Genomic DNA, 72,089 nt, shown 5'->3' with positions numbered 1-72,089 from the left:
ATAAATGAACTATCCATCCATTGCTCCTTCCTGTGTTGACTTACTGACTTGAGGGACGGGAACAGGAAGGTCACACCTGCGTGCACAGTGTTAATCGTTACCATGCTTCAGATATAAAGTACTTCAGTCTCCATTGTCAAGTTAATTATATTGTGCCATCTAGAGCACGACATGGCAGAAGATTAAACAAAAAAACAGGAACATTTCCAGTGCTAGTTGAATGAGTGAGAATGCGGACTTCACCAGCAGACTACTAAAACTAGTGGCTAGTTAGCAGGCTAACGCTAACTTGGGTGAAAAAACGGTATTGTTGGCTATCAAGCTTGGGATTAGCAGCAATGCAGTCGTTTACAACACCATCTCTGTTGTCATTGACTGGAAACCACTCAGAAAATTGGCGGAAATGGTAACAAAGTAAGAGGCTAGGAAAAGAGCAGTTTTGCTACACTGCATCGGAGACGACGCACTGGAGATATACAACACAATGGAGATCACATACGCCACCCGGAAAACAAGAAACTGGGAAACTGGCATTTGAAAATTACTGCTCACCACGCAGGAATCCTGTGTTCGAGAGACATCAGTTTTGGGCACACAAGTTCAATGAACAGGCAGGTATTGACTGAGAGCACGCAGCTGTGAGTTCAAAGACACAGAGGATAGGGATGTACCGATATTACATTTTGGGCCAATACCGATATCCAATATTTTCCTTGCCAAAAAAAACTATACCGATAACCGATATTTACAATTTTAGCGGCCTTTTAAGCATTATAGTACAGTTAAATAGTTAACACACACACACACTGACCAAAAAGTTATTTTGTTGGCATTTACGTATGTCCCCATTACCAGTAAAACATAATCAAAACCTATATCTTTCACTTACTTGCTGTGCTGTTTCATTGTTCATTTGTTCAGTCTCAATGCAATACGGCTTTCCTCAGTACGAAATCCTCATTGACCTACTGTGCTGTCAGACTCGTAATGCTCATGGGGCTGATATCGCTGGTCCAATTGTCTGTCGTGACGCCACGCCCATAGCAAGTAGCTCATGGATGTGAGTTTCAACAATGCTGTGTAACTCCGGTAGGGCAACATCTGAAAAATAGCGCCTACTTGGTAGTGTGTACCGGTGCTCGATCAGTCGGCGAAAGCCAACATCATCCACGACGGAGAACGGTTGATTGTCAAGGGCCATGAATTCTTTGAGTTATCTCTCTGAAATGTTCTTACTTTTTCAAATGACTGCTCGACTTGTTGACTGCTCGATCCACACAGCAGACATTGTGGGCTAGGTTAGGAATGCTATGTTGCACGTGTAGCGCTATATTTTTTGTGGCGTCATTACGTCATGTACCTACGTTATATAGGTATGCACGGTAGCTTTGACATCGGTTTTGCACATCGCCGTTAAACTAGACATCGGGCCGATGTTGGCATTTGTAGCTAATATCGGCCGATTCCAATATGCATACCGATATATTGTGCATCCCTAACAGAGGATCTAATGCTAAAGGACAAAATTGTGTTTAGCATCACAGATAGTGGACTAAGAGAGAAACTACTCTCCATTTCAGATTTAACCCTAGCTAAGGCCATAGATGTTTGCCGTGCAAAATAAATTGCATCAGCTCAGGCTAAAGCTATGTCAGCTAGCAATAACATAGAACAGTTTGTGCATGCTATGGAAAAAAAGGACCTCCATGTTAAGCAATCACGAGCACAGTCAGAACAAAGACAGGCCGCTCGCTCAACCAGCGAGCAGCAGACAAAGACTTGTGGAAAAACACACAAACCATAGAGGTGCCCTGCATTTAATGTTGAGTGTAAAAAGTGTGGCAAGAGAAATCAATGTAGCTCCTGTTGAAACAGAGGTTAGGGAAGTGGACATGTTGTTCATAGGTGCAGTGACACAAGCACACACAAAAAGATGCTGGCTGGCTGGCACACAAACTTGCGTATAGGGGAACAGACGGTCAACTTTAAGTTAGACACAGGAGCTGAAGCTAATGTGCTCACAAGCAATAGCAGACAAATTGTCCAAGCAATTCAAAGTGAAAGAGACTGACACTGTACTCGTAGCCTATGGAGGCACCCGCATCAAACCAAAGGGCATCATGACATTGCAAGTGCACATGCGGCACAAACAAGCCCATCTACAGTTCTATGTTACAGATGCATCTGACACACCACTGCTAGGCAGAGAGGCATGTGTGCAGCTTGACCATATATGAAAAGTTGCAACAGTTGCATGCCATGCTCCACCTTGCTCCTTGCTCCAAGGAAGAGCTGCTCAAGCTCTATGCATCTGTGTTTAAAGGACTATGTGAGTTTCCATGCCAACACCACATCTACATTGATCCAAAAGTCCCTCCTGTTGTTCATGGATGTAGGAAAATCCCATATGCTGTGCTTGACAGGCTGAAAGAGACATTGGACATACAAGAGCAGATGGGTGTGGTCAGCAAAGTAACCAAACCATCAGTGTGGGGCAGCAGCCTATTCCTAACAGAAAATAAAAATGTCTGGATCCTAAGGACCGGAACAAGGCCATACAGCACCAACACTTCTCCATTCCCACCTCAGAGGATGTGCAATGCAAGAAGATCTTCACTATCATAGATGAGAAGGAGGGGTATTGGCAAATAAAGCTGGATGAGGAATCAGATGATCTCTGCACATTCAATACCACATGGGGTAGGTACCGGTTTAATCGCTTACCTTTTTTGCATAAAGGTATTTCAGCAGATTAACTCAGAGTTTTGGTGACATTGATGGTGTCTATGTAATTGCAGATGACACGATAATTGCAGCAGTCACCAAAGAAGAGCATGGCCGCATTCCACAGCAGGTGATGGACAGAGCTATCCATCTGAATGTGAAGTTAAATGCTGAGAAGATATAATACATGGTGAGTGAAGTGAAGTACATGGGGCCCATCATCAGCGCAGAAAGGGTTAAAGCAGACATCTCCAAGGTGACAGAAATCACACAGATTCCCCTACCAAAAGACAGAAAAGATCTACAGAGGTTACTGGATATGACACGTTTCCTAACCCAGTAATAACCAAGATAATAACCAAGATGAAGCAACGCTCACTCCACCACTCAGAATGCTCCTCAGGAAGGACATGGCATGGCAGTGGCACCCAGAACTACAAGCAGCACTGGAGAGACTGAAATTCTTCCAATTCACAGGAAGATATTGAAATACAAGCTGATGCATCCAAAGATGGAGTTGGAGCTGTTCTGATGCAAAGTAAACAGCCTTTGCATCCAGAGCTCTGTCTGGGGCAGAACAAAATTATGCCCAGATAAAAAAAGAACTCCTGGCAATCGTGTTCGCACTGAAGAGGTTTCACCAGTATGTCTATAGTGTCCCGGTCAGTTCAATCTGACCACAAACCACTTGAGGCTATAACCACCAGGCCTATTGGAAAGGCGCCTGCCTGTCTTCAAAGGATGCTCCTTCAAATACAGAAATATGATATTCACATCGTCTACACCCCAGGTAAAGACATGTTAATAGCAGACACGCTATCCAGGGATGGACCCCAGACTGCCACACATGAAGTGACGAGAGGTCACACTTCTCCACACATCAGCCACTGGAGGGTGCTGTTATGCAACAGCTGAGAGCAGTCACAGATGCAGACAGTGAGATGTAGCTGCTGAGGAACCTACACAGAGATGGATGGCCACACAAGAAGAAAAGTGCACCACTGAAAGTGGAAACCTATTGGCACATCAGACTCTCTTTACATTGAAGATGGACTGCTCATGGTAAACAAACGTATTATCATTCCAAAATACTTTTTAGAACTGAGGTACTGAAGAGGCTCCACATTGCACATCAGGGCAGTGTCACAACCTGACCTTAGAGAGCCTTTTTGTTTCTCTATTTGGTTAGGTCAGGGTGTGATTAGGGTGGGCATTTTAGTTTTTCGTTTTCTATGTTGGCCTGGTATGGTTCCCAATCAGAGGAAACTCTATCGTTGTCTCTGATTGGGGATCATATTTAGGCAGCCTTTTCCCACCTGTTGTTTGTGGGATCTTGTTTTTGTGTAACTTCCTGTGAGCAGCCCAGAACGTCACGTTTAGTTTTTCTTCTGTTTTGTTTGGTGAGTTTATTATTTATTAAACGTGGAATTCTACGCACGCTGTGCCTTGGTCCAATCATTATAACGATCGTGACAGGCAGTCAACGCTTCTTAGCGCATGCCAGAGCTCTCATGTATTGGCCAGGCCTCACTGAAGATGTCCGAATGACGGTTGAATCGTGCACTTCCTGTCAAAAAAAAAACGCCCAGCAACCGAAAGGAACCACTCCTACCCCACACAGTGCCTGACATGGCAAAAAATCGCTGTTGATATCTTTGAGTTCCAAGGGCGCTCATTCCTTCTGATAGTGTACTACTACTCCAAATATCCAGAGGTGCTGTCGGACAAGACATCAGGTACTGTCATAGCAAAGTTTAAAGCTGTGTTTACTAGACATGGTATTGCAGCTGAACTGATTGCAAATCATGTACCCTTTTCAAGTGCTGAGATGGATCATGTTTGCAAAAGAGTGGGGTTTCAAAATCATTCATTCTAGTCCAGGGTTTCCCCAGTCAAAGGGAATGGCTGAGAGGACCATTAAGTCAGTGAAAAACATGCTCACGTCGACAGCACAGACAGGTGTTGACCCTCACGCAGCTCTACTGAACCTGAGAAACACACCTGTCATGGGTCTGCAGTACTCTTCTGCTCAGCTACTCATGGGGCATGTCCTACGCTCCAACCTACCTACAAGTAAAGCAGCCCTTCAGCCAGTGACTCCCAAAAATGTCCAGCATGGCTTGAAACGCAGATAGCTGCAGCAGAAGACAATCTATGACAAAACGGCATCACCACTTCCTTCATTTCGGGAGGGAGAGAGCGTGCATGGAGAGGTACAAAAGGATGTCAGCCAGGAACAGCGGTGAGAATCCGAGAGAAACCGTGATCATATGATATCATCACACCCGCAGGAGCTCGCTACCGCTGAAACAGGAAGCATCTCAGACCTGACAGAACAGCCAGGTTAACAAAGAAGTCACAATCACTGACTCTGATTCAGACCAGGAGGTCGAAGAGGAAACACAAAGACACAAACTAACACAGATAGAACATGACAAATGACAGAGCACCAGAACCCTCTCATTGAGAATCACACCAGTCAATGCACCAGAGTAGGCAGGTGCTCTAAATTATCAGTGAGGCTACATGACTATGTGCTTGAGTGAGTCAGGGGTAAAACCTGGTATTGTAAGTGAAACTAGACCACCACCTACCTTTGACTCTACAGCAGTATTAAAAATACTATATTCTTCTTAAAAGCTTATGTTTACTTGCAAGCTCTAGCTAAGGGGGGGGGATGTAATATTTTTTTAACCTTCATTTAACTAGGTAAGTCAGTAAGAACTAATTCTTATTTACAATGACAGCCTAGGAACATTGGGTTAATTGCCTTGTTCAGGGGCAGAACAACAGATTTTTACCCTGTCAGCTCAGGGATTCGATCTAGCAACCTTTCAGTTACTGGCCCCACGCTCTAACCACTAGGCTACCTACCATCCCTGCATCTTTAATGATAGTCCATAACTCCCTTGCGTTTAACAGACAATCAGTATCAGTTGAAGGTCAAGGAGATATGTATATTAGCTGTCTTGCAGTTTGATGTTTGTCTGCGTGAACAGTGTTAGTCGTTACCATGCTTCAGATATAAAGCTAAAAGTAACAGTACTTCAGTCTCCATTGTCAAGTTCATTCTACTGTGCCATCTAGAGCACGACAGGCTCTACTTAGGCTGATTAGAAATCCTCGTGATTTTGTTGAATGATTTTCAATTTGAGCGTCATTTCTATATAGTCTACACTTTCTCGTTCTGAACTTGTAACTTGTTGTGGCTTTGCGACAATGATCAAGAGCAGCTGCTCACCGATTTGACAGCTCCAACACAGTTACACCTCCTGAGTCATGACACTGCTAAAACGTTAGCTATGCAGGTGTCGGCTATTGTCGGTTAATGCTTGATCTGATTGAATCTAGGCCAAGGTGTGTTTCACAGGACAGACTAGTTCCAATGACTACACAGTCTAAAAAACACAAATGATGCATGTTATGAGTTACATCATTAGAATAATCCAATTGAGGACTTTGGCTTTACAAATCCATTTAATTCATTTGGGAGGCATTCTTCCCAAGGACGCATGACCGGTAATGCTGTTAGTGAATGCTGATACACTAAACAGTTACATACATCAGGTTAGGTGCTCACCTTTACTGCAAGGTAGAGGACAGACTACTCATGTATTCTACTACATTAAATGTGTACTGTCTGTGGGTGTGTGCCAGTGGGCCAGATTTCTGTCCACATTATGAGACAAAAGTCCATAGAGAATTACCAGCGCATATAACCTGCAGTTAACTCACTTTGCTGAAAACCTCCTGTGAACATAAAAAGCAACAAATCCCCCTTGGATTATGCTTCTTCCCCATGCATGGTGTTTCTATAGTGAAAGAAGCTTTGGGAGTCTCATAATGGATTGTTAGAATCTCTTTAGGGTGATGCCCTCCCTATGGGATGAATGGAGGACAGATGAGAGAGAACTGATCCCTCTCTCTGCATGGCGTAAATCCCTTGGTGAAAGATGGGGTTTGTATGGGGCAGAGTTGATGCAATACTATGGGGAGGTGGCAGTATCGAGCCTGAGGCAATGGAGAGAGAAAACATTAGCCCTCCGGGACTACCCCCCTTGATGACCACTGATGAAAGTCCTTCACTGTTGTGTAGCGTGTTTACACTGAGACAAATCCATGTCACATATCCTTGAATATAGCCCATTACAGGTTGTGAGTCACATATACCACAAAACAAATTGTGGTTGTTGAATGACATAATCCAGCTCTGAGACACTGTATTTTGTTTACCTTTAATTAACTAGGCAAGTCAGCTAAGAACAAATTCTTATTTACAATGACGGCCTACCCCAGGCCAAACCCCAACCCGGACAAAGCTGGGCCCTTTGTGCACCGCCCTATGGGACTCTCAATCACAGCCAGTTGTGATACAGCCTGGAATTTAACCAGGGTCTGTTGTGATGCCTCCAGCACTGAGATGCAGTGCCTTAGACCACTGCGCCACTCAGGAGCTAGTCTACTTGGACAAGACCTTACATGCTGGCTGCTGTTTATGTTCCTTCCCTCACAGAGCAGTGGTGGTATATTTGGAATGGGGTCTTGGGTCAATGATGTATATAAACCCTGGATTGCTGATGCTATGTATTGGCCACTAAGAGGCTTTGAAGCCCCAGGTCGGCCATATTGGCACTCCCCAGTAGGCGCAGTCCTCGATAGGAACGGATGGAATTCCACAGTATTTCAATTAAATGTTTCAAGGACAAAATAACATCTATTTAAGTATTTTTTTTATTGTAGTGGGGACAGTAACATTAGTCATCTAGAAAAAAATGATACCAAGATGGAGGCACGGGGGCTTCAGCACAGTGCCCCCTATCAGTTATCTGGTGTATATATAAATCATTGGGTTAAACCTGTGCTTGGAGCTGTCAGCCCGTTGGGTAGGTATGTCCTCCCTTACTTTACTTCCTGGCTGTTTGTTTGTCATCACAGTGCCGTGGCTGCCCTGACCTCTCTAACCCCTCTGGGCCTGAGAGATCCAATGGCTTGATCCCTCCATTCTCGTAAAAACTGTTAAATCCCCTTGGATTGATGAGGAATAGAAAAGTTGTATGGTTGAGAGGAATGAGGCAAAAGGTATGGCAATTAAGCCTGGCAGCCCAACGGATTGGCCTAACTGATACTGCAAATTAAAACTTCTTTGGGACTGGGGGGGCAGTATTGAGTAGCTTGGATGAATAAGGTGCCCAGAGTAAACTGCCTGCTATTCAGGCCCAGAAGCTAGAATATGCATATATATTTATACATCGTTTGACATGTTTCTATGAACGTTAATGGAACTTTTTTACTTTTCGTCTGGACCTAGTGCCTGCACATCGTGCATTTGGATTACTGAACTAAACGCGCAAACAAAAAGGAGGTATTTGGACATAAATTATGGACTTTATCGAACATAACAAACATTTATTGTGGAACTGCTATTCCTGGGAGTGCATTCCGATGAAGATCAGCAAAGGTAAGTGAATATTTATAATGCTATTTCTGAGTTTTGTGACACCTCTGCTTGGTTGAAAAATGGCTATGTTTTTCTGTTGCTAGGCGCTGACCTAACATAATTGCATGGTGTGCTTTTACCGTAAAGTATTTTTGAAATCTGACACAGCGGATGCATTAAGGAGAAGTTTATCTATAATCGTATGTATAACACTTGTATCTTAGATCAATGTTTATGAGTATTTCTGTAATTTGATGTGGCTCTCTGCACTTTCACCGGATGTTTGTTTGAGACAATGCATTTCTGAACATAACGCACCAATTTCAAATGAGGTTTTTGGCCATAAAGATGATCTTTATTGAACAAAACACACATTTATTGTCTAACATGGAGTACTGGGAGTACCATCCGGTGAAGATCATCAAAGGTTAGTGATTCATTTTAACGCTATTTCTGTCTTTTGTGACACCTCTCCTTCTTTGGAAAATGGCTGTATGGTTTTCTGTGACTAGGCGCTGACCTAACATAATCGCAAGGTGTCCTTTCGCCGTAAAGCCTTTTTTGAAATCAGACACTGTGGCTGGATTAACAAGAAGTTTATCTTTAAAATGGTGTATAATACTTGTATGTTTGAGGAATTTTAATTGAGATTTCTGTTGTTTGAATTTGGCGCCCTGCAATTTCACTGGCTGTTGGCGAGGTGGAACGCTAGCGTCCCACATATCCCAGAGAGGTTAAGAAATCATGTGACTAAACTAAATAGAAAGAAAAAGAAACTACACTATGAAACAAAGATAAATTATAAAAAGAATGATAGTAAAAAGCTTTGGGGCACCTTAAATGACATTAAAAAAAATAAAAAGCCCACTCGGCTCCTTCATTTATTGAATCAGATGGCTCATTCATCACAAAGCCCACTGATATTGCAAAGCACTTTAATGACTTTTTCATTGGCAAGATAAGCAAACTTAGGGATGACATGCCAGAAACAAACGTTGACACTACACATCCAAGTATATCGGACCAAATTATAAAAGACAAGAATTGTACTTTTGATTTCCGTAAAGTCAGTGTGGAAGAGGTGAAAAAATGATTGTTGTCTATCAACAATGACAAGCCACCGGGGTCTGACAATCTGGATGGAAAATTACTGAGGATAATAGCAGACAATATTGCGACTCCTTTTTGCCACATCTTCAATTTAAGCCTACTAGAGAGTGTGTGCCCTCAGGCCTGGAGGGAAGCTAAAGTCATTCCGCTACCCAAGAATAGTCCCCTTACCTGGCTCAAATAGCCGACAAATCAGCCTGTTACCAACCCGTAGTAAACTTCTGGCAAAAATTGCGTTTAACCAGATGCAATGCTATTTCACAGTAAACAAATTGACAACAGAATTTCAGCATGCTTATAGGGAAGGATACTCAACAAGCACAGCACTTACACAAATGACTGATGATTGGCTGAGAGAAATTGATGATAAAATGATTGTGGAGGCTGTCTTGTTAAACTTCAGTGCAGCTTTTGACATTATCGATCATAGTCTGCTGCTGGAAAAACTTGTGTTATGGCTTTACACCCCCTGCTATAATGTGGATAAAGAGTTACTTGTCTAACAGAACACAAAGGGTGTTCTTTAATGGAAGCCTTTCAAATAGAATCCAGTTAGAATCAGGAATTCTCCAGGGTAGCTGTTTAGGCCCCTTGCTTTTTTCAATTTTTTACTAACGACATGCCACTGACTTTGAGTAAAGCCAGAGTGTCTATGTATGTGGATGACTCAACACTATACACGTCAGCTACTACAGCGACTGAAATGACTGCAACACTCAACAAAGAGCTGCAGTTAGTTTCAGAGTGGGTGGCAAGGAATAAGTTAGCCCTAAATATTTCTAAAACTAAAGAATTGTATTTGGAACAAAACACTCACTAAACCCTAAACCTCAACTAAATCTTGTAATAAATAATGTGGAAACTGAGCACGTTGAGATGACTAAACTGCTTGGACTAACCCTAGACTGTAAACTGTCATGGTCAAAACATATTGATGCAGTAGTAGCTAAGATGGGGAGAAGTCTGTCTATAATAAATGGGTTCTCTGCCTTCTTAACAACACTATCAACAAGACAGGTCCTACAGGCCCTAGTTTTGTCGCACCTTGACTACTTTTCAGTCGTCACAAAAAAGGACTTAGGAAAATTGCAATTGGCTCAGAACAGGGCAGCACGGCTGGCCCTTGGATGTACACAGAGAGCTAATATTAATAATATGCATGCCAATCGCTCCGAGCTGAAAGTGGAGGAGAGATTGACTTCATCACTACTTTTATTTATGAGAGGCATGTTGAATGCACCGAGCTATCTGTCTAAACTACTGGTACACAGCTCGGACACGCATGCATACCCCACAAGACATGCCACAAGAGGTCTCTTCACAGTCCTCAAGTCCAGAACAGACTATGGGAGACTAACAGTGTATACAGTACTACGTAGAGCCATGACTACATGGAACTTTATTCCACATCAAGTAACTGACACAAGCAGTAACATTTGATTTAAAAAACAGATTAAAAAACACCTTATAGAACAGTGGGGACTGTGACGCAACACAAACATTGGCACAGGCACACGCACACACACACACACACACACACACACAAAACATCTGTAAATGTATTGTAATGTTTTTAAAATTGTATTATTTTAAGCTAATGGGGATCCATAATAAATACAAATACAAATAAAGACAAGATTAGCTGGAAGTTAACCACTCCTGTTCTCTAAATTTCATCCTTATCTGTACACAAAAAAGAGACGCCAACGAAGGAGATGTATGGGAAAATGGCCAAGAATATGGAACACACGCACATACTCTGAAGAAAAAAATACTTAATTTACAATGTAGGCTACTGTATCTAAGGGTGTAAGTATTTCCATAATCTCAATTAGCAGGAAACAGTCAATTACTAAGTTGGCAGCCCTCTCTGGGAGCATGTCATAGTAAAGAACTGGTTGAGCTGATAACTCAAACACACTCACACAGTTGTCTTTACTTGCTGACAGATTCCAACATGGTTCTCAGCTCTCTGACTGAAACAGTTTCCAAACATCTTCTCCATTCAAAATAGTGTCAAAGACACAACTGATAAAATCAGCTAATAAATACATTGTGCAGAAGCTCATACCATATTATGTTTATTTGTACCTATGTTACAAATCATTAACAATGAGTAAATCTGGACAAAAATGTTGTACATTTTGAAACTTTCAAAGATCATGCCTTTTAAACAGGCAGACAAACACAAACACACATGTACATACCTATCTATTGCTCCATCTGCCAATGCATGTCAGCCAACCTTAGCAGCAAATCAAAAAGGCAGGCAAGTGGCTTACTCCAAGGAAAACACCCTTATCAGACTTTTGAAGTGATTCAATATCCAAAATCTCCAGCATGAAAGACTCCTTTGGCTCTGAGACAACCTGCTGTGTCTGTCTGTGGGGTCTGTAGTGCCAGGTAACACTCAGATACAAATAATTCCTCTACCTCGCTCTGTCTCACTCACCCTCCCTCTCTCACTTTCTAGCACTCTCCTCCTCACCTACTCTCTATCATGCACACTGTCACTCATACAGCCCAAGAAATGGTCATTGGGGATACATGGGGATGTCGATTCTCTAAAGGGGGATTTTAGAGAACATTTAACCCATTTTATAACCCAAATAATCACAACTACTATGCGTTAGACCAGAAACCTGTGCTGCCCTAGGAATGCCCAACTTAATACCCATTACACATGATACATTATGACTGCTATGTATGAATACTGGCTATAGGGGTTGAAAACATTAGGAAATTATTTGAAGAGGACATACTACATTGCATATACTATGACCTGCCATACAGGTCAATTAAATGGCCAAGCTTAACTTTCCATTTAGAATACAGAGAATTCATTAAGCACTGTCTAATCTTCCACTACTTAAGTGAGTAACCTTTATCTAAATTCCATTAAACCAGCTTAAGGTTTTATCAGCTCTTCTTGGCATTGGTTGCTCTGTGCTGTACACAAACATTCGATTCTGAGCATGTACAGTACAGAGAAGTGACATGAATTGGCTGAACCTCTCTTTTCATTGGTCTGAACAAAGTCACCTTACTGTATTTACATCCTTTTTAAAGCTGCTTTATTAGGCTGACCAACATAGTGGACAGCTGCTTCTCTACTGAATGACAAACAGGCGATTTAATATTTGTGTATCTTTGTCTTCCTATTAGAGCTCATTGTACAATTTAATTGTAGGCTTCTAGAAAACAAAGATACACTGTCTTCAGACCTACTGCCCTCGAGTTTATGTCCTCTGGCTCCAGTCATCACTGTTACTTACCAACAGAGGAAAATACCATTAACTATCACTAGTGACTAATGGTAATCTCATTAGGACTCCTAAGCTCCTGATTTGATCTTTCACTTAACGAGCAAACCGGAGTGTGAACAACAGGTGGAATTATAGGTTGTAGTGTAGCCAGAGTTTCTCATTCAGCTGTTATATAGAGTGACATAAGTCAGAGGGATAAACCACTATTAAAATCATCTCACTGTGATGGAGCAGCAGTGAGCAGGAAAAGAGACTCCAGGGCTTTTCTGTTTCAAGAAGCTCAAGTAATACATTAAACCCAACCATACACATCAGGTCCTCAAAGCTAGGGACTGCAAACACAGTTGCACGTCTACATTATGGCATCTCTCCGCTCCTGGAGGACTTGTGTTCATAAGTGGGAAAATAGTACTACTTGTAAAGTGGGAGCAATGAGTGTGCATTTACATGCCTTCAACTCATTGAGAACACCAATTGGCTGATGGCAAACAAGCTGTTAGCTGTACTTTCAGTTTATGGTTATCATGCTTGTAAACTAAATTAGTTAACATGTTAGATGGCTTTTTCTAAATGTTTCGTTGCCTTTAACTGCAGAAAATACTGTTATCGAGGTAATTTCCTTAGTACTGTATGTGACGTCAGCATGTGGGAGAAGTCGGAGCTCAGATGGTAGACAAGTTTTCCACTAGTAATTAGCAGTTGGAGGGGTGTTCAAGTGGACGTTTCCCAGTCGTATGCTGGTATTTGAGAATACTATTTGAAAAGTCGCCTAAAGCGTGAGAGGAATACTGATGCTGAGGCAGAGGGTTCATAATGAGGATGACTGGCTACTATTCTGAACTGTGTGGTGAGCTTTCTGGCACCCAGAGCTGCCGAGGCATCACCCAAGTGGTGTTCCACAGAGTGGAAGAGAAGTCCAGTGGTTATAAGAATCAGGCTGGTTCCCAGACTTGCCCTCTACAAGCAGACTCCATCTACCATCCTCTGACCAGCTCTTTCCGCTCAAGCCATGAACTGACCCCTTCCATCTTCAGAGGATACAGCTTTTAAAGACTTGGCCTCTATTGGCTGACCTGTCGTGATTGCTTGTTTGTTTAAAGCGCTTTGAGATTCTATGAAAAGCGGTTAACTAGATGTTACGAACACAGAATTATATTTCAGAGTCCTGGAGAACATGCTCACACTGTCACAGATCAGCTCTCTGATCTCACATCCCCTCAGCCTTGTGTTTACCCATATTGGCCCAAACTCCAATAAATACACACTTAATTTGTCCATACTGTATGTTGCTTGGTCCGCAGATGATTTCAGTGTGACTGGAATAGTTGTGTTGCACTATAATTGCCCTCAAATGACAGCTCTGGCACACTGTCCCTAATGCCCACTAACGAATAAGGCAACTAGCTACCCTTCCAATGGGATCCCATTAGACTGAACATAAGGCGGTTATTGGATGAGGCTTTGGGATGAGCTGTTCTCCTCAGTTAGCCAATTCCACTCTTACCGACCTGCCAAATCCATTTAGCTGGGGTAGGGGTTAAATGGGGGTAACCCTAAACCCGTGGTCCATTAAGGACCCATCTGGACCCCAGCCATGGCACTGTCAACCCCTAAAACAACATCTCATTAATGTGCCAATCCAACCCTCACCCAGCAGTGAGGGTGTGGCTAACAAGGACAGAGGTAACATTTGCATTCTGAGTTAGATTTTAACAAGCAAGGGCTAGAACTTCGTACCGGAAGAAATTGCTCCATTCCTCAACACTGCAATGTTTCCATAAGAGACAAAACAATTGGATAGGTAGACGCACTTTATTCCTAAAACAGAAGCTGCACCATCTGTAGCGGCACACATTTATATGTACACACATATACACACAATTCTCTAAATCTGTCATATAAAATATATAATCTGACAACCTGTACCTCATATCCCATTTATCTGAATGCATTGAATTACTGTGCAACAGACTCCGCCACTTTGGCTGAGCTGTAAATCATGTCCACTCAAAAGGAGAGGATATAAATGCCCAGCCTACTTAAATCTGTACATCAGGGCAATACCCTTTGAAAAAATATTACTCTAAAAGCGGCCTACAGCAAATTCACTTGAGCGGGTTTTGGTTTTGTAATTGAGAAAATTACTTTACATTTTAAACCAATTCCTTTTAAAGTGAAATGGCAATACACAACCTTTAGATGTTTTATATATAAAAGATAAAGAAATACAAATGACACATTTAAAAACTTACAATAAATAATATATATATATATATATGCAGGCATTTCATTAAGATAAAATTATCAGAAGATTGAAATCTAAGATTATTAAAAAGACTATTCTCCTTTATGAAAAGTCCCTCATCATCCAAAATGGACACTTGGCATTTGATTGATAGGCTAGGACACCTCCAGTGCTGCCATGGAGCAGCTGGCTGGGGGGGAGATTCCTTATGGCCATGCCCCCAACCTGCAGTGTTGAGGGTCCATCCACTTCAGGGAATCCCCTACCATTTGTTTCATGATGAGGTCCATAGATCCCCCTTGATATCCTTGTTCAGAGCATGTTCATGATAAAGTTGTACATCTGGTTGAGCACCACAAAGTGAACAGGCAGACAGGAGCGCCGGTCCTGAGTGGCAGGGTCACACGTCAGCCAGGAGAGGGCGTTGTACTGCTCCAGCACAAACCTTTCAGGGGAAGAGAGCACATCACTAGGTATAACTAAATATACATTAAATTCACCCATTTTTTCTGCCTATCAAATCAATGTATTGTCCATTTGTTATTTCATTTGGCTTCCATTCCATTTGAGCAGTGTACCTGAGCACATCTGAGGTGTGGTTGGAGTCCAGAGGGTGGGAGTGTTTGCTGTGGAGGAGCTCGTCTGATTGGACCGAAGACACGTGGAGGTGCAGGGAGGCCTGGGGAGGGACGACAGACGACAAGAGGTCAGCTAGAAGAACACCTGAACATCGCACCAGTTACATTAGAAAAGGGAAACATTCAAATGACAGGACTCCTGATCAAGTACACATTTAAGTAACGCATAAATGTGCTGCTGAGTTTTAGGACCCGAGAAGAACAAAAGCCATTGCGAGCAGTTTAACTGTCAGAGGAGCGGTAGATAGGTACCTTGAGGAACAGTGGGCACTGGTTCTGTGCCTGGGGGCAGGCTGACCAGAACCAGTCAGGCAGGGGGCCAGCCTTGGCTGTGGAGATGAAGTAGCCCAGAGCCATAGGCTGCTGCAGGATGTTCAGGGCCTCCTCATGGGACTCCATACGGTCTGTGCTTTGGCCCTGGAACACACAGGGACACCACCAATCCTTATTCAACCTTCATTTACCAGTAGTCAGGTAAGCATACTCCTGCTGGTAGTGTTGTGTAGGGGCAGAGAGGGGCTTACCTTGCTGCCATCTCCCCCCTGGTGATAGTGTCCACCCGGGGAGTGAACAGGGGAGGTGGTGGGGGAGTTAGGCAGGATGTTGATGAGGTCAGGGTCCACCATGTCGTTATCAAACAGGTCAAAGATGCCCATCCCATCTGAACCATCTATGGAGAGCGATAAACACAAAGAGTCATTCAAGACTATATCCCAGTAGCTTAGACAGAGCTGCTCTGTCTCCCTGTTTCGGGTAACGTCGCCCTGTGTAGAGACAGACTACAGCCAGAGCCTAGAAATGCATCAACATCTACAGTGTGTGTGTGTTACTGACCAGGGTTTATGGGGTTGAAGGCGATGTCTAGGTTCTGTTCGGTGGTGCCGTTGTTCACCTGCACCATGGCCGAGGTGGGGAACACCAGGATGTGGGTGCAGGACGTGTCCTGAGGAGTGCTCAGCTGGGACGTCTGCATGTTCAGAGTGGTGCTGCGGCCGAACACTGAGCCTGTCGACACAGAGTCTACACAGCAGAGAGAGGGGTTAACACGATACAGACATCACAAAAACATTTCAGGAAACTCAGTGGACTCAGACGGGGGAAGCATGGCCGCATTGTGCTGCCATCACTCAAGGTTCAACTTTTGTTAGTTTTTACCTGGCATGATGACAAAGGAGCCCTGAGGCTCCATGGCGACCAGGCAGGCGCTGAGGATGCTGGGAGTGTCTGCGGCAGAGATGCCACACATCCTGCAGGTCTCCTTGAGGCGCTTGCTGAGAGACTGCAGGTTCCTTCTGCTCAGCAGAATACTCCAATCTGGAAAACAGAGGGAGATAGGTGTCGTCAGTCAGGGCACAACAATATATATATTGAACAAAAATATAAATGCAACACGTGACAATTTCAAAGATTTTGAGTCACAGTTCATATGAGGAAATCAGTCAATTGGATTGCGCATGACTGGGAATACAGATATGAATCTGTTGGTCACAGATACCTTGAGAAAACCACTTCAATGGCTGTGCGAAGTTGCTGGATATTGGCTGGAACTGGAACATGTTTTACACGTCGATACAGAGCATACCAAACATGCTCAAAGGGTGACATGTCTGGTGATTATGCAGGGAATGGAAGAACTGGGCCATTTTCTGCTTCAAGGAAGTGTGTACAGATACTTGCGAACATGGGGCCGTGCATTATCATGCTGAACAATGAGGTGATGGTGGAGGATGAATGACACGACAAATGGGCCTCAAGATCTTGTCCCTGTATATCTATAAAATGCAATTGTGTTTGTTGTCCACAGCTTATGCCTGCCCATACCATAACCCCACCATGGGGCACTCTGTTCACAAAGTTGACATCAGCAAACCACTCGCCCACACAACGCACGCTGTCTGTCATCTGCCAGGTACGGTTGAAACAGAATCATCTGTGAAGAGCACACTTCTTCTCAAGCGTGCCAGTGGCCATCGAAGGTGAGCATTTGCCCACTAAAGTCGGTTACAACGCAGTCCGGTCAAGATCCTGGTGAGGACGAAGAGCAATCAGATGAGCTTCCCTGAAATGTTTTCTGAGTTTGTGCAGAAATTCTTTGGTTGTGCAGACCCAGTTTTATCAGCTGTCCGGATGGCTGGTCTCAGATGATGTCGCAGGTGAAAAAGCAGGATGTAGAGGTCCTTGGCTGGCGTGTTACATGTGGTCTGAGGCTGGCTGAACGTACTGCCAATTCTCGAAAACGACGAGGCGGCTTATGGTAGAAAAATTAACATTCAATTCTTTGGCAACAACTCTGGAGGACATTCCTACAGTCAACATGCCAATTCCCTACTCCCTCAACTTGAGACATCTGTGGCATTGTGTTGTGTGACAAAACTGAACATTTTAGAGTGGCCTTTTATTGTCCCCAGCAGGGGTCTCTTGGATCATCAAGGTATATGCAAGGACTAGCCAAATCTTACCTCATTTGCACACACTGTGTATATAGACTTTCCTATTGTGTTATTGACTGTACGTTTGCTTATCCCATGTGTAACTCTGTGTTGTTTGTGTCGTACTGCTTTGCTTTATCTTGGCATGGTCGCAGTTGTAAATGAGAACTTGTTCTCAACTGGCCTACCTGGTTAAATAAAGGTGAAATAAAATAAGTGCACCTGTGTAATTATTATGCTGTTTAAATCAGTTCTTGATATGCCACACCTGTCAGGTGGATGGATTATCATGGCAAAGGAGAAATGCTCACTAACAGGTGAGACAAACTTGTGTAATTACTTTTAGAGAAATAAGCTTTTTGTGCATGTGAATTTTTTTGGAGATCTTTTATTTCAACTCATGAAACATGGGACCAACACTTTACATGTTGCGCTTATATTTTTTGTTCAGTGTATATCTCCCCCGTCTGGTGGAGTTTGGACTAGTGTGGCATACCTCGTAACTCTCCGTGGCCCATTCTGCCCAGGCGGCCAATCACCACCCTCCAGGGCAGTGATGTCACCTGCACCAAGCCTAGACACCACTCCCACAGCTTCTGCAGGCCCAGTCGTCTGGCTGAACCCTTTTTCCTCCGAGCCCTGGACAGAGGACACAACAAACAGTCATGAAGGAGAACGATTCCTGAATTGAATTTGTTTGCATGTCAAGTGTCTACCATTTGGCAGGTTGTGCGTGTGTGTCACTGACCTGTTAGGCACGTCGATGCTGATGATGCATGTCTCCAGCAGCTCTCCTGATTGGTCAGTACAGGAGGCTAGGAGCCAGCGTTGGTCATGCGACAGGCAGTAGCCCACAAACAGCACATTGTACTTCTGAGAGGCCTCTCCGAACGTCTCCCCCAGCTCTGTCTGCTTGTCCTTGACGGGTGCCAGGATGAACGGTGGTGTGTACAGACGCAGACATTCTGGCCTCTGCACAGGTGTAAAAGTCAAAAGGTCATGGGTCAGACCAATGGTTCCTTATGTTTCACTTAGCAAGCTGTACTTAGTAAGCCATTGTCTTTATTCAACAGAGCAGTGGTCTCTTGGATCATCAAGGTATATGCAAGGACTAGACAAAGACCAGGATGTTATATTAAACAGACCATTCACATTGTGACAGTTTCTAAAACCGATCAGCAGTCTAAATCAATCCAGGAATAATATTTGTGAGGTTTTGTGCAGTTTCCTATGTGTGGTGTGTTGTTTACCTCTGTGTTCCTCAGTGCCATGTCGATGGCCAGGCCTGGGCCGAAGCCCGTCAGAGCCTTGATGTTGGTGTTGCCGGGGAGGGGTCGTCTGCACTGGGTGAACACCGAGAAGGCCAGGGACTTGAGATGCTGACCGTACAGATGGCGCTCCTCAATGCGCACAGGCTGCAACAGGTACTGACAGGGAATGATCTGACCAACACAACACAGCATATTGTTAGAAACAGCCTTTTTAAACACACCAACCCCCACAGGGGTTTGAGATAACTTGTCTGTAGAGCCAATGCGCTGAACATAAATGTGAATGGTCTGCAGTCTGGCTACATGTATCAAGTCCTCCATTACCTGCACAGACACAGAGTTTCTGATGTGAGGTGGCAGGAACTGGAGCATCTCCACATAGCAGCGCAGCAGACCCAGCGTCCACACACTGGAGTGGGTGTCCCTCTCCCCGTAGCTGAAGGGGTCCACAATGTAAACCACAATGGACGGGGGGAACGTCACAGCGTGGGACTCTCCGTCTGTAGGGACGCCCACCGTGTCTCTCTCTAATGTGCTGTAGAGAGAGCAGCAGTTGCGTCAAAGGTCCAACAGCCAACTAGCTTTAAGTATTAAAGACATTTAGCAGGCCAAATGTTATTTTCCAGACAAGTCTGGTGCATAAAAATGGGAGAGATGGGTAAGGTTATGCAGTCGTAATTCAGACTATTCCAAGTGCGAGTCAATTACAAATTTAGGGCTACAAGTGGTGCTACAGAAAATCATTTAAACTCAGTGTGACTAAACCAGAGGATGCAAGATGGTGGGGTTACATACGTCTCTACGGGCTCGGTGCTGGCCTGGGGCTGGTTGGCAGTGGGGCCATTCTCCCCTGCAGTCTGAGCACCCGACTGGGGCCCATTCTGGGAGACGCTGCCCTGCAGGCCTGATGTCCCATATGGTGTGTAGGAGCTGGGCTTGGCCGACGGCATTCCTACCCCCCCTGTCCCTCCCATTGCCTGGGGGCCTGTGGAGGAGGGTGGGGTGCTGTTGGTGTTGGCAGGCTGGGCAGTGCTGCTGCTGGTGGCGGCGCTCTGGGGACCTGAGAAGGGGGTCGTGGGGGACTGGGAGGAGGAGAACTGGGGGGAGGCCACAGTGGGGCCACGCTGGTTCAACAGAGAGCTGTCCAGAGACTGTCCAGCCAGGTATGGAGCTGAGGAGAGTAACAAATAAGTAAAGAAAAAGTTGCCAATGTCAAATATTAAACTTAACTCAGAAAATAACCAATAAAATACATTTATATATTTGCTTCTTATACAAGCCACATCAAAAATTATAAACCCAAAAGAGATCCCATCTCTTATTCAGTACAATCTCCTGAAATAGAAGACAGCAAATCTAATGAAGACGTACCCAGGTCATGCCGGCACACTTGAGCGTACAGTTTGAGTTTGCTGAAGGCTTCGCTGTTCCCGTTACTGCTGGCCATCTTGAGGAACCAGTCACTGAGAGGCTGCTCTGCCCGGTTCCTGCCCTCTGCTGTACCAACCCGCAATATTCCATCTGCATGAGTCTTGCAGATTGGTCTGTGCTGACCCAGTCGACAGGCCTGCAAAGAGGAAAAACATGGGTAAATGTACCAATTTTCTCAAACATTTATGTTTTATTAGACTATCGAGGTTGTCTATGTGCGTGAGAGTGTGTGTCTGCTTACCTCGTACGTGGCCGTAAGGTCCTTGAAGAAGCTCTTAGCCCCACGGAGCAGAGCCTCATTCTCAGGACAGATGACAACATATCCCACGTCCCTGTGGGAGCCGAAGGGGTCCAGCAGCAACTTTTCCCAGTAAGGCAGGCCGAAAGGCGACAGCACCACAAAGTCATACTCATAGCCCACCAGGAAGGTAGGGATGGGGAGGGGCTCTGGAGACTCGTCAGTGCCTAATGGTTCAGAGAGCAGGGACAGTCAGACTCATTGCAGAAGGAGTTGAGGGCGGCAGGTAACCTAGCAGATAGTACCACTGGGCCAGTAACTGAAAAGTTGGCTGTTTGGAATCGACTAGGTTAAAAAAAGATATTGATGTGCCCTTGAGCAAGGTACTTAGACCTATTTGCTCCTGTAAGTCGCTCTGGATCAGAGCAACAACAAAAAAGTTAAAAAATAATAATAAATGTAGGTTATCACATTACAAACACTTGTTTCTGACCCAAAAAATCCTGATAAATCTATATGATCTTTACATATTTAGAGCGCATGTTATACCAGGGATGGAAAATGCTTTTTGTAAACTTAAACCAGATATAAAGTATGTAGAAAAGATAATGGACCTATATATTTTTATATAATATTATATTTGAGAACTACAATCACCAAAATAAAAGCTAGACAATCAGGGTGAACAAAATTTAGTAGTATGGATTCTGTCATGTTTAAGCAAAAGAACACAGCATTAGCAAAGTCAAAATTCATGGATTGCAGGAAATTATATTTCAAATGGCAAAGTTTTGTCAGCTCCATGACAAAATGTAAAATTTAAGGAAATTTGTATTAAACTGCAAAATTCTCTCAGCTCCACGACAAAACGGAGTGGAATAGCACGACATCTGCATTTTTTTCTTCAGTTCTCAGCTCCATGGAGACATTTATAGAATTGCAAGAATTCTATTCAATTCAGCCGCACCGACAGGCCACCACCTAAGCCTGTTATTGATCCAGAAAAAAACCTGGATCTTTATGCTTAATTTTTAAAGTCCTTGTGTTTACCGTAGGATCCCCTGCCAGCCATCTTGTGAAACTGCTGCCAGGTGAGAGGTCCCTGAACGCCCCAGGAACGTACGCTTCTCTTCTTCTGGATGGCATCTTGGAGTACAGGCTGGAGGGAGAGCAGCACCCGCAGCACATCCTGAGAGAACAGCCTGCTCACTTCTGCAGCTGGAGGGAGAAACAAGAGTGTGGGAAGGCTCGGCATCATACAAACATACATCTAACCAAGAAGACTGTGTTTCACATAAGAGGAGTAGGAAGAGAGGAAAATAAGTAAAAAGTAGGAGGGGAAACAAGTTTGTGCATTATCAATGAGTGAAGGAGCAGACTCACCTTTGCGTTTAGGCCAGTTGTGTAGACACGTGCTCTTAACCAGCGCCTCGTCCACCTTGCCTCCTGACATGTTGTCCATGAACTGCCGGCCATGCTCCAGAGCCATGTAGCAGTCGTTATAGCAGTCCCTCTCCTCTACCCGTAGAGAAGAGTGAGAGGGACCGGAGGACAACGCCTTGGGGTACTCCACCCCAGCCATGCGGGAGAATGGGTTGGTGCACTGGTCCTGCAGCAACAGGATGAGCTCGTCTGGGGGCCTCTCTGTGGGGTTGCCGATCCTGTGAAGGGAGGCAGCGCGCAGCTCCTGGAAACGCCTCTCAGAGTCCCGGCCGGCATCCGAGCCACGCCCCACCACGTCCAGCTCATCCTCCAGGAAGAGACCGGCCGAGCTGCCGTAGCGACGGTTGACCACGGCGCTGAAACCACAAGTGCAGGGGTACTGGGCCTCGCCGTTGTCGTTAAGATACACGCCCACATCAGCGCCACGGATGTTCATGTTGCACACGCACACGCAGCAGCTGTCAAAGTTACAGTCCTTGAAGAGGTTCATGACGGACTCAGAAAGGATGAGGGTGACGTAGAGGCTGTGGGCCTCAGGGATGGAGGGCACAGTGGCTGGTTCCACTGAGCTGAGAGGTCGGCAAGTGGAAGGGGTGGAGGCGGGCGAGTAGAGGTCAGAGTTGTCGTATTTGAGCGATCCCTGGACACTGGCAGGCCCTCTTGGGGTGCGCGGGGTACGGGGAGTGCGTGGGGTGGGGGCGGAGAAGCGGGGTGTGGCCGGGGAGGGCAGGATGCCCGTGCCGCTGTTGCTGGGTGGGGCACTGTTGGACATGAAGGGAGTGTGGGTCTGCGGTGTGTAGCTCTGGTAGTCTGGCTCCACACTGGGGATGTTACTGAAATAAGGAGACAACAGCACACACATTAAAACCCCTGACACACATTTGGGTATATGAGACTTGCATAATTCAAGTGGACCAGTCTGATTGGTTACCCGTCTTTGGTGAGGAGGCCCATGGTTGGCACAGGGGGTATGAGCTCCAGTTTGCCCATGTTCCAGCTGGGTGTGTAAACACAGTCCTCTGGCAGCTTGATGGGCATCATACACTGACTGGGCAGCATCTTCAGCGGCGCAAACATGGAGCAGCCCGTGAATGCCTTGCACGCCTCTGACTTATAAACAAATGAGAAGTCCTGGAGGTATATGTGGGAAGAGAAGGAAAATAAGCCACTAACACTTCAGCAAGTCTAAGCTAAGAAAAACTATTGAAGCAGAGACCAGCATGAATAGACAGTGTGTCAGTCTTATCCACCCCCCCCCCCTAAAAAAAAACCTTGCACTTGTATTTTCCTACAAGCACCGGCTTGGATAACCTCGGAGGGAAAAATGTACTTAACCGCAAGTCATTCTGGATAAGGGTACCTGCTAAATGACTAAAATGGAGAACTTCCACGCTAGGCTGAAGTGTTGAAATGCCAGTTAAAGGCCCAGTGCAGTTAAAAATGAGATTTTACTGTGCTTAAAATAATACTGTGAAAATGATAATGTAAGAGCTGTTTGAAAAGACCACCTGGAAATTCTGCCCGTTTTGGTGGGATGAAGTTTTGGCATGCCTGGCGACATCAAGTTAATAGACCAATAACAAAGACCATTTCAAACCTCTGCTAATAAAGGCTATTTTTCAGGTTACATATCCCTCCCATTATGCTCATCCAATTAGGCACCACACTCCAACCACTCCCAGACAGTCCTAACAAAATTCTTGCTTGAGAAATTGCTCTTTGGTTAGAAGCCATGAAGTGCTTTGAAAGGCTGGTCATGGCTCGCCTGTATCCGCCACGGGTCCGCGGTCAAACGACCACCCCTCATCACTGTCAAACGCTCCCTAAAACACTTCTGCGAGCAGGCCTTTCTAATCGACCTGGCCCGGGTACCCTGGAAGGATATTGACCTCATCCCGTCAGTTGAGGATGCCTGGTCATTCTTTAAATGTTACTTCCTCACCATATTAGACAAGCATGCTCCGTTCAAAAAATGCAGAACCAAGAACAGATATAGCCCTTGGTTCACTCCAGACCTGACTGCCCTCGACCAGCACAAAAACATCCTGTGGCGAACTGCAATAGCATCGAAGAGCCCCCGCGATATGCAACTGTTCAGGGAAGTCAGGAACCAATACACGCAGTCAGTCAGGAAAGCAAAGGCCAGCTTTTTCAAGCAGAAATTTGCATCCTGTAGCTCTAACTCCAAAAAGTTCTGGGATACTGTAAAGTCCATGGAGAACAAGAGCACCTCCTCCCAGCTGCCCACTGCACTGAGGCTAGGTAACACGGTCACCACCGATAAATCCGTGATAATCGAAGACTTCAACAAGCATTTCTCAATGGCTGGCCATGCCTTCCTCCTGGCGACTCCAACCTTGGCCAACAGCCCCGCCCCCTCCGCTGCTACTCGCCCAAGCCTCCCCAGCTTCTCCTTTACCCAAATCCAGATAGCAGATGTTCTGAAAGAGCTGGAAAACCTGGACCCATACAAATCAGCTGGGCTTGACAATCTGGACCCCCTATTTCTGAAACTGTCCGCCGCCATTGTCGCACCCCCTATCACCAGCCTGTTCAACCTCTCCTTCGTATCATCTGAGATCCCCAAGGATTGGAAAGCTGCCGCGGTCATCCCCCTCTTCAAAGGGGGAGACACCCTGGACCCAAACTGTTACAGACCTATATCCATCCTGCCCTGCCTATCTAAGGTCTTCGAAAGCCAAGTCAACAAACAGATCACTGACCATCTCGAATCCCACCGTACCTTCTCCGCTGTGCAATCCAGTTTCCGAGCCGGTCATGGGTGCACCTCAGCCACGCTCAAGGTACTAAACGATATCATAACCGCCATCGATAAAAGACATTACTGTGCAGCCGTCTTCATCGACCTGGCCAAGGCTTTCGACTCTGTCAATCACCATATTCTTATCGGCAGACTCAGTAGACTCGGTTTTTCTAATGACTGCCTTGCCTGGTTCACCAACTACTTTGCAGACAGAGTTCAGTGTGTCAAATCGGAGGGCATGTTGTCCGGTCCTCTGGCAGTCTCTATGGGGGTACCACAGGGTTCAATTCTCGGGCCGACTCTTTTCTCTGTATACATCAATGATGTTGCTCTTGCTGCGGGCGATTCCCTGATCCACCTCTATGCAGACGACACCATTCTATATACTTCCGGCCCTTCCTTGGACACTGTGCTATCTAACCTCCAAACGAGCTTCAATGCCATACAACACTCCTTCCGTGGCCTCCAACTGCTCTTAAACGCTAGTAAAACCAAATGCATGCTTTTCAACCGTTCGCTGCCTGCACCCGCACGCCCGACTAGCATCACCACCCTGGACGGTTCCGACCTAGAATATGTGGACATCTATAAGTACCTAGGTGTCTGGCTAGACTGCAAACTCTCCTTCCAGACTCATATCAAACATCTCCAATCCAAAATCAAAGCAAGAATCGGCTTTCTATTCCGCAACAAAGCCTCCTTCACTCACGCCGCCAAACTTACCCTAGTAAAACTGACTATCCTACCGATCCTCGACTTCGGCGATGTCATCTACAAAATAGCTTCCAATACTCTACTCAGCAAACTGGATGCAGTTTATCACAGTGCCATTCGTTTTGTTACTAAAGCACCTTATACGACCCACCACTGCGACCTGTATGCCCTAGTCGGCTGGCCCTCGCTACATGTTCGTCGTCAGACCCACTGGCTCCAGGTCATCTACAAGGCTATGCTAGGTAAAGTGCCGCCTTATCTCAGTTCACTGGTCACGATGGCTACACCCACCCGCAACACGCGCTCCAGCAGGTGTATCTCACTGATCATCCCTAAAGCCAAAACCTCATTTGGACGCCTTTCCTTCCAGTTCTCTGCTGCCTGCGACTGGAACGATTTGCAAAAATCTCTGAAGTTGGGAGACTTTTATCTCCCTCAACAACTTTAAAAATCTGCTATCCGAGCAGCTAACCGATCGCTGCAGCTGTACATAGTCCATCTGTAAACTACCCACCCAATTTACCTACCTCACCCCCCATACTGCTTTTATTTATTTACTTTTCTGCTCTTTTGCACACCAGTATCTCTTCTTGCACATGATCATCTGATGATTTATCACTCCAGTGTTAATCTGCTAAATTGTAATTATTCGATTTATTGCCTACCTCATGCCTTTTGCACACATTGTATATAGATTCTCTTTTTTTTTTCTTTTTCTACCATGTTATTGACTTGTTTATTGTTTACTCCATGTGTAACTCTGTGTTGTCTGTTCACACTGCTATGCTTTATCTTGGCCAGGTCGCAGTTGCAAATGAGAACTTGTTCTCAACTAGCCTACCTGGTTAAATAAAGGTGAAAAAAAATAAAAATAAAATAAACATCAACACCATTATCCCAGAAATATTAGACCCACTCCAATTTGCATACCGCCCTAACAGATCCACAGATGATGCAATCTCTATTGCACTCCACACTGCCCTTTCCCACCTGGACAAAAGGAACACCTATGTGAGAATGCTATTCATTGACTACAACTCAGTGTTCAACACCATAGTGCGCTTAAAGCTCATCAATAAGCTAAGGACCCTGGGACTAAACACCTCCCTCTGCAACTGGATCCTGGACTTCCATGACGGGCCACCCCCGGGTGGTAAGGATAGGCAACAACATATCTGCCGCCCTGATCCTCAACACAGGGGCCCCTCAAGGGTGCGTGCTCAGTCCCCTTCTGTTCTCCCTGTTCACTCATGACTGCACGGCCAGGCACGACTCCAACACCATCATTAAGTTTGCCGATGACAACAGTGGCCTGATCACAGACAATGATGAGACAGCCTATAGGGAGGTCAGAGACCTGACCGTGTGGTGCAAGGACAACAACCTCTCCCTCAACGTGATCAAGACAAAAGGAGATGACTGTGGACTACAGAAAAAGGAAGACAGAGCACACCCCCATTCTCATCGACGGGGCTGTAGTGGAGCAGGTTGAGAGCTTCAAGTTCTCAACTTGTTCTCACATCAACAAACTAACAAGGTCCAAGCACACCAAGACAGTCGTGAAGAGGGCTCAACAAAACCTATTCCCCCTCAGGAGACTGAAAAGATTTGGCATGGGTCCTCAGATCCTCAAAAGGTTTTACAGCTGCACCATCGAGAACATCCTGACTGGTTGCATCACTGCCTGGGTATGGCAACTGCTCAGCTTCCGACCGCAAGGCACTACAGAGGATAGTGCGTACGGCCCAGTACACCACTGGGGCCAAGCTTCCTGCCATCCAGGACCTCTATACCAGGCAGTGTCAGAGGAAGGACCTAAAAATTGTCAGACTCCAGCCACCTTAGCCATAGACTGTTCTCTCTGCTACCGCACAGCAAGCAGTACCGGAGCACCAAGTCTAGGTCCAAAGGTCTTCTAAACAGATTCTACCCCCAAGCCATAAGACTCCTGAACATCTAATCAAATGGATACCAAGACTATTTGCATTGCTCCCCCCTCTTCTACACTGCAGCTACTCTGTTATTATCTATGCATAGTCACTTTAATAACTCTACATGTACATATTACCTCGCCACTGGTGCCCCCGCACATTGACCTTGTACCGGTACCCACTGTATATAGCGCCGCTATTGTTCATTTACTGCTGCTCTTTATACATGTTATTTTTAATCTTACTTTTTAAAGTTATTTTCTTAAAACTGCATTTCACTGTCATGTCTACAGCTGTTGTATTCGGCACGTGACAAACTAAATTTGATTTGATTTTTGACCATTTTAATTGAAAACAATAACAGTAAGGTACTTAATTATCACCCTGAAATGATTTGATATCGAGATGAAAATGGCTGCATTGGGCCTTTAAGTTACCTTGATCTCAGAAGGCTTGGGGCTGCAGAAGCCTTCCTCCACCTCCATCTTGTAGTGGCTGCTAAACTGGCTCCCATCCAGCAGAGTGAGGCCCACCCCAGCCTCCAGGCCACCATAGTCCTTCCCCCCAGTGTTCATGGGGGAGTAGCCCATGATGTGCTGCTCCAGGGAGGGAGGGGTGGGGAACATCTTGTGCAGGTCAGCTGAGCCTGGGGACAGGAAGGTGAACGGAATAATCACCCCATTGTTTGGTAAATTAATGTAGGATACAGTGATGACCTAAAGAGGAACTTTAAGGAAGGTATTGGAGAAAGGGGACATACTTATGCAGGACAGAGGGTCCAGATTTGATGTTTTGTGTTCCTTACTGCCAAACTTGTCTCCATTAACTCCTGCTCTCCTGGATCCAGGCTGTTGGGGACAGAACATTTAGAATGTTTTAAACAGGCTTTGATCAAAACATGTAGAGATATTTTTTAAGACTTTACACAATGTTCTGTTAGCAAAGTATCAACGGGGGATATGGAAACAGACAAAAGGATATGTAATCCAAACGATGTCCCCCCCGTGTAGATGATAACTACAGTGCCTTCAGTAAGTATTCATACCTCTTAACTTATTCCACATTGTTGTTACAGCCCGAATTCAAAAATTGATAAAATATTTTCCCCCCCACCCATCTACATACAATTTCCCATGATAAAGTAACAAATGTTTTGAGGAATTTTTGTAAATCTCATTTAAATAAGTATTCACACCCCAGAGTCAATACTTTGTAGAAGCACCTTTGGCGGCGATTACAGATTTGAGTCGTCATGGGTATGTCTGTATCCTCTTTGCACAGCTGGATTGGGGGATTTTCTCAAGCTCTGTTAAGTTAGATGGGGAGCAGCAGTGGACAGCAATCTTCAAGTCATTCCACAGATTTTCAATGAGATTCAAGTCTGGGCTTTGGCTGGGCAACTCAAGGACTTTCACATTCTTGTTCTGAAGCCAATCCAGCCTTGCTTTGGCTGTATGCTTGGAGTTGTTGTCCCGTTGGAAGGTAAATCTTTGCCACAGTCTAAGGTTGTTTGCACAATAAAGCAGGTTCTTATCAAGGATTTACCTGTATTTGGCTACATTCATTTCCCCCATCTATCCTTAGTCTTCCAGTCCCTGCCGCTGAAAAGCATCCCCATAGCATGATGCTGACACCACCATGCTTCACAGTAGGGATGGTGTTAGATGTGTGATGAGCTGTGCTTGGTTTTCTCCAGACATAGCGCTTTGCATTCAGGCAAAATAGTAAATGTTTTACTTCATCGGACCACATTATATTTTGCCTTATGCTCAGTCTTTCACATGCCTTTTTACAAATTCCAGTTGTGCTGTCATGTGCCTTTTTCCTCAGGAGTGGCTTCTGTCTTGCCACTCTTCCATAAAGCCCAGATTGCTGAAAGGCTGTATAGACTGTAGAGACCGATGTCCTTCTGGCAGGTTCTCCCATCTCAGCCAAGGAACTCCGTAGTTCTGTCAGAGTGTTCATTGGGTTCTTGGCCACCTCCCTGACCAAGGTACTTCTTGCCAGGTTGCTCAGTTTGGTCAGACAGCCAACTCTATCCAGAGTCTGGGTAGTTCCAATTTTTCAACACTCTAGAAATGATTTTATACCTTGCCTAATCACAATTCTGTCTCCGACATCTACTGACAGTTGATTCAACTTAATTGTGTAGTATCGGTTCTTACATGCACTGTCAACTGTGGGACCTTATATAGACAGGTGTGTTTCTTTCTAAAATCAACTAAATTGGCCATTGGTGGACTCCAATCAAGTTGTAGTAACATCAAGGATGATCAAAGGAAATTTGATGCGCCTGATCTCAATTTGGACTGTCATAGCAAAGGAGTGCATTTAATTTGCTGAAATCTCTAAAAACATGTTTTAACTTTGTCAATATGGGGTAGTGTGTGTAGATGGGCGAGAATTTGTATTGAATCTATTTTGAATTCAGGCTGTAGCACAACAAAATGTGGATTATGTCAAAGGGAATGAATACTTTCTAGAGGCACTGTATACTCTACTGACCGCTAGCTCATCTTCGTCTGAGTTGAAGAGGTTGTCCAGGTCGTTGATGGACACAGCCAGGTCTGTCTCATGGATGAGGCTGGTGGAGGGTACAGGCTTTCCACCAGCTGCACCCTGACCATCTGCACACACACACACACAGGGAGAGAGAAGACAGACAACAAAGGAAGCCCCCTCAGTAACCACTCTGGATGACCATTTTATTGACATTCCAATCTTTTATAGTTATACAAAAGTGATTAAAACAAACTCTCCAACAAGAAGGAAATGCTCACCATCTGCTGAGGTCCCACTGCCATCGTCACCCTAAGAGAAACAAACACCAGCAGAAAACGTGTTATTCTCTTAGCATCTGCTACATCAGTGGTTCCCAACCAGGGGTACTAAGACCCCTGGGGGGTACTTGTCTATCCACAAGGGGTACTTTGAGAAGACTCATGAGGCCATAAGCTTACTGGTAAAATGCACGAGGGAGTACTTCAGGGGTACTACGGGCAAAGCAAAATTCAGTTGGTGGTACAGTAAGCAAAAAAGGTTGGGAACCACTGTGCTACACCATCCCATAAGCAAAGGCGAAGTATACACATCAGTCAACTGAACTAACAAATCCTACCACATTAGGTAAGATTAGGAAAAGTGTTTAGGGATAACTATGGAATTAATTATTAGAAACTCATGTTTGATACTCACCTTGTGTCTCTTGCTGGTCTCTCTGTCCGAGCCAGGTTTGTCCTTCTTGTCAGTGAAAGTGAACTCCTCGTCTCCCTCCACGAAGGCGTAGGGGTCTGGTTCCTCCTCCTGGTCCTCGTCAGCCATGGCAGCCGCTAGGTGGCTGTTCCTCCTCTGGGTGTAGGTCCTCACCAGGTCTTCAGACACCTTCAGAGGCCTGCCAGAGCCAGACATCAATCTGAGAGGAGACAATGTTACATAGATGATCAGAGAGTCATGTGAAAGGAGGGGAAACTGCATATATAATGCTCCAAGTGGATGTACACAGAGAGAGTGGGAGAAACCAAATATCTATCATAGCCACTCATCACCTTAGTGCTTATAGTAAGGTTTATCATTACATGTTGAAAGAGAGGAGGGGTAGTGTACTCACTCTGTGACAGAGACAATGTTCTCCTGTCCTCCTCCTTCCCCGGAGTCATCCTGTAGTTTGTCCACAGGCAACAGTGGTGTGAAGAAGTCTGAGGTCTTCTTCCGTGGCAGGTTGAAGTACTTCCAGGGGTTGTGGGCCGAGTCTTCGTTGGGGTTGATGGCTGATCCCACATAGACAGTGGGTTCCAGGGAATCAGGGTAGGCAGGGGGGAAAGGCAGAGGCAGGGGCTCCAGGTGGGGCTCGTCAGACGAGGTCTTTTGGGGCAGCAGGCAGGGCTCGGAGGAGGGGGGATAAAAGTGTTGGTGGATGGGTGTGGAGGAGCTCTTCATGGCCCCAGGGTCTTCCTCCCCGCGCTCGCAGGGGTGGGGGCTGAGAGGAGGGGGCTGGGGGGAGCCGGCCAGGTCTTGGAGGGGCCTGTGGGTGTGCAACATGGGGGCTTTGGAAGGGGCCGTGTCCACGTGGTGCAGGCTGGGGTAGGGGCCCTCATCCTGGGTTCTCATACACAGCCTCCGGGGCTCCATGGCCTGCTCCTCAAACACATAGCTGCGGTGGTGGAAGGGTGTCTGGGGCCTCTTCTGCTGCTTCTCCCCCTTCTCCAGCTTCTCGCCCAGCTTGTGTTTGGGCAGCGGCTGTGAGGGCTGGCCCACCGACGGGGGGTTTCCTGAGGTGCTGCCTGATCGTTGTTTCTGGTTTTTATGCCTGGGGTAAAGAGAGACAAATTATTTGAATAGCAATTTACTGAATGTTCACTTCCAAGGTGTCTGTGATTAAATCATATCCCCTAAAGCATGCATTCCCAAACTGGGGTACGCCAAATAAAAGTGATATATATTTTTATTTTTTACATTTTCAAACAGTCCATTTATATTTTCCAACGGGGCTATACATTTGGGTGAGGTTTTTTCCTTGCTTGAGTAGCCTCGTTTCACTGCCAAAAATAAAATTAAACCATCTAGTGTTCAGCGAAATAAACACCACAATGTCAAATACAGGTAGCCTAGTCAAATAATTAACATCCAAACACATTAAACATTACTCTCTCGCGGGAATTCTACTAACGGTCCGTATGTAGCCAAACGTAGCTGCTGCTCATTCCGTTTGCTCGAAAATGGGTGAATAGTAAAAAAAGAAAAAGCAAGGCCCGCATCCATACACACACATACCAGCTCTACTGGTAGTACTGCTACTACCAGCAGTACGACACCTGCACCTGTCGATGACAAGTTGTTCTGCTTCCACGAGCACATCCAATGCTAGCATTAGTAATTCTACATTTGTTGTTAGCCCAGCTAGCATGGACACTGACAGTTGTGATCTGATGCAGCCGAAGAGCTACTGCCCCCTTACCCGGGAAAGCACCTTACAGACAGGGACGTTGGACCATCGGAGAGGCGCAAATACGATGAGAACTACATCGATTTGGGGTTCACTTATATTGGGAGTAGTGCCTTTCCTCAGTCAGTGTGTTATAGGTGCAAAGGTACTATCTCACAACTCGATGAAACCTTCACTCTTGCGCAGACATTTAGAAACAAAAACATGCCCATTTAAAAAATAAGTCACGGGAGTTTGAGAGAATTAAGATGACTTTCAAGTAGTAAGACATGTATAAAAGCAACAGATACCATTAATAAGGAGCTAGCAGCGTCTTATATGGTGAGCTACCGAGTGGCTAGGACAGGCAAGTCCCATACTAATGTGGGGGACTTAATTCTTCCTGTTGCCGCAGATACGGCTGGGGGAAAAGGCCCCAAAAAACTATACTAACAATGCCTTCATCAAACACTGTTTCACAATGCATCAGCAACATGGCAGGAGATGTTTTGAAACAATTACTGCTTCGCATACAAGCCAGTGAATTCTATGCTTTACAGCTGGATGAGTCAACAAACGTGGCAGGCCTGGCACAGCTCCTGGTATATGGCCGTTACGTTTATGGGTGGGTCAATTAAGGAAGACCTCTTCTGCAAACCACTGGAAATGATTTTTTAAAGTACTGGAGAGCTTTGTGACATCAAATGGACTTTGGTGGTCAAGATGTGTTGGTATCTGTACTACTGATGGCGCAAAAGCCATAACAGGGAGACATAGTGGAGTGGTAACGTGCGTGTAAGCAGTTGCTCCTGACGCCACTTGGGTACACTACAGCATCCACCGAGAGGCTCTTGCTGCCAAAGGAATGCATGACAGCTTAAGATATGTTTTGGACACTAGTGAAAATCTTCTCTATCTGCATCAACAAGGACAACAGACAGGTCTTTCAATCATTGTATGATTTGTGTAAATGAACTCAAGCTTACGGACAATGTCAAATGTGATATACAGTGGCTTGCAAAAATATTCATTGAATATTCATTCGTTGACATTTTTCCTATTTTGTTGCCTTACAACCTGGAATTAAAATAGATTTTTTTTTTTGGGGGGGGGGGGGGGGGTTGTATCATTTGATTTACACAACATGCCTACCAATTTTTTATTGTGAAACAAGAAATAAGACAAAAAATAGAACTTGAGCATGCATAACTATTCACCCCCCCAAAGTCAATACTTTGTAGAGCCACCTTTGCAGCAATTACAGCTGCAAGTCTCTTGGGGTATGTGTCTCTATAAGCTTGGTACATCTAGCCACTGGGATTTTTGCACATTCTTCAAGGTAAAACTGCTCCAGCGCCTTCAAGTTGGATGGGTTCCGCTGGTGTACAGCAATGTTTAAGTCATACCACAGATTCTCAATTGGATTGAGGTCTGGGCTTTGACTAGGCCATTCCATGACATTTAAATGTTTCCCTTTAAACCACTCAAGTGTTGCTTTAGCAGTATGCTTAGGGTTATTGTCCTGCTGGAAGGTGAATCTCCGTCCCAGTCTCAAATCTCTGGAAGACTGAAACAGGTTTCCCTAAAGAATTTCCCTGTATTTAGCGCCATCCATCATTCCTTCAAATCTGACCAGTTTCCCAGTTCTTGCCGAAAAACATCCCCACAGCATGATGCTGCCACCATAATGTTCTCGGGGTGATGAGAGGTGTTGGGTTTGCGCCAGACATAGTGTTTTCCTTGATGGCCAAAAAGCTCAATTTTAGTCTCATCTGACCAGAGTACCTTCTTCCATATGTTTGGGGAGTCTCCCACATGCCTTTTGGCAAACACCAAAATGTGTTTGCTTATTTTTGTCTTTAAGCAATGGCTTTTTCTGGCCACTCCTCCGTAAAGCCCAGCTCCGTGGATTGTACGGCTTAAAGTGGTCCTATGGATAACCTTGCCTGGTCCGTGAGTTTTGGTGGGCGGCCCTCTTGGCATGTTTGTTGTGGTGTCATATTCTTTCCATATTTTAATAATGGATTTAAAATGGTGCTCCATGGGATGTTCAAAGTTTATTCTGATATTTTTTTTTATAACCCAACCCTGATCTGTACTTCTTCACAACTTCGTCCCTGCCCTGTTTGTAGAGCTCCTTGGTGTTCATAGTGCCGCTTGATTGGTGGTGCCCCTTGCTTAGAGGTGTTGCAGACTCTGAGGCCTTTCAGAACAGGTGTATTTTTACTCAGATCATGTGACACTTAAAGTCCACCTGTGTGCAATCTAACTAATTATGTGACTTCTGAAGGTAATTGGTTGCACCAGATCTTATTTAGGGTCTTCATAGCAAAGGGGGTGAATACATATGCATGCATCACTTTTCCATTTTTTAAACTTTTTTAAATAAGTAACTTCTTTCATTTCCCTTCACCAATTTTGACTAGTTTGTTTATGTTCATTACATGAAATCAAAATCATTTTAAATTACAGCTTGTAATGCAACAAAATTGGAAAAACACCAAGGGGGATGAATACTTTTGCAAGGTACTGTAGTGAAGCACCTGAGTGAGTTGGGTGTGCAATTACACGGGTACTTTCCCAAAAAAGATGACACAAACAACTGGATTCGTTATCCTTTTCATGCCCTGCCTCCAGTGCACTTACCGATATCTGAACAAGAAAGCCTCGTCGAAATTGCAACAAGCGGTTCTGTGAAAATTGAATTTAATCAGAAGCTACTACCAGATGTCTGCATAGGGCTGCGCTCAGAGTAACTTGCCTTGGCAAAACACACTGTTAAGACACTGATTCCCTTTGCAACCACGTACCTATATGTGTGGATTCCCGGCCCTCACTAGCATGAAAACTAAATACAGGCACAGACTGTGTGTGGAAAATGATTTAAGACGGAGACTCTCTCTAATATAACCAAACATTGCAGAGGTATGTGCATCCTTTCAAGCACATCCTTCTCATTAACCTGTGTTGAGTTATTCACAATTTTCGATTAACAAATAAAGTTTTATATGTAAGATGGCTAAATAAAGAGCAAAATTATATTTAAAATATTATTATTTGTGCCCTGGTCCTAATAAGAGCTCTTTGTCACTTCGCACAAGCCAGATTGTGAAAAACTCACACTCATTCTTATGTTTAATAAATGTATCGTATAGTGTGTGTGTGTGTGGCAGGCTTACAATGATGGCAAAAAAAACAGCATTTGAGAGTGCGCTGACCCTGGTGCTAGAGGGGGTACGCAGCTGCAGGTTGAATGTTTGAAGGGGTACGGGACTATAAAAAATTTGGGAACCACTGCCCTAAAGGACTCTGGTGAGTTATGGGGGAAAATTCACATCAGCCCAAAACACATAAAATATGGCCCACAGGCCAGATCTGGCCCATGACACAATTCTATCCGGCTTTCACAATGATTAGGGTTGCCAATTCATTTTGGCCCGCTTCCATACCGCACACGACGCACTGCACTACAAGTCCCAGCAAGCACTGCCAACTTGTTGAGCGCCAAAGGCAGTCCATTGCCACACACACCTCCTCCCAGACTCAGGAGCCAGCCAGACATCTTCGTGTCAAAAATCTATTAGATAAAGGATTCACACAGAGTATAACTTACTACTAAAGGACACACACGCAAGTATAAATTAGTTAACAGTTGAGTCATCTACTTGATGAAATTACAGCCCGATGTGCTTGCACATCAACTCAACATCAATTGCGCTGTCCCGTTTTGAGCACGTAGCAGAGGGACAGTACACAGGCAGTCCTCCTAGGCTACTAAAATGTTGCAGTCTGGCTTCGGTTTTTAAAGCTTGACAATGAATAACCCACCCAAAAAACAAAACTTAAATATGTTTTACTAGGGTCGCAGCATATTAGCCAACGCACATCCGCAAGCATAGGATGGACAAATATTATTTATCTTGTTTCATGTTAAATTGCTATATAGAGCACCCCATGGTCAATTTCATTTTTTTTTAAAGGCGCATATTTTTTCAATAAAACAAATGCCAGTGTGGGTCGCAGTTGTATGCACGTTATACTCTAAAAACAAACATACTATTTCTGGCCTGTAGATTATTTTATTCAATATGGCCCGTGTGGTGATTGAGTTAGACAATCCTGGCCTACAACAACCCCCACCGTTATAAACATGATCCACAGTACCTTGAGCAGTTGCAGTGTGCCCTATGCGAGAACTCCACAAAATCCCACACTCCTGTTTTGTCCCCCTCCTCCTCCTCACAGGTACCGTTGGTCAATGTAGCAAACTTCCTCCTGACAAAGAACCAGACAAACAGAGCTCAGCAGACAGACTCCTTCAATAGACCAGTAGTATACGAATCAGTAGGGTGAGGTGACGGGTAGTGTACGTACTTGTTCTGGGCCCGGTTGGTAGTACACTCCTGCCACACGTTCTCCACCACCTGGGCAGCCAGCCTGCGGGGGATCTTGCTGCCGTGGATACCGCTGCTGTTGGAGCTGAAACCATCCACTGTCGAGCAGAGCTTCAACCACCTCTGTGCTGCCTGAGAATCTACAGGGGAAAAGAAAGTAACTTACGTGATAATGCCCGAGAAGCCGGTGTTTGGAAGATATATAGGCACAGGTGTTAGTACCGCGAAGAAGTCGAGGGCCGGCAAACCGTGAGAATATAGTCACCAAACACTGGCTTCGAGGGCATTATCACTTATACAACGGGTTACCAACATATTTAAATAATGATTGACATATTTTCCTTCATAAACATTCTGGGGCCTCCCGAGTGGTGCAGCGGTCTAAGGCACCGATCAGTGCTCAAGGCGTCACTACAGATCCGGGTTCGATCCAGGGCTGTGTCGCAGCCAGCCGCGACCATGAGACAGCTTCGTCCAGGTTAGGGGAGGGTTTGGCCTCCCGAAGCCATGCACACTGTACGGTGTTTCCTCCGACACAAATGGTGCGGGTGGCTTCCAGGTTAAGCGAGCAGTGTCAAGAAGCAGTGCAGCTTGGCTGGGCCATTTTTTTGTAGGACGCATGGCTCTCAACCTTCGCCTCTCTTGAGTTCGCACGGGAGTTGCAACAACAGGACAAGACTAACTACCAATTGGATATAACGAAATTGGGGAGAAAGGGGGGGAGTAGCAAAAAAAAAAAAAAAAAAAAAGCCCCTTTGTTTTGATGTATTTAGTCATACTATTTCATCTTTCCACAAGATGTAGTCCTGACACAAATCTAGGCTTGCTACCCAAGCCAGCGGGTCATTCGTTCTATCGGTTCGGTTGCCAGAGACATAACCCAGTCGTTAAGTCTTTTTGTTCTAAATCTATGGACGCGACTCGGGCGTTCGTTCTAAATGTTCCGTTGCTATTGTAACAGTATAGCTTCCGTCCCTCTCTTCGCCCCAACCTGCGCTCGAACCAGGGACCCTCCGCACACATCAACTGCCTCCCACGAAGCATCGTTACCCATTGCTCCACAAAAGCCGCAGCCCTTGTAGAGCAAGGGGAACAACTACTTCAAGGTCTCAGAGCGAGTGATGTCACCGATTGAAACGCTATTAGCGCGCACCCCGCTAACTAGCTAGCCATTTCACATCGGTTACACCATGATGGCTGGCAACGTTCTTATCCCTTGCTTGCTAGCCAGCCAACTTCAACTAACAGTCACATCAAACAGTTTTTTGGGGGATACATTCATAACAATGAGCTAATGATGCGCGATTTCACCTGGCATTGGCTCTCTCGCCAGGCCACTGTTGAGAAGAGATAGCCAACTACACAGCGAACACTATCACTTCAAACTGAAGCAGGAATGACAACAAACTAGCTGCATTATGTATTTTTCGATTGACATATCTTTGTGTGTGTGTGTATATAACACATATACATAAACACACAAATTATGCTGATTCATGATTTCGACTGACTGAGAAAAGCTGCCAATATGTCTGTCTAGTCCCAACTCCAGAAACGCTCATTACTATGGGACAGCAGGAGATCGAATTTCAATATTGAAACAATGTTGCAAATGTCAGAGATAGACAGCAAGGTTAATACAAATCTCCGCTGTTGAAAACCAAATGTTAGTCTAAAAGAAATGGGAGATAATGTCTAGATGGTTTTTAGTGTAGATCTAGTATATAAATTGTATGGCTGGGCTAATGAGACTGGATTGCAGTCAGATGAAACAGAGTAAATAGTCATTTCAACGTCAGATTTAGACAGCGGTAACTTGTGGAATAGACACCGGCTGAAATGCGGTTTTAACCAAATCAGCATCCAGGATTAGGCCTACCCGTAGTATAAATTAATATAATACTCAGTATTAGTGTACACTACTCACTTATCAAAATAATCAGTTAGCCATTGTGCTTCTACATCTGCATTGCTTGCTCTTGGGGGTTTTAGGTGGAGTATCTGTATAAGCACTTTGTGACAAGTGTTGAAATTTGATTGATTGAACGCATCAATGTTAAATAATTCAAAAGATGGACACTGAACCCAGACAGCTACACTTGCAGAGTTTGTGGTCCTAATAGACTAATTAGTAAAATGGTAAGGCTACCTGTTTGGGCCTCCTCCGGTGATGTGGGAGGGGTAAGGGTGACAGAGGACATGGCAGGGTCTCTGTGGGCCCCATGGCCCTCACACAGGACGGGTGAGGGGTTGGCTGATCCCTGTGGGGCCAGGGCAGGTAGGTCTGACTGGGGAACCAGTACTAGACAGGCAGGGTACACCATCCTCACTCCAGCTGGAACAGATCAGCATAACACATTTAGTCAGTGAGTTTCCATCAGAAAAACACACAACTGCAATACCACATACTAACCATTAGAATAACATCCACACTGGACAACACACAACTGTAGCAACAACCCCCATCTTACCAACAAGGACCTCCACGGCTGCTAGTGAGTCGTCCTCCCAGTCTGCATCCTCCATCTTGTCCTCAGGGCGGTCCTTGGCAGGGCTAATGGGATAGAACTGCCTCCACTCCGCAATAAGTTTCTGGGTGGGGTGGTCAGACATCTTGAAGGACTGGCCCGTGACCGTCCCGTTCAGACCGTATGGACTCAAGATGACTGTGGAAGGGAGAGAGGGGACATGAAGTGTGAGGTCAGCACAGGTCAGAATAGAGTCTTGACTAGAGATACATTTATTATGACAGCAGAGAGCAAGACTATGCTTTAATTATAAATACTACTGCATTGCCTTTGACATAAAAAACCTATGGACATTCTAGTATTTAACCAATGGCAGGTAGATCAACTGTTGTCTCAATAGGATATGGCTGGGTGACCAGGATATAGCTGGGTGACCAGGCCATGACTGGTTAGACCCACCTTGCAGGGGGCTGGCATTTTGTTGTGCCAGGCTCAGATGTTCTTCACCTAGCCTCTGAACAGGCTGGTGCTGGGCAATCTCCACGCTGGTGCACACGTTACTGTCCCCATGCAGGAAAAAGGTGAACGCACACGACAAGTGCTCACTGCAGAGGGGATGGAAAAAGTCATTCTCAGATCAATCTGGAAATATAATGGTCGGTACGATATTCCTTAGTGAAGCAATCAGAGTGAAACATCAAAATATTCAATGTCTTATGAGATACAGAAAAATAACAGAAAGCTAAATAATTTATTGTCAATTGGATTAACTGGTACCAGGACAAATGACAGGTTACATAAATGCAAAAGAATGTGCAATTAAACGTGGTTAAACAGTGAGGTGACAGGATACTACAGCCAAATTAAAACTACATCAAACAAATCTACAGTCCTATGAGGATGTTAGCAGGGCTGGGGCTTGAAATTAAAAGGTAAACAAAGCTCTGCTGCTGTATGCTGAGTAAAGTCCCATATTCATGATTTCTTGACAGACCAAGCAAGTCAAGATTGCACGGATTTGTAATAAACCAGTCTTTCTTCCCTTCTCCCTGAGGCTCACTCATGTTATACGTGCACTGAACAGCTAACAGTAAACGTAGTGATAAAAAACAAAAACTATTCCCATTTGTTTTTCCTCAATCGAAAAGGAGCTTAGGTGGTGGGTGTGGCAGGGGGTATGGCAATGGGCTTGGTCGGCGCTGAAATTCTCTACACAATTTCCTGCAATTCTACCATTTTCTCCATGGAGCGATGATACTTTTTTGAAGTTTAAAAGCTAATTTCGTGCTATACTACATGTTCTGCAATGGAGCGAAGAGAAAATTGTATAGTTTTAAAGCTAATTTACTGCAGTTATATGCATTTTGCTATGGCTAATGCGGTGTTCTTATGCTCAAAACAAAATCAATACTGCTAAATTCATTGTTTTTGTAATGATCAATTCTCCCTGATTGACAAGCTTTTATTTTGGTGATTGTAGTACTCAAAGTTTATTATAAAAAATATATATATACACATCGCTTTGTAAAGTATTCTGACCCTTGAAGGTCCCCAAGAACACAGTGGCCTCCATTCTTAAATGGAAGACGTTTGGAACCACCAAGACTCTTCGAAGAGCTGGCCGCCCGGCCAAACTGAGCAATCAGGGGGGAGAAGGGCCTTGGTCGGAGAGGTGACCAACAACCCGATGTTCACTCTGACAGAGCTCCAGAATTCCTCTGTGGAGATGGGAGAAACTTCCAGAAAGACAAACATCTCTGCAGCACCCCACCAATCCGGCCTTTATGGTAAAGTGACCAGGCGGAAGCCACTCCTCAGTAAAAGGCACATGACAGCCCACTTGGAGTTTGCCACAAGGCACCTAAAGACTCTCAGACCATGAGAACCAAGATTGAACTCCTTGGCCTGAATGCCAAGCGTCACGTCTGGAGGAAAACTGGCACCATCCCTATGGTGAAGCATGGCGGCAGCATCATGCTGTGGGAATGTTTTTCAGCGGCAGGGACTGGAATACTAGTCAGGATCGAGTGAAAGATGAACGGATCCAAGTTCAGAGAGATCCTCAATGTAAACCTGCTCCAGAGCGCTCAGGACCTCAGACTATGGTGAAGGTTCACCTTCCAACAGGACAACAACCCTGAGCACATAGCCAAGACAACGCAGGAGTGGCTTCGGGACAAGTCTCAATGTCCTTGAGTGGGCCTGCCAGAGCCTGGACTTGAACCCGATCGAACATCTCTGGAGAGACCTGAAAATAGCTGTGCAGCAACGCTCCCCATCCAACCAGACAGAGCTTGAGAGGATCTGCAGAGAAGAATGGAAGAAACTCCCCAAATACAGGTGTGCCAAGCTTGTAGTGTCATACCCAAGAAGATTCTAGGCTGTAATCGCTGCCAACGGTGCTTCAACAAAGTACTGAGTAAAGGGTCTGAATACTTTTGTAAATGTTTATTATTGTTATTAAATTAGCGAAAATGTCTAAAAACCTGTTTTTAATTTGTCATTATGGGGTAGTGTGTAGATTGAAGAGGAATTGCTTTTATGTAATCAATTTTAGAATAAGGCTGTAACCAAACAAAATGTTGAACAAGTCAAGGAGTCTGAATACTTTCCGAAGGCACTGTAGGTCTATTATCTTTCTACATACCTTCTCTCTGTTTTTAGTTGCTTAAGTATACACAAAGCGGTTTTCATCTAAAAATGTAGTTAATCTACTTTGGACATAGGCAGCACGTCAAGGATTACAACGGTAGAAATCTTTCCAGTCAAGTCATTAAACAAACCTTGATTTGCTATAAGGTTGAATCAAAGATGGGAATGTTGGCACGAGAAGGCACCTGACAGGGTTACCATTTTCAAACAAATCTTTACAATCAAAACTTTTACAGTCTGTGTCACATAGATAGCAGCTACATTACTTTGCTGAAAGGATAATAGTCTCAACATACCAGAAATACACAAGTCACATATAAACTGAAGACTAGATGACAGGCTATTGGTCTGTTCCTAGAGCGACAGGACCATGTCTGCACCACAGAAAAAGCTCATTGTCCATGAATGGGTCAGAGGATGGGTGTGAGGGTTGAGAGAAAAGGAGAGCAGGGAAGGGAGTGAGGGCCAGAGTGGCAACAACATTCCTCACATATTTGTTGTGCACTTCTATGTCATTAAAATCTACCTCCAGGTGCCAATGCCTGCTTACTGTGAGGAAAATTATCAGTGAGGCCTGAGCCCTGGCCTTCAACCAGCATGGACAAGACAGAAGATTATTTTAGTTTCAGTTAAAAGTGATCCTCCAAAACACCAACATTCCTTAAAATAGGCCTAGTTAAAAATAGACTATTATGGAATTTAAATGTTAAACAACAAGGCTTTATTTCCTCACGAGTGCTGCACAGCCAAGCGGCTAAACATACCAAAACAGTTCCTGTTGACATGGTTAGTGTAAAACCACAGTGCAGACTCAGCATGTTCCAAAGACAGCCCTGTTTACCAGACAGAGAGTACAGGCGACAGTGAGACCGCTGGATCTCACTCACACCCCCACCCACTCTCATTTTCACCAAGTCCAAGCAGGCACTGCTTCAACACCCACTTGTAGATGTCTTCATCCAGAACATTGGAGGCCAAGGGGCCAATTGTCAAACACTTCACACCCGTAAACACATCGTGACACCTTAACCCCCCAGTGAACATGCATTGCAATCACCTCAATTCTATCTCATTCTACCGTGTGTGTGGGGTGGGGGCTCTGAAATTAACAGAGCAAAACGGAAATGCTTGAATTACTTGGACAGGCAAAACAGACAGGGCTCAAATTAGCTCCTCAAGACACTCCAGGATTCCCCCAGGCTCCATTCAAGTGCAGGGGGAAGCCAAAACTGTGATGTCATTCCCCTTAAAGAACCATTCGGGCACACATTTTTTCTCTCGAGGCAAGCCTAAGTCAGTAGCCGAAGTCTATGCCCCTTCATCTGTGATTAGTCAAGAGTAGTGATTCTTCAATAATTTATGTTGCCATTCAAGGAGAGACTACTCATTTTTATGCACATTTTTACATTGACAAATACTGCACCAAACATCTTTGATGTAAAATTAGGTGACCAAAATTATCTCTGCAAAATCGTCAAAATTAATGACGGATTTATTGAGTTCTTAGATTAATTCTGACAATTTTGAATAAGTGTATACTGGCTACGTCGTCTCAAAATGGACAAACAGTAGCATTGACGTTTTTCCCCCCTAGATTTTCAAGCGAAGGTCTTTAAGGGAGTGTGCGAGCACACCTGTTAGGTTGGCCTAGCCGAACTGAAGCATGCTCACGCATAACAGGGCAAGAATTAATACAGTATGCATGTCTACTCTCAGCAGCAGAACAAAACAATCTGCTGCTTGTTCAGCCTGAGACAGGCATAGATTCCCTAATCTTTCCAAATTAATTTAATGGCAGTATAGTAGTTATTTTGGAAATCAGTCAGATAATCTGTGCAGGCTGACTCACGTGAACAAGTATACATTCACCTGTACTGACAAATACTCTACGGACAACAGGAACAGGAAACTCTAGACATCCAAGTAATCCAGCCGGGCTATTAACAGAAAAGAATACCGAAGCGGACATGAACTAAACATATGCTACCTTTGAAGAGCAAAGTGTCCTAGGTGGATTTCAATGAATCCATCTATACAATTTACCTCAGGGTTTGTTTCAAGAATAAATCATATGGGACAAAAGTGTCAGATAGGGAGTAAATAACAAAGTGTCTACATTTCTATGGCCTGTGTTAGAAAGCATATGCCCAAACATCAAGAGGAAAACTATCACACTAAGAAACGGCTGAATTTCACACTAGACACCAATGCATGTCATTAACAACTTTGATTGGCATCCACTCAATTTACTGTAGGCCTACATTTGTATCCAACCAATTTACTTCTCTTGGCAGACATTTTAATCCAGTGCAATGCATTTCTAAAATCAATAAGGAAGTACACTGATCAGGATGACTAGTTGACCTGCTGTATACATTTACTAGAAACAGTCAACAGAGCACTCTGCAATACTGATGAAGACATCAATGCACTAGTTACAGAAGAGGGTTATTAAGGGGACTCTTACCTCTTATTGATGGGCTTCTCATCCTTCTCGTAGGGCTTGACAAACCACTTGCCAATACGGACAAAGCTGCGGTTCATGAGGCAACGCTCCAACAGGTTATGGACAGCTTTGAACAGGAGTGTGCGGCACTCATAGGACAAGCCACTCTCCCACTCGCCGTCCTCCTCACCTGAGCCAGGAAGAGAGAAAAGACAGTCAGATTCCTGCTGAATGTTCCATCAACATCACAACTGTAAACAAGAACTCAAGAATTGGTGGTGTCACTTTTTGCCATGGGTTCAAACACTTCAGATAAAGATAGGATGGGAATTTTTGACCATCTGCCAATGTTTACAATAAAACTCAACACATTATGCAACCATGTAAATAATATGTTAAAGGGAACTCCACTCAAAAACAAGTCAAGCGGTCTCGCCTTCAAGATATTTGACATTCAAAACCCAAAGTGTCACCACCCACATCATGAAGATATATATTTTTTTGCTTTGTCAGTGGCAAGGCCTATAAGATCTAGCCACCAGGCAGCCCCGTAGCTCCCTACAGGGTAAAGCTAACTACTTTAAAAGGAGCTGCGACCCCAATGAAAAAGCTGATGGGAGATATAATTTATGCGTTCATATGATTGGTATCGTGATGTGCAAACCCACTCCCAACAACAGGCAGAACTCAAAACTGTAGGCCCAACATGTAAACTACTTGCATCTTTTGTTAATGAAAGATGCAGGCAGTCATTGAAGTGTGTCAGCCTGTGGACTACTGTGGGTCCTCAACTGAGCAGTGTCTCTCCCCATTTGCATGACACTTGCAGCCCCTCTCCCAAGTGTCAACTGAGAGTTCATCCTAACTCCAATGCCATGTGAGCAACAAGCAACCATTCCTGTGGCAGAGGCTAGCCCTTACTTGACAGCTCGTGGTGGATGAGCTCGGCGAAGCTGGGGTCATCCCCCCACCAGAAGAGCCAGAGCTCGCGGCGACCCGGGGTGTGGTGCCTTCGCCACACGCTTAGCACATCGGCCGCCAGGCACCGACTGAAGCTGCACAGGATGGGGTCCTCCTCCGTCACGGGGAACAGGATGGGCGAGGAAGTGGGCCCCTGCCACACAAAACGTCGCCATTTTATCCCAGTCAGGTCAGCCTGGGGGACAGGGTGAGAAAAGAGAGCTGAGACAGAGGCCCAATCCAAAAAATGAACACTACACCATGTGCACTTGTAGAGATTTGAGAGGATTTGACAGGTGCAAAGAATATGGTACTAGCTCCACCTTGCCATCTGATAGGCTAGGTGGAAGTTTCACCATATTGCTTATACCAACCAAATCCTTTCAGATCTCCAAAAGTGCATAGGGTCCATTTGGGATTGGCCCAGAGAGAGGCTTCAAGCCCGCTGAATGCAAAGCAGTGCAGTAGTAGCCTGACAACTTTAACAGCTGCACTATCCAATCAATGTGAAGCACCTCCAAATACAAAATGTAAAGGAATGCACCTGTTCCTTCTGTGCAACCTAACCTTCCAACTCATTAGTCTTCAGGGTTCAAAGGGTGGGAAATCCCTTTCTATCAAAGTATTTAGTGCCAATGGATATTACCTGGAATACCTTTGAATGCTATGCAACACATTTGCCAGAAAAATTATATAGTACCAATTCAAAATATGACAAGATATTTCTTATATCCTAGTTTCAATAAAATATACAGTTTCAGAATCACTAAAACTATTTGTTGTTTTTGTCACAATGCGTTGCTTTATCTTGGCCAGGCTGCAGTTGTAAATGAGAACTTGTTCTCAACTGTCCTACCTGGTTAAATAAAGGTGAAAAAAAAATAAAAAAAATAGAAAATAAAATAACTAGTAGCCTATAGTTCATATTATGTACACTTATCTGGGTACCCTGCTTAAAGTTCTATCCATAGGGGAGTACCACATAATACTACAATGAGGAAGTGTGAAACTCAGTAGATTCTTGAGTTGTAGTTGACAGCATTGGCAATAGGAATGCTCACTGAAGAAAACAATACTGTAGACATAATCATAGGCTGACTCATGATATTGTTGGCCTAAAAAGTTATCCATAACTAGCTAGCTACCTAGCCAAGCATCAAGTTGTAAACAAACAAGGAACACCATGACTAGTTGCTAACTAGTTGGATATATGCAATTGCAGTCAAAATACGTTGCTAATGGTGCTGATGTGAAGAATAATAAACACATCTCACAATGACAGACATCACAAAACAAACTGAACCTAGCAAGCCAGTTAGCCAACATTAGCTAAATTAGCTAGCTAGTGAGCGACATGATATAGGTAACTAAGTATTTTTGTAGTTGAATCTGGTGAACTTCAATTGCTATAAACTAACATGTCAACCAATATTAATGTTAGCTAGCTAACGTTAGCGCACTTGCAAAATTGCATTAGCCAGCAATCTAGAACAGGCCTTGACGCCTCCACAGTCAGCTGTAGTCAAGCGGTTTAGCTTGCTGACTGGCTAGCCAAAATGGCTTTCTGGCCTCAGTTTGAGCTAGCTAACGTTAGCATGCTAATAGCGAGTTTAATCACTTACCAGGCAAAATAGGTTGGAGTGGCAGTCCTCCAAACTGGCCCCGTTTGGTACAAAACATGAACTCATCCTCACAGAGTGGTTGAACAATCCATCGTCTCAGTTACAGAGAAGAGCAATATTCAGCTAAGTTTTAAACTATTTAATCTGGATAGAGTATTTCGTCAAATACCCCATAAAACTAAGATGCTAACTGGCTAGTTATTTATACAACCGGTTGATGATGGCTAGCCACTACGCTAGCTAAACAATATCGCTGTCTTGATAGCCAGCTAACACAACTAGTTAGCTTTCTACGCTAACAAATTCATCAACCCCACTTCGAGTCCGTTTTCTTACTTTACTACACAATACGTTTAATAAAATATATACACGAACCATACCACAACCTCACCATAAAGTAATCTACTAGTAATCTTAAACAATTTCAGAGCAAAGAAACTCTCCCCTCTTGAGTTTCGCTAGCTAACATAGCCAAGTCAGACTAAATAAAACAGTTAGCTAACACCACCCTTCTATTCCCCATAGTCGCCGGAATCCGATAAAACTATAAAAACTTTCACTCAAATACTGAAATCATGATGTAAATGTCCAGTATGGTTAAGCATTTGCGTTCACTGATTCTCGGGTCCTGCAGGTTTCCATTTGAATTCATGGATTGAATTCTTTAATGGCGGCCAGGAGGACAACTCTGCCTCCCAACTCCCATTGGCCAATGTGTGGTAACGGGAAAAGAGGGGGGGGGGGTCAAACTATAACTGATGGCTCGTAGCTGAGTTTACTGATCAAACCAGTGAGATCAAACCTTTGTATCAGGCAAATCTCAGCCTATAATGATCAACACGCTTTCAGGCTCCAGTCAGCTATAATCTATAACAACTGCATTGTATTATTAGCTGCCATTATAGCAAGCCTTTTGGAGTTTTCCCTGGCAATTAAAAAATATATATATATTATATGAAACATTTCTAGGTATACCCTTGTACTGTATACCTAGAAGGGATAGATATATAGATACAATATAAATCTGTTTTTATAAATAACACCTACTACTATCAATAACATACAGTGGCTATTTCTATATACATTTTGTGTGCATCCTAGATATGGGTGCTGTTGCCTACAAGAATATATGGGAAATATATGGGAAGGTGAGATAAGGAATACCTGGGAGAATGCGATGAGAATGCTGACCTTGAGTTTGTCTGTCCATCAGGGAAACACTAATGCTCTGTGCTTAATGGAAATAGTAAAAACATAACCTCTCATCCTGGCCCAAGGCAGTCCTGAGGCTGCACCTGAACATCGCAGGTAACCCTCAAGACACATACAGTGGGGAGAACAAGTATTTGATACACTGCCGATTTTGCAGGTTTTCCTACTTACAAAGCATGTAGAGGTCTGTCATTTTTATCATAGGTACACTTCAACTGTGAGAGACGGAATCTAAAACAAAAATCCATAAAATCACATTGTATGATTTTTAAGTAATTAATTTGCATTTTATTGCATGACATAAGTATTTGATCACCTACCAACCAGTAAGAATTCCGGCTCTCACAGACCTGTTAGTTTTTCTTTAAGAAGCCCTCCTGTTCTCCACTCATTACCTGTATTAACTGCACCTGTTTGAACTCGTTACCTGTATAAAAGACACCTGTCCACACACTCAATCAAACAGACTCCAACCTCTCCACAATGGCCAAGACCAGAGAGCTGTGTAAGGACATCAGGGATAAATTGTAGACCTGTACAAGGCTGGGATGGGCTACAGGACAATAGCCAAGCAGCTTGGTGAGAAGGCAACAACTGTTGGCACAATTATTAGAAAATGGAAGAAGTTCAAGATGACGGTCAATCACCCTCGGTCTGGGGCTCCATGCAAGATCTCACCTCGTGGGGCATCAATGATCATGAGGAATGTGAGGGATCAGCCCAGAACTACACGGCAGGACCTGGTCAATGACCTGAAGAGAGCTGGGACCACAGTCTCAAAGAAAACCATTAGTAACACACTACGCCGTCATGGATTAAAATCCTGCAGCGCACGCAAGGTCCCCCTGCTCAAGCCAGCGCATGTCCAGGCCCATCTGAAGTTTGCCAATGACCATCTGGATGATCCAGAGGAGGAATGGGAGAAGGTCATGTGGTCTGATGAGACAAAAATAGAGCTTTTTGCTCTAAACTCCACTCGCCGTGTTTGGAGGAATAGAAGGATGAGTACAACCCCAAGAACACCATCCCAACCGTGAAGTATGGAGGTGGAAACATCATTCTTTGGGGATGCTTTTCTGCAAAGGGGACAGGACGACTGCACCGTATTGAAGGGAGGATGGATGGGGCCATGTATCGCGAGATCTTGACCAACAACCTCCTTCCCTCAGTAAGAGCATTGAAGATGGGTCGTGGCTGGGTCTTCCAGCATGACAACGACCCGAAACACACAGCCAGGGCAACAAAGGAGTGGCTCCGTAAGAAGCATCTCAAGGTCCTGGAGTGGCCTAGCCAGTCTCCAGACCTGAACCCAATAGAAAATCTTTGGAGGGAGCTGAAAGTCCGTATTGCCCAGCGACAGCCCCGAAACCTGAAGGATCTGGAGAAGGTCTGTATGGAGGAGTGGGCCAAAATCCCTGCTGCAGTGTGTGCAAACCTGGTCAAGAACTACAGGAAACGTATGATCTCTGTAATTGCAAACTAAGGTTTCTGTACCAAATATTCAGTTCTGCTTTTCTGATGTATCAAATACTTATGTCATGCAATAAAATGCAAATTAATTAATTAAAAATCATACAATGTGATTTTCTGGATTTTTGTTTTAGATTCCTTCTCTCACAGTTGAAGTGTACCTGTGATAAAAATTACAGACCTCTACATGCTTTGTAAGTAGGAAAACCTGCAAAATTGTCAGTGTATCAAATACTTGTTCTCCCCACTGTAGGTCTCCTGCAAAAAAGCCCAACATGTCACCAAAACTGGGCACATATGTACTAAATGTTTGAATTTGTGAAAGGTTTCTCATGTTATTTTTCAGAAGGTAACATGACATAAGGTAGATTCAAAAGGTAAATAGAGGTTAATGAAGGGGAATCATACCTCAAACATACACATAACTGCATGGGGGAGCTCTGACAGAATTTTGGCTTGATGCGTGAAAAACACTAAAATCGTTCCTATGACTTGAATGGGATTTATGCCACAAATGCTAAAACGTTATCATGGAATCAGTGCCAGGGAAACTAAACAAAAAAAAATGAATTGCTGTCATATCTTGTCCATAGACTGCTTACAGGGTAAGAACACCAATGTGCCATTTTGTAGTTTAGATGAACTATCCCTTAAAATTTAAGACATTTATCAGATGCTCTTATCCAGTGGTGTAAAGTACTTAAGTCAAAATACTTTAAAGTGCTACTTAAGTAGTTTTTTTGGGTATCTGTACTTTACTATTTATATTTTGACAACTTTTACTTTTACTTCACTACATTCCTAAAAAGAATATTGTACTTTTTACTCCGTACATTTTCCCTGACAACCCAAAGTACTCATTACATTTTGAATGCTTAGCAGGACAGGGAAATTGTGAAATTGACACACTTATCAAGAGAACACGTGGTCATCGCTACTGCCTATGGTCTGGCGGACTCACTAAACACAAATGCATCTTTTGTAAATAATGTCTGAGTGTTGGAGTGTGACCCTGTCTATCCGTACATTTTCTAAACAAGAAAATGGTACTGTCTGCTTTGCTTAATTTGAGGAATTTGAAATGATTTATACTTTTACTTCTACTTTTGACACTTAAGTATATTTGAGAAATTACATTTACTTTTGATACCTAAGTATATTTGAGCAATTACATTTACTTTTGATACTTAAGTGTATTTAAAACCAAATAAATACTATTTTAAAGTACTATTTTACTGGGTGACTTTCACTTTTACTTGAGTAACTTTCTATTAGGGTATCTATATTTTTACTCAAGTATGACAATTGGGTACTTTTTCCACTACTGCTCTTATCCAGAGCGACTTACCGCTGCAATTAGGGTTGCTCAAGTGCACAGACAATAGTTTTTCACCTAGTCGGCATGGGAATTGAAATTCCAACCAGAACATCAATACATCCACTTTTCATCTAATAAAATCTCATAAAATCTTCAATACGTTAGAAAAAGCAAAAGATAAAATTGATTCATTTCACAAAATATATGGTTCATTATGAGTCTCAAATAAAAAGTGTCTATCACTGTTTTTATCTGGCAAAATCCAAACAAGTGCACCGTGTCATGCAGTACCACTTATCACCATGTGGCAGTAGCACCAGTAAGATACATTTATTTTTACGGAAATTGGCAGTAGCCACCCCGTCTGACTCAGACTGGCTACTGCTGGTTTAGAGGGGATAGTAGCATAGAAGACATCCTCTTCCACAGCGAAGAGGACGTCAAATAATTCATACATGAGGTTGTTGACACTGGCAAATATTATTCAAGGAGAGCTGGTACAACATGCTGGAATGCTGAGTTACTTGAACTGGCCATATTTACTTTATGCCAAGGTTGGCCACGCAGCAAAATTTAATCTAGGCAGTATACAAACCAGATGAGGTTTAACACTTTTTAAAGTCTACACTACCGGTCTAAAGTTTTAGAACACCTACTCATTCAAGTAAAAAAAAAAAGGGTATACTGAAGATAGCCCTATTTGGTAAAAGACCAAGTCCATATTATGGCAAGAACAGCTCAAATAAGCAAAGAGAAATGACAGTCCATCATTACTTTAAGACATGAAGGTCAGTCAATATGGAGCATTACAAGAACTGAAAGTTTCTTTAAGTGCAGTCTCAAAAACCATCAAGCGCTATGATGAAACTGGCTCTCATGTGGACCGCCACAGGAATGGAAGACCCAGAGTTACCTCTGCTCCAGAGGATAAGTTAATTAGAGTTACCAGCCTCAGAAATTGCAGCCTAAATAAATGCTTCAGAGTTCAAGTACCAGACATCTCAACATCAACTGTTCAGAGAAGACTGTGTGAATCAGGCCTTCATGGTCAAATTGCTGCAAAGAAACCACTACTAAAGGACACCAATAACAAGAAGAGACTTACTTGGGCCAAGAAACACGAGCAATGGACATTAAACTGGTGGAAATTTGTCCTTTGGTCTGGAGTCCAAACTTGAGATTTTTGGTTCCAGCCGCCATGTCTTTGTGAGACAAGGTGTGGGTGAACAGATGACCTCTGCATGTGTATTTCCCACCGTAAAGCATGGAGGAGGTGGTGTTATAGTGTGGGGGAGCTTTGTTGGTGACACTGTCAATGATTTCTTTAGAATTCAAGGCACACTTAACCAGCATGGCTACCAGAGCATTCTGCAGCGATTACGCCATCCCATCTGGTTCGGGCTTAGTGGGACGATCATTTGTTTTTCAACAGGACAATGACCCAACACACCTCCAGGCTGTGTAAGGGCTATTTTACCAAGGAGAGTGATGGAGTGCTTCATCAGATGACCTGGCCTCCACAATCACCCGACCTCAACCAAATTTAGATGGTTTGGGATGTGTCGGACCGCAGAGTGAAGGAAAAGCAGCCAACAAGTGCTCAGCATGTGGGAATTCCTTCAAGACAGTTGGAAAAGCATTCCAGGTAAAGCTGGTTAACAGAATGCCAAGAGTGTGCAAAGCTATCAAGGTAAAGGGTGGCTACTTTGAAGAATCTAAAATAGTTAGATTTGTTTAACACTTTCTTGGTTACTACATGATTCCATGTGTTATTTCATAGTTTATGTCTTCACTATTATTCTACAAAGTAGAAAATAGTAAAAATAAAGAATAACCCTTGAATGAGTAGGTCCTAAAACTTTTGACCGGTAGTGTAGGTCATAGTCCTTGGACTTTGTCACAGTAATTCTAGTCCCACTAAGCAAATGGTACCTTCCCAACAATTAAAAATACACTATGACAGAGCTATTCATTTTAGTGTGGTGCATATTGTTTAATATTAGAGAATGTGCATGTACTCATTTAGTTCTTACCCAACAACATTCTCTTCTCTATCAGTACAATAATACAAATGTAATAACCAAAAGTCCACATTCAGCTAGTAATTCAAAATGTAAAAAGTAAACATGTATTTTTATTGAGGCCCTCATGAATTGATCCATCATTGATATAGCACAGTAGATGCATCCGTTTTGTAAAATACTTAAGACATAAAGCTATGTTCAGAACCTCAGCTTATTGATACCCCTCCCAATCATTTGTTTTCAAATAACAATAATTTGTATGATTTCATCCTGAGCCAGGAAGCAACCTTCAAGAAATACTGTCAAATCTCCCAAGTGTTCAGTGGAAGCAATTCATTCCTCATCAGCAGTCAATCATCTAACATGAAGGACTTTGGATGTTTTATATACTGCACGTTAGTGTGAATTGTGATGGGTCACATTTGATACGTTTTATCTCATTCCTTTTTTTTGTGGTAGGATGGAGTAATAAAAAAAGTTAAATATCCATAGTGATGCCCCGTCCCGCTGGTCCAGTCCTGTTAGGGGTCAGGCTGCAGAGGTCAAGGGGACCTGAGGGAGTGGCCTCGTCTGCCGAGCTCAGCTGCAGCACACTGGAGGTTACAGCCTTGGGGAGACTTCAGGTAGTGATTGTGTGTGTAGAAGTGAAATTTAGATTTTCATTGTCTCTAGTGTCCTTATCTTAAAAAATAAAGAGTAATTATCAACAAAGAAAAAAAGTCCTCTAAGATGAGCTGCTGGTCATAGGTTCATGCGTAAATGCTCGGGCCTCTTGGCCATGACGGGGTAGGCCTGTTGTTTGAACTGGGACAGGTTGGCCCCCGTAGGCTGGCGGATGGGTAGGGGGGCTGAGGCCTCAGAGCTGGACTGCACATCCATCTGTTCTGGGGTTGACACATACATGACCTGCTCCTGTGGCGACTGGAGACATAGAGAGGATCCGCCGGGCATCAATGGGCCCCGGGGCCACACGTCACCGGCAGAGAACTTGAGAGGGCTGAAAAGGAATAGGGGACATACCCTGACTATGTGGTGATATGGCATACTCAATGTTGTACAAGATATTTAGGAACAGCTGAAGAGGCTGAAATGACAGAATACCTGACTGGTGTTCTTGGGCTCCCCAAAAACCGTCGGGGTGAGCGGATTTTTGGCTCGAATGAGAACTTTTCCTTTACATTTTCCAGTACTGATGGAGCAACATACGTAAAGCCCTGCAGGAGCAATAACAGAGGGGTTACTGTCACCAGTACTGCCTACCAAGGTATAAGGAGAAATTAAGGTGAATTCTGGCATATCATGCTTTTGTCTTATGAGCAAAATTAACACAAACACATGTACTACGCGATTTAGACAGGTTCCGAATTTATGTTAAACAGCACAGCTGAAAAATATATGGCATATGGAAATCATAAGAGGGCGGTTTACGGAGACAGGTGGGATGGACTGAGAGTAGCCGAGGGGTGGGTTTAAAAGCTCATGTTCTATAATAGTTATGACTGAAAACATGATGTATAAGTACTGTCTAGATGTAATGTATATCAAATTACTTTATTCTTGCTATGTAAAAAAAAAAGTGTAATGTGTATGTTACAAAATAAAAAGCTGTAAAAAATAAAAACATGTAATCTCTAACAAGATATGTAGCAGTCTTACCAGAAAGGCTTGGTTGGCGCTTTCACTAAGCGTAGAGTCGTCTGGGCTGTCTACTGGTGTCTGGCTGGTGAACTTGGAGTCAAACTGGCTCACATCTTCAGCAGATTGCTATGGATACAAGAGATCAGGTATGTTACAGAGTCTAATGCCTTTGAGAGCTGGAAAGGTTGTCTAAAACAAACGGAAGCTCTTCTTCTGCTTACCAGGAAAGGCTTGAATGGAGCCTCCACTTTCCTGGCCAGGAGCTCTTCCCAGTTAATGTGTCGGAAGAAGGCATGAGACTAAGGGAAGATTAGCAAGGAAAATATTATAATAATAGCATTTTAATTTCAATACTTCCCTGTCCCCTCTCACTTTTGAACACTTCTATTTAGGGTCATCTTTTTTGTTGTATTGTGATCAGAGGCTTGAGACAAAGTGTTGCTTGCCAGAATGGGGTAGAATCTCGAACTCAAGGTTGAGGTTACATTTGTCTTGTCAGCATCAAGTCACTCCATCCAAAAATGTTCCACTCCTTCTCTTGTTCTCACCTGCACCTCTGTAGCATCTCCAGCCCCTGCTCCAAGTCTTGACGAGGCATTTCTCTTCAGAAGCTGAAAAACAAGAACAAGTATTAATACATATGCGATAACCAAAATGAAAATAAAAAGGTCAAATATGTTAAACAAATAGTCACCCTTTTCAGGAGATCTCTGGCTTCTTGTGTGAGGTAGGGTGGGAGGTTCAGCTTGCATTTTAAGATTTTGTCAATGGTCTTCTTCCTGTTTTCACCAGTGAAGGGTGGCTACATTTGAAAAATAAAATAACCTTGGGTCAACACTAGGGCTGTGGCAGTCATGAAATTTCATCAGCCGGTGATTGACAAGCAAATAACTGTTGGTATCACAGTAATTGACCATTAATTAACATTAACACATTTAGCATCTCCTGGCTTCCACACAAGCCACTGTTGCAGACCGTTGGAACATCTACATTTTAAAGTCTAATAAATCCATGTAATACCTTCACAAAAAAAACCCATATATTTTAAACAACTCTAAAGAAGCATGACATGAAGAAAATGTCTATTTCAGAAAAGAATAACATACTCTTGAGTTGTTCTCCGGCGCCATCTTGTCAACGTATGGACAAGGCTGACATTTTACGTATTCCTAACCAATTGTGTTTTTTTGATAGTTTCTTTGCGTTGTTTAACTTATTTGTACACAATGTTGCTGCTACCGTCTCTTATGACCGAAAAAAACTTCTGGACATCAGAACTGTGATTACTCACCACGGACTGGCACAATGCTTTTTTCCTTTAACAATTCCGATGTGAATGACAGATTGCTTTCCCGGGAACAGGCCCGCTTTCAAGGAGCGGGACTCTAACTCAGAAGCTTAGAAAAAAATCCTTCTATGCCCTCAAGCGTCAATACAGGACTAAGATCGAATTGTATTACGCCGGCTCTGACGCTCGTCGGATGTGGCAGGGCTTGCCAACCATTAGACTACAAAGGGAAGCACAGCCGAGAGCTTCCTAGTGACACGAGCCTACCAGACGAGCTGAACTACTTCTTTGCTTGCTTCGAGGTAAATAACACTGAAACATGCATGAGAGCACCAGCCGTTCAGAAAAACTGATCACGCTCTCCGCAGCCCATGTGAGTAAGACCTTTAAACAGGTCAACATTCACAAGGCCGCATGGCCAGACGGATTACCAGGACGTGTACTTTGAGCATGTGCTGACCAACTGGCAAGTGTCTTCACTGACATTTTCAACTTCCCCCTGTCCCAGTCTGTAATACCAACATATTTTAAGCAGACCACTATAGTCCCTATGCCCAAGGACACTAAAGTAACCTGCCTAAATGATAACCGACCCGTAGCACTCACGTCTGTAGCCATGAAGAGCTTTGAAAGGCTGGTCATGTCTCACAACACCATCATCCCAGAAACCCTAGACCCACTCCAATTTGGATACTGCCCCAACAGATCCACAGATGATGCAATCTCTAATGCACTTCCCACCTGGACAAAAGGAACACCTATGTGAGAATGCTATTCGTTGACTACAGCTCAGCGTTCAACACAATAGTGCCCTCAAAGCTCATCAATAAGCTAAGGACCCTGGGACAAAACACCTCCCTCTGCAACTGGATCCTAGACTTCCTGATGGGCCACCCCCAGGTGGTAAGGGTAGGTAACAACACATCCGCAATGCTGATCCTCAACACAGGGGCCCCTCAGGGGTGCGTGCTCAGTCCCCTCCTGTACTCCCTGTTCACTCATGACTGCACGGCCAGGCATGGCTCCAACCTCATCATTAAGTCGATGACACAGAGGTAGGCCTGATCACCCACAACGACGAGACAGCCTATAGGGAGGTGGTCAGAGACCTGGCCGCGTGCTGCCAGGACAACAACCTCTCCCTCAACGTGATCAAGACAAAGGAGATGATTGTGGAATACAGGAAAAGGAGGACCGAGCACGCCCCCATTCTCATCGACTGGGCTGTAGTGGAGCAGGTTCAGAGCTTCAAGTTCCTTGGTGTCCACATTACCAACAAACATGGTCCAAGCACACCAAGACAGTCGTGAAGAGGGCACGACAAAACCTATTCCCCCCCAGGAGACAAAAGATTTGGCATGGGTCCTCAGATCCTCAAAAAGATTCTACAGCTGCACCATCGAGAGCATCCTGACTGGTTGCATCACTGCCTGGTATGGCAACTCCTCGGCCTCCGACCGCAAGGCACGACAGAGGGCAGTGCGTACGGCCCAGTACATCACTGGGGCCCAGTACATCACTGGCTTCCTGCCATCCAGGAGCTCTATATCAGGCGGTGTCAGAGGAAGGCCCTAGAAATTGTCAAAGAATCCAGCCACCCTCGTCATAGACCGTTCCCTCTTCTACTGCACGGCAGTAGAAAAGGTCCAAGAGGCTTCTAAACAGCTTCTACCCCCAAGACATAAGACTCCTGAACATGTAATCAAATGGCTACCCAGACGATTTACATTGCGCACCCCCCCCCCCCCCCCCCCTTTTACGCCGCTGCAACTCTGTTATCTATAGACAGTCACTTTAATAACTCTACCTACAGCGCCTTGAAAAAGTATTCACCCCCCTTGACGTTTTTCCTATTTTGTTGCATTACAACCTGTCATTTAAACAGATTTTTATTTGGACTTTATGTAATGGACATACACAAAATAGTCCAAATTGGTGAAGTGAATTGAAAATAACTAAATAATTAAAAGCAAAAGTGGTGCGTGCATATGTATTCACCCCCTTTGCTATGAAGCCCCTAAATAAGATCTGGTGCAACCAATTACCTTCAGAAGTCACATAATTAGTTAAATAAAGTCCACTTGTGTGCAATCTAAGTGTCACAAGATCCATCACATGATCTCAGTACATATACACCCATTCTGAAAGGCCCCAGTCTTCAACACCACTAAGCAAGGGGCACCACCAAGCAAGTGGCACCATGAAGACCAAGGAGCTCTCCAAACAAGTCAGGGACAAAGTTGTGGAAAAGTTCAGATCAGGGTTTGGTTATAAAAAAATATCAGAAACTTTGAACATCCCACGGAGCACCATTAAATCCATTACTAAAAAATGGAAAGAATACGGCACCACAACAAACCTGGCAAGAGAGGACCCCCCCACCAAAACTCACAGACCAGGCAAGGAGGGCATTAATCAGAGAGGCAACAAAGAGACCAAAGATAAAGCTGAAGGAGCTGCAAAGCTCCACAGCGGAGATTGGAGTATCTGTCCATAGGACCACTTTAAGCCATACACTCCCCTGAGCTGGGCTTTACGGAAAAGTGTAGCCAGAAAAAAAGCCATTGCTTAATGAAAAAAAATAAGCAAACAAGTTTGCTTGTGGGAGTCTCCCCAAACATATGAAAGTAGGTACTCTGGTCAGATGAGACAAAATTTTGGCTTTTTGGCCATCAAGGAAAACGCTATGTCTGGTGCAAACCCAACACCTCTCATCACCCGAGAACATTATGGTGGCAGCATCATGCTGTGGGGATGTTTTTCCATCGGCAAGGACTGGGAAACTGGTCAGATTTGAAGGAATGATGGATGGCGCTAAATACAGGGAAATTCTTTAGGGAAACCTGTTTCAGTCTTCCAGAGATTTGAGACTGGGACGGAGATTCACCTTCCAGCAGGACATTAACCCTAAGCATACTGCTAAAGCAACACTTGAGTGGTTTAAAGGGAAACATTTAAATGTCATGGAATGGCCTAGTCAAAGCCCAGACCTCAATCCAATTGAGAATCTGTGGAATGACTTAACTTCTCTAGGGTAGGGGGCAGCATTCTGAATTTTGGATGAAATGCATGCCCAAATTAAACTGCCTGCTTCTCGGGCCCAGAAGATATGATATGCATATAACTGGTAGATTTGGATAGAAAACACTCTAAAGTTTCCAAAACTGTTAAAATACTGTCTGAGTATAACATAACTGATTTGGCAGGTGAAAACCTGAGAAATTTATTCAGGAAGTAGTTTTCTATTCAATGCCATTACAGTATCCATTGACTTAGGACTCAAATTGCAGTTTCTATGCCTTCCACTAGATGTCAACAGTCTTTAGAAATTGTTTCAGACTTGTAACCTGAAAAATGAGGAAGTAAGAGCAGTCTGAATGAGTGGACCCTAAAGTGTCACGGAGCTTTTTCACGCGCAAAACCGAGAGAGTGCCTTTCTTGTTTACATTTTATATTGACGACGTTATTGTCCGGTTGAAATATTATCGATTATTTAGGCTAAAAACAACCTGAGGATTGAATATAAACATCGTTTGACATGTTTCTATGAAATTTACGGATGTAATTTGGATTTTTTGTCTTCATGTTTTGACTGCGTTTGAGCCTGTGGATTACTGAAGAAAATGCGAACAAAACGGAGGTTTTTGGGTATAAAGAGACTTTATCGAACAAAAGGAACATTTGAGTAAATTAATGTCTGCTGAGTGCAACCATATGAAGATCATCAAAAGGATTAATTTTCTCTCTCTTTCTAAATTGTGTAACTGTTCTACCTGGCTGGTTACGGTTTGTAATGATTTGTCTAGTGGGCTATGTTCTCAAATAATCGTAAGGTATGCTTTCGCCGTAAAGCATTTTTTTTAATCTGACACCGTGGTTGGATTTACAAGAAGTTAATCTTTAAATCTATGTAAAATATGTTTTGTTTTCTGAATTTTTATAATGAGTATTTCTGTATTTGAATTTGGCGCCCAGCAGTTTCACTGGCTGTTGAAGAGGTGGGACGCTACCGTCTCACGTGCCCAAGAGGTTAAAGAACCCGTCCAAATTGACAGAGCTGGAGCCGTTTTGCCTTCAAGAATGGGCAAAAATCCCAGTGGCTAGATGTGCCAAGCTTATAGAGACATACCCCAGGAGACTTGCAGCTGGAATTGCTGCAAAGGTGGCTCTACAAAGTATTGACTTTGTGAATAGTTATGGGGTGAATAGTTATGCATGCTCAAGTTCTGTTTTTTTGTCTTATTTCTTGTTTGTTTCACAATAAAAAATGATTTTGCATCTTCAAAGTGGTAGGCATGTTGTGTAAATCAAATGATACAATTTTAATTCGAGGTTGTAAGGCAACAAAATAGGAAAAATGCCAACGGGGGTGAATACTTTTGCAAGCCACTGTACATATTACCTCAACTAACCGATGTGCCCCTGCACATTGACTCTGTACCGTACACCCCTGAATATAGTCTCGCTATTGTTATTTTACTGCTGCTCTTTAATTACTTGTTACTTTTATTTCATTTTTTTTTTTACTGCATTGTTGGTTAGGGGCTCGTAAGTAAGCATTTCACTGTAAGGTTGTTTTCAGTAAAACCTGTAAAACCTGTTGTTTTCAGCGCATGTGACTAATAAAATTTGATTTGATGTTAGGTCCTGATGTGGCTGTGGGCTACACTAGTTCATTCAGTAAACAAGATTTGCTTAGAATTCTGTGGCATTATTTTATAGTATGAACAAAGCTGAATAAAATATAAATATTTTATCCAAAAGATTTGCACATGCAGCTATTCTGTGTTGAGCAGTTAACAAATAAATAGGTACTCATATTTGCTTAATTTAGAGTTATTAATGTAACTTTAGTTGTTCACTCCAATAGTCTCTCATTCACAATTTGACAAGCACTTGATGACTCGAATTTCACGGCGGCATCCCCTTTGTGGCTGTAATGCACCCCCAAAAATTCCATGCTTTTTGCGGCCCGGAGTGCTGCCTTGTTCCCTTCTACCTTAGTGCTGCGCAATCCGAAGCGCCTCTCACTCACATGGCTCTCCATCACGTGATTGGGTCGTTCTCACAGGCTACAAGGGAAGACAGACACCAGGGACGCAACTGCACGCGTCCTTATCCAATTCAGAGATGTATATTGAAGACAATGGAAGAACTTTCCACATTTACTTTGTCAGCTAACAAGATGAGTAGGCCTAACAAACAGCAAAAGCACTAGCCTATGTCAATCTACTATCCCCCATAGTACAAAAATGTACCTATGCTATTGGTCAACTTGACCTTCTGCATAAGAAAGAAATATTCCAAACATAGTCTGGGACAGTTGTGGGATGGGATAGATCCCAAATTTATACAACCACTAGCATAAAAAAAAAAACGTTTTTTCACATTGTGACTGACTAACAGAACATTTAGCTTAAAATGTTGATAATCTATAAGGCTATTTTCTTCACATTATAAGCGCAGCAATGCGCACATGACAGTAGGATATAAGCGCGAATGTTCCATTAGCGGGAAAACAACATTATCAAAAACTGACCGCAAATGCGATTATACATGTAATGCTTTTATTAAAAAGGACCATTTATATGGTGAAAATTATCTTCCCCAAACTTGAAACTCACGTGCTGCTTATGTATGTCAGTTAGGCTCTAAACACCTTGTAAAGCTGATTAATGTGCTTCATTTTAAGAAGTTATTTGGCCACTTCAGTTGTGATACACACCTTATCAAAACATATAGGCCTTTGGGGTAGGCTACATGAGGTATGCGACTATGATTAGAAAAAGTTGCAAAAAAATACAAAATATATATCATTCACAAGTGACATGCTAATATTATCACCCATCAGACTATTCTGATTTCATCTTGTCTTTACATATTCTAAATAGTATGTGTGACATTTGTTTTGATTTAGAATGGACCATTATCATGCACCGGTCTCAAAACTTAGGCAGCAGGAAAAAATACATGTCATCTATGCACTTAAATAGCCAGGTAGACTATACTCCTGTGGTAAAGATAAAAAGTGCTTAATATTAGGAAAGTTGAGAAATAAATATAGTAGGACTAGTCTATAGAAAGCTGATGTGATCCTCCTCTTTTTGATAGAGGCCATCACTCTGTTTCCTCACGCAATCAGAGTGATTAGAGGGACAATAGAGTGCTGAGTACCAGGCAGTTAGCAAGTTTGGTAAGCTACTAATGACCATCAGTAGCATCAGAGCTTGGAGAAGCCTAATTACCGTGACTAAACGATCACGTGGAATTTGACTGCCTTCATGACTCGGGACCGCCATTGTGGCAGTAATAGTCACTGCAACACCCCTAGTCAACACCGATTGATTGTAACAGAAGTTGTTGTATTACTACGTCATTATAAACAGAAGTCTATGAAAGAAGATTTGCACTAACCGCTCCAGTCAGCATGTCGTACATAAGCGCTCCAAGACTCCACCAGTCCACTGCTCTGTTGTGTCCACTTCTCATCAGGATCTCTGGAGCCCTGACACCACAAGTTTTTTTTTTTACACATCTTTTCATGATAAACCGAGGCAGTAAATAGATAAAAATAGCACAGCTTTCAACAGATTTACATGAACAACAGGTGGTGTGTATTTTACAAAGTATGACTTACATGTACTCTATGGTGCCACAGAAAGTATGGGTGACTGTGCCGCCGTGAATGGACTCTTTACACAGCCCAAAGTCAGTCAGTTTCACATGGCCTGGAAAAAAACACAATACAGAAACACTACAGCCAATTTCACTTTGAGGTGGACATGCAGAACATTTTGTAAATTACATTTCCTGCGGAATAAATCAAATGTTATTAGTCACATGCGTCGAATACAACAGGTGTAGTAGACCTTACAGTGAAATGCTTACTTACGAGCCCCTAACCGACAGTGCAGTTAAAAAAAATACAGATAAGAATGAGCGATAAAAGTAACAAGTAATTAAAGAGCAGCAGTAAAAAAAATAACAATAATGTTGTGTAATAGTGATATGGGGAAAATTACATATCAATTACATTTTGGACAATATTATACCAATATTTGACTCCAATTATCAATTTATATTTGTTTGCTACGGTAGGTAGTGTCATGACGTTGGGTTGGGGGTAGGTTTACGACAGTCATAAATACCTCTTTCCCCCTTTTTCTCTCTCCCCACTATAACTGATGTGACATAAGGAAACCCATGGGTTAACATAGAGATTCTGGGTAACATCAGAAGTTGGGGGAAATGAACTATATTCTGGTAATCCAACCAACTGTACATATGCAGTGGTACTTAAGGTATATTATGTCAGTTCGGTTGCCCTCTGACACATTCTCATCAATGATAGAATGACATAAACGCTACTGTGAAAAGTCTAAACGTCAGAGGTATCGGATTCACATGGAATTGTTGTTTAATTCAAATGTTTGAATATGACATTGTTTGTGAAGAGGTGAAATGTAATTTTACCTTCCAAATGAGAGATCTGTGTTTTCATAAATTTGGCTTCTGCTCAACCAGGGGCCCGCCCCTGTGAAGAGACCTGGGTAATAGACTTTTCAGACACACCTCTCTTCCTCCACTATATAAAGCCAGTGACAAAAATGTAACTTCCTGTTCCGGGTACATTTTGGATGACGATCCGATGTCAAGATGGTTCAGACAATAACTACAGAACTAGGCCAACATCAGCATGGACTTTGATTGTGAATGGTATGAACTTTGAACTCGTGTTCACTACAGAAGTGATATCTCCTAGCCGTTGAGTTGGCAACAGCTGCTACAAACGCAGGTTTGGAAGGACAGTCCGAGTATCCCGTCTTCCACACACAACGTTACTACAAAGTATCCCGTGACAACCAGAGACATTCTCCAAAGGACAGAGGACTCGGGTTGGCGATACGTTCTTCCATCTACCACCAACCTACTGAAGCGCAGCTCAGAGTAAATATGTATTGCATTTTCTTTCTCAAATGGGCGGTAATTTAGAATGCATCAGATACTGATTTACGAGAGCACAGCTCGCCTATGTTCCAATCTCCCGCTCTTTCACTAAGACTCAGCCCATTCCCTTTGTGTAACAAGCTGTCATATCTATTCCGCCCGCTAGGGACGTTTTCTGTATGACGTAATTTGTGATCAAGTTATGATTTAATTGTATATGTGTGATTCTGTGTGATTAGTTAGGTATTTAGTAAATAAATAATTAAACCCAATTTTGTATTGCTGATTCAACTTGTTAGCCAGGATTCTTGCAGATAATCAAGGACTTACAACTTTCAGATGAGACTGAATAAAATGACGATTAATGTGACGGCTATTTAGTAAAATATTACTAAATCTTTAAGAGTTTATTCGAAAGATAACAGCTCTATAAATATTATTTCGTGGTGTCCCTCTCTAGTTAATTAATATTTACATGATTAGTTCAATCAGGTAATATTAATTACGGAGAAATAATTTTATAGAATAGCATGTCATAGCAATCAATCTGGCATAGTCAAAGACACGACAGTAGCATTAGCTAGCGCTAGTCAGCTGTACCAAAACTTTGTTTCATCCTATAGCTTGTTCTCCATCTTCATTTAAATAGTGAGCCAACAAGTTTTCACCACTTGTTGAGTTTATTTTATTTTTTACAGGGACAGTGCACATTAATCAACGTTTCAGTAAAAGTGACGGTTTTAGCCAGCCGGCAAATTTTCAACCGCAGTCCCTGGGCAGGTTATGTAGTCCCTGGGCAGGTTATGTCTGCTCAGGGACTAGCTCTAATGTCTAACATGAAGTGCATATGCATGCACAAATGTGGATGCATTTACAGCTAATGTAGCATCAAACATTGTCTGACTTGCAGTGCACATGATTGCAACTCAGGACATCTGTTGTGACATCCTTGCCCAGCATTACCTTGGTTGTTAAGCATGATGTTTTCAGGCTTCAGGTCTCTATAGATGATGCCTTTCTGGTGCAGATGGCCCAGAGCCATGGAAATTTCTGCCAGGTAAAAGCTGTAGATAAGAAACCACATTTACATTGTATGTATACACCAGTGGTGGGCCGTCAGGGCCAGCAAGGCCTTCTCTGCTGGCCTAAACATCATCAGAATATAAAAAATTGTATTTAATTTTTTTAATATATTTTCCCACAAATATGTATTAAATTATTCCCCAGAGTAAGAGTTATACTCTTCATTTCATAGCTTTCCTCTTGGTTGCACTGCTTCCAGCCCTAGGTTGAGATTTGGAGGGCTGGTCTTTATGTTAGATCTTTTATCCAATCATATTCAGCCATCATGTGTTGCCAGGGGTCTAAAATCTGCCCTCAGGCCTTCAGAATCAAGTGCGGGCGCTTGTAGCTTAAAGTGAATGGAAATGAAAATTTAGTGTCAACCAATCAGCTTTAGAGTTGGCTATTGTACGCCTGCTGGCTGGCTCCAGTGTTACACAGGAGCCAGCTAGCAGGCGTAGTGCGTGCACGTCTTTTGATTGGATTACCAATATTGAGAGGCAGGTCCTATGGGCAGGTCTATGCAGAACCTCAGAACGAGGAAACTGAATTTTATAAACGAATTAATTCGCGTACTACTAAGCTGATTTTTCAACCCACAATGGCAGAAGGAGGAGAAGATATCGATTTGGTCGAGGATATAATTATAACGCCATTCTCAAGACGAACTTTTCAAGAAAAGTTAGACATTGTAAGGAGAGGTCGCCCGACGCCGACGCTACAAAGCCTGACACAGGCGGGAAAGGGGTTCGTTCGCCACTTTCAAAGTTCCAACTACGAGCGCTATCAATGGCTCACAGGCTCCGAGAAGCACTGCAAACTGTACTGCTGGGAATGCCTATTATTTGCAAGTGATCGATTTGGTGTTTGGAGCCACACTGGCTTTGCAAACTTGAGTTGTCTAACCAAGGCAGCAACGAGACACCAAAGTACGGCTGGGCACTTACAAGCAATGGTGCTTTTGAAAACTTTTGGGGACACCCGAGTGGATCTACAGCTCAACGAACAAGCGCGCAGGGCAACGGAGCTGCACAATGAAAAGGTGAAGAAAAATAGGGAAATATTGAAAAGACTCATTGTGTCATGTTTTTGGGTAAACACTGTTTACCCAAAAATGTCAATGTTTGTCAATTTCAAGGTGACGCAACGCCTGGTTATACTGCGTTTCTGTCTAAATGTATAGTGTCTAGAGCCATGGCATCATAATGATGGTAATAAGAGGTCGATTAATTCGGGTGGGACTGTGTAGGACCTCACTGAAGGCCCAGGCCCCAGGCCCACGGCACGCCACTGGTATACACACACACACACTGATTTTTACAAAATTATTTTCTGTGCCAGACACAGCCAACACCTGGTAACCTAATCTTAAGTTTACTGCTTTTGTAAATAGCATTTTCCCTTTCACCAACTAACATACTGGTGTAGGTTATTCCAAATATATGTCTTAGTACAGTGGATGTAAGAAAACTGGTATGACTACATTGCCATTTGTCATCTCTACTCACCAGGCTGTGTCTTCCATAAAAATCCCTTCTCTTTCTAGTTGCATAAACAGCTCTCCACCTGAAAAGTACAACTAAATTAATTAAAACTGAAACAGACATAAAAAAACAAAAAATAATTGTAGTGTTGCACAAAATAGTTGTGGGGAGACTACACCAACTTAACTCTTTCACCCATTTAATTTTGAATTCTGACTGACTGACATTCACATACCATAGTGTGCATTCTTCTCTGTAACTCTAGAGGAGCACAGACAGGAAGGGATAGTGGACAGGATGTAGGCACTATTACATACATTATGGTTAGATGCAATGAGCAGAGGAGGCCCATTAAGTGTTCATGTAAATCATGCAAAGGCCAACGTCCTGTGTGAAACAACACATTCAGATGATTTGAATCATATTTTTTGTGAAACCATCCCTTGGTCTCAGAATAAGAGAAACCATCTGCATGACTGGGACTGCTAATGTGTAAAGAGATTCAGTCGGACTCCCCAGCAACAGGAAGAGTGTGGAAAGAATGGATGGTTGTTTATCTTTGGGTGAATAGGTTGTTTGATGTAACTGCCTGTGTGACCCCTGATTTACTGACCACTGAGGTACTCCAGGATGAGGTACAGCTTGCCCCCCGTTTGGAAGGCGTAGATGAGATCCACGATGAAAGGATGCTTCACTTCCTCCAGGATGTTCCTCTCTGCCTTGGTGTGGGCCGTGTCCTTAGCATTGCGTACAATCATAGCCTGCAAGGCCCCAAAACATTTATGACCACTAGTCATGCTAATACCGCTAGTATGCCATTTAAAAAGCCACATGATAAAATACATTTCATTATCAGTTCTAGACAAGCCACCACTGTCAAGAATGTGCTAACATTGAATTCAGTGTTGCTTAGAACATTGGAACAACATAGGCTTTTTGGGGAATTTTTGCAGCATAGCTTGGGGGACAAATCTTGATGAAGTGGTATGTGACTGCATCTGTCATGCAGTCACATCTGTCAAGTCCATTTCACTGATCAAGCAAAAGCACGCTCTATTGTGCAACATCGAATGGACTGAAACAGCTTCTGAAATGCCAAGACTGCAGCAGCGAAGATGGCAAACTACCAAAAACACCAACAGGCTTCAAGGAAAGCCAATATTTTCACAGAAGCAACATAAAACTATGTTTATTTGTCATATTTACTAAGTTTGAGACAAAATTGAGAGACTTGATGAATATGCCTGCTGCCAATTATGAACTAATTGTAAATAAATGTCTTTGAATATTATTTTTAGGTACCTTCTTTAAAACCTTCATGGCAAATATCTTCCCTGATGCTGCTCCAGCAACTTTTCGAACTTGAAAAACCTAAAAAAGAAGAAGGGAAGAACCAGTTCAACACAATGGGCCAGGCCAAATAATGACAAGTTTGACATGGAATTTGAATAAAACTTCATAAAAGCCAGTGGAAAAGCATTTTAATGGTTCTCAGGGGAACAGCACCATACCTTTCCATAACCGCCCTTTCCCAGCACCCGCAGCAGCTCAAAACACTCTGGCCTGATGTTCTCTTTTCCTTGGTTGACGTTGTCCTCAGATATCTCAATCTTCTCACAGTCGTCCATATTGCTGGGGAAAGAAGTAATGTAAAACTAAATTCTCACTTACAATACACTGACCGAAGCACGGTACAATTACTGTGACTACTCAACATAATTATTTAATCTACCAGGCATTCATAATGCTAAGGGTCAACACTTACAATTCAAAGCCACTGCACTGGTCCATGAAATCGTTGATCTGAGCCTATGACAGAAAATGTAAATTAGAACATTGTAAAAATAAATCTGCTTTATAACTGAAATCACTGCAGAGCCATAGAACAGCAGTAGCACCTCATTAGATTCAACAGGAATGTTGATTATATTACTTTTTTAAAGTGTTAAATCTTAGACGCAAGGACATCAACTGAAATCAATGCAATGTTAGCTAAAACATTAACTCAACATAGACCAACATGAGAGAGTATAACATCATGTGAAAGAACGTTAAATTCAAATCTGTTTAGTTCGCATTTATTTCAGAACCCTGGATAGAGGATCTTGAGCTGTAGACTGCTTTTTTTGTTTCTCGACAGCCTTGGAATTGACCCCAAAAATATTTATTTTGTTATGTTTACAAATCTTTATGAAGGTAAACATTTTACACCCCAAAAACATGTAACGTGATATTTAGTGTAGCCCAAAATCCTTGCCAATGGGCACTGAACATGAGATGTTCAATAGAGTACGAAATGTTTATGATAAAATTGTAATTCTTGGTAGCTAACTGTCAGAGCATGAATACAGTTCGTTCATACCATGTAAACTGTAAACAGACGTATATAGCCAATTTACTAGCTAGCTATCACAAATAGTTCATAGATAGGTCTATCAGAACGGCGCATGTCCACTATAACCCATCATTAAATCTTGTCCAAATTGGGATTTCCATGTGTCCACATAAGGACCTCCAGTCCATATTGTTCCAAACTGCAGAAGTACCAAAATAAACTGTTGCACGACAGCAACCAAAGCACGCTTGCCTTTGCTGCACATTGACTGTCTAGCAAGCTTGAAAATATAATATTCAATATTCGTATAAAGTATGCAAATATATTAATTGTATAACAACTATCTCCCAACAGCTGAGAACAAGTGACAGCTCATGAGTGTTAACTGGCTGATCTGTGGCTAGCTAATGTTAGAAGGCTAGCTTGGAGCGTTGTCAAAATTGGGCCTAAAGCATTGGCAACAATCCAAGACGACAGGCCTATAGCTAGCTAGCATGGCTATCAGCAATTACATCGAACACTCGTGCAACACCCGACAGAATCGACTAAATTACCTCCTCGAGCTCATCGTCGGAGACATTTTCCTCCGGCTGATCCAAATCGATGTCGAATACACCCGCCATCAATGCTTTCGTTCAGGTTCAGTCGGTGAGAATAGCTCGCGCTCATCCGCCTCATGGACAAACACACATCGCCGCCGCCATAACCGGCTACTAAACAGAGCATGCGCACCACACAACCAACCAAGTGAAGCGCGGATATGACAACACTGTGTTTTAATTTCTTTGCGTGGAGATACTGTGTCCATGGACCACGTCATGAGGAGGTGGTGCGCTATGACCGTATGGCAGGAATCATGACCATGATGAGTGTGGCCGGGGGCACAGGGTCAGGGGTGGGCACATACGCCACTCGGTGTCTCCGGGACACCTACCCAAACTCCTTCATCCTCAACCACCTGACATGGCCCTGTGGCACTGGAAAGGCAAGAGGCTTGCTTCAGCACCTGGAAAACATCACAGATCTGGCAGATAAAGGCCTACTATTTATGTTTTACAATACAGACATATTTCCTATGGTCTAAGAAAGTAATATTTCAAAGCATTTTATTTTTTACATTTTAGTCGTTTAGCAGACATTCTTATCCAGAGCGACTTACAATTAGTGCATTCCTCTTAAGATAGCTAGGTGACAAAGAAATGACACGGTTACAGTAATATAATTTCTGAAGCCAGAAACAACATCATCATCAGTACTCTTTGGATGACCAGTTTTCACTAACTGCTGTTTTGGGTTTTCCTTTGAAGGTGATTGTCCAGAACTACAACTCTGTGCTCACGCGGTCACACCTCTGATGCCATCCTCTTCACGAAAATGACACAGTGCTCAATATCTGTACCCAAGTCATGATCAAACACATATCATTCAGTGACGTCAACAAAGTAATCGCCCACCAGCTAGGGAGTGTTCTGCAGCCTGCACTCACTGGTGACTTCCACGGTGACTACAATAGAAACCCCATAGGTGAGCACTGAGCATCAACACTACTGCAACAAATAAACCAGTGTCAAAGTCTTGAAGTTGCATATCACACACTGTGCACTGTGTTTCCATTTGAACTGATGAGCGGCCTGGTGTGTCACCCAGAGTACAAGCTGCTCAGCTTCTGCAACATTCCCCAGGTGTCCAGCTCCTCCATGGCTTACAGCGTGTTCACCTGGCCAGGCTTGCTCCAACACCTACATCAGATGCTTACTGCATTTTGCATGTTACTGTTTAATAAAAATAAAATGTGCTGTGTAGCCATAGTGCATTGGTCAGAAGTGAGTGCTGTACTAGTTTTGAACACCATGGGGAAGCATTGGAATGAAATTCATAAGTGTGAAATTCCAAAACAATTGATGTCCCCATGCAACTCAATATGGGTCTATTTACAGTACCAGTCAAAAGTTTGGACACATCTACTCATTCAAGGGTTTTTCTTTATTTTTACTATTTTCTACATTGTAGAATAGTGAATACATTAAAACTATGAAATAACACATGGAATCATGTAGTAACCAAAAAAGTGTTAAACAAATGAAAATATATTTTATATTTGAGATTCTTCAAAGTAGCCACCCTTTGCCTTGATGACAACTTTGCACACTTGGCATTCTCTCTGCCAGCTTCATGAGGTAGTCACCTGGAATGCATTTCAATGTACAGGAGTGCCTTGTTAAAAGTTACAGTGGCTTACGAAAGTATTCACCCCCTTGGCATTTTTCCTATTTTGTTGCCTTACAACCTGGAATTAAAATTGATTTTTGGGGGGTTTGTATCATTTGATTTACACAACATGCCTACCACTTTGAAGATGCAAAATCATTTTTATTGTGAAACAAACAACAAATAAGACAAAAAAACAGAACTTGAGCATGCATAACTATTCACCCCATAACTATTCACAAAGTCAATACTTTGTAGAGCCACCTTTGCAGCAATTACAGCTGCAAGTCTCCTGGGGTATGTCTCTATAAGCTTGGCACATCTAGCCACTGGGATTTTTGCCCATTCTTCAAGGCAAAACTGCTCCAGCTCCGTCAATTTGGATGGGTTCTGCTGGTGTACAGCAATCTTTAAGTCATACCACAGATTCTCAATTGGATTGAGGTCTGGGCTTTGACTAGGCCATTCCAAGGCATTTAGATGTTTCCCCTTAAACCACTTGAGTGTTGCTTTAGCAATATGCTTAGGGTCATTGTACTGCTGGAAGGTGAACCTCTGTCCCAGTCTCAAAACTCTGGAAGACTGCAACAGGTTTCCCTCAAGAATTTCTCTGTATTTAGCGCCATCCATCATTCCTTCAATTCTGACTAGTTTCCCAGTCCCTGCCAATAAAAAACATCCCTACAGCAAAGTGGGAGACACGCTAGACCCAAAGTGTTATAGACCTAAAGTTGAAGTCGGAAGTTTACATACACCTAAGCCAAATACATTTCAACTCAGTTTTTCACAATTCCTGACATTTAATCCTAGTAAAAATTCACTGTCTTAGGTCAGTTAGGATCACCACTTTATTTTAAGAATGTGAAATGTCAGAATAATAGTAGAGAGAATGATTTATTTCAGCTTTAATTTCTTTCATCACATTCCCAGTGGGTCAGAAGTTTACATACACTCATTTCCTATTTGATAGCATTGCCTTTAAATTGTTTAACTTGGGTC

The 72,089-nt window shown here is 43.4% G+C and overlaps 2 protein-coding genes across 2 annotated transcripts; both read right to left on the bottom strand.

Moving 5' to 3' along the window:
- Positions 1 to 14,335: 14,335 nt before the first annotated feature.
- Positions 14,336 to 47,806, bottom strand: LOC139548717 (mediator of RNA polymerase II transcription subunit 13-like). The gene is made up of 30 exons (XM_071358465.1): positions 47,105 to 47,806; positions 45,444 to 45,678; positions 44,544 to 44,712; positions 39,884 to 40,029; positions 39,428 to 39,622; positions 39,106 to 39,291; positions 36,937 to 37,096; positions 36,727 to 36,837; positions 31,249 to 31,947; positions 30,837 to 31,053; positions 30,422 to 30,452; positions 30,147 to 30,268; positions 28,402 to 28,489; positions 28,079 to 28,287; positions 23,164 to 23,363; positions 22,173 to 23,065; positions 21,840 to 22,007; positions 20,793 to 21,016; positions 20,492 to 20,687; positions 19,916 to 20,291; positions 19,445 to 19,655; positions 19,100 to 19,291; positions 18,598 to 18,821; positions 18,346 to 18,488; positions 16,576 to 16,734; positions 16,255 to 16,440; positions 15,945 to 16,090; positions 15,673 to 15,837; positions 15,361 to 15,461; positions 14,336 to 15,227 (listed from the first exon to the last, which is right to left on the bottom strand). The coding sequence occupies exons 1-30, from the start codon at positions 47,168 to 47,170 to the stop codon at positions 15,095 to 15,097; spliced, it is 6,351 nt and encodes a 2,116-aa protein (XP_071214566.1). The 5' UTR covers positions 47,171 to 47,806; the 3' UTR covers positions 14,336 to 15,094.
- A 5,414-nt stretch (positions 47,807 to 53,220) lies between these two features.
- LOC139548715 (ribosomal protein S6 kinase beta-1-like) lies at positions 53,221 to 69,650 on the bottom strand. Its single transcript, XM_071358464.1, has 15 exons — positions 69,437 to 69,650; positions 68,313 to 68,356; positions 68,059 to 68,179; positions 67,850 to 67,918; positions 67,161 to 67,308; positions 66,572 to 66,629; positions 64,965 to 65,065; positions 62,692 to 62,782; positions 62,469 to 62,559; positions 55,461 to 55,568; positions 55,315 to 55,377; positions 54,988 to 55,065; positions 54,785 to 54,892; positions 54,230 to 54,342; positions 53,221 to 54,125 (listed from the first exon to the last, which is right to left on the bottom strand). The coding sequence occupies exons 1-15, from the start codon at positions 69,503 to 69,505 to the stop codon at positions 53,870 to 53,872; spliced, it is 1,518 nt and encodes a 505-aa protein (XP_071214565.1). The 5' UTR covers positions 69,506 to 69,650; the 3' UTR covers positions 53,221 to 53,869.
- Between the last annotated feature and the right edge of the window lie 2,439 nt (positions 69,651 to 72,089).

This window comes from Salvelinus alpinus, chromosome 22 (genome assembly GCF_045679555.1).
Source record: "Salvelinus alpinus chromosome 22, SLU_Salpinus.1, whole genome shotgun sequence".
Taxonomy (NCBI): Eukaryota; Metazoa; Chordata; class Actinopteri; order Salmoniformes; family Salmonidae; genus Salvelinus; species Salvelinus alpinus.
This window is presented reverse-complemented; position numbering and strand designations above follow the sequence as displayed.

What these genes read in the sequence shown, in the direction of transcription:
- LOC139548715 (XM_071358464.1), bottom strand. Translation starts at nt 69,505, where the DNA reads ATGGCGGGTGTATTCGACATCGATTTGGATCAGCCGGAGGAAAATGTC. An exon ending in TGTGGCACCATAGAGTACAT is followed by an intron (nt 62,560 to 62,691) that starts GTAAGTCATACT and finishes TTGTGGTGTCAG; the next exon opens with GGCTCCAGAGATCCTGATGA. An exon ending in CTCCATTCAAGCCTTTCCTG is followed by an intron (nt 54,893 to 54,987) that starts GTAAGCAGAAGA and finishes TTGTATCCATAG; the next exon opens with CAATCTGCTGAAGATGTGAG.
- LOC139548717 (XM_071358465.1), bottom strand. Translation starts at nt 47,170, where the DNA reads ATGAGTTCATGTTTTGTACCAAACGGGGCCAGTTTGGAGGACTGCCAC. An exon ending in GCACACTGCAACTGCTCAAG is followed by an intron (nt 31,948 to 36,726) that starts GTACTGTGGATC and finishes TCTTTACCCCAG; the next exon opens with GCATAAAAACCAGAAACAAC. An exon ending in GGACCCTCTGTCCTGCATAA is followed by an intron (nt 28,288 to 28,401) that starts GTATGTCCCCTT and finishes TCCTGTCCCCAG; the next exon opens with GCTCAGCTGACCTGCACAAG.